This window comes from Dama dama, chromosome 33 (assembly GCF_033118175.1).
Source record: "Dama dama isolate Ldn47 chromosome 33, ASM3311817v1, whole genome shotgun sequence".
NCBI classification, from domain to species: domain Eukaryota; kingdom Metazoa; phylum Chordata; class Mammalia; order Artiodactyla; family Cervidae; genus Dama; species Dama dama.
In genome coordinates, this window is record NC_083713.1 from 41355769 (window position 1) to 41427857 (window position 72089).

Consider the following 72089-nt stretch of genomic DNA (forward strand, 5'->3'; position numbering starts at 1 on the left):
CTGAGCTGTTATAGAAGTGAATAAACTAAAATAAGAAGCTATAGACCAAATAAATTACTCTGAAATATAAAATTTTTGATACGAGTGAAATGGCAGAATTTGTGTTTGTTTTTTCTTAGGTCTATTTCCGTGGGTTCCTGAAAGCATAGTGTGGAATCTGCTGCCAGAGCGATGTACAATAAAGTTGCCCTGTTTACAGGTTTTTGATAAGCTGTTTTTATTCTTTAATAAATAAGAAATGATGCCATTGTCCTTTACAAAATAGCTGAGGTTTTACTTGAACAAAATCTGTTTGGAAATGTTAAGCTGGTTACACAGAACTAATATGCCTCAAGGTGGTCATTCTCTCTGGATTAAAGCTGTGGAACAATTGTGGCTCCTGTTACAAGGAAAATGACAAAGGACCATTATGAAAAGGGACAAAAATCTCTGTTCCCAGAGGGGGACTGACAAGCTGAAAGTCCCCCTCTACATGCCAACACAAAAGCCTGATTGCCTTGGATTGTTTGCTTATGTAAATCAAAAGACTGCCATTAATTCTGCAAGTGGAACTGCTGAGCAACAAAGAAGGTGGTGATTGGCTGGATGCTTGCTCATGGATTGGTGTAAATCTGACAAATTCCATTACTTTTGTTCTACTCTCTATCTGGATACCTTTAGGAAAAGAAGCTTCTTATTATGCACTAAAGTAAATTGTGTTCTTAGAGTAAGAGTTGGATTTGAAGGCAAGAGAATTTATCAAGGATCAAGGATCTTCCCCAAAGCTCTCTAAAAGTGGGACTCAGCTGTACATTATGACAGACGTACCAGTGACATTCAGTCAGGTGGAGTGTAATGGGGATACACCCCCTGAGAACGGTCAACAAAAGATCGCTAAAATCACAGAAGCAGCCAGTGACGTGGATGGCACCCCACCATACTGCAGGGTAGAACCTAGACTTGATGTACCCACAGAAAGAAATCAGGAGAAAAGTGAAAAATTACAAGAGGACGTACTGCTCAGCTCGTCCATGGATGAGAAGATTCTAAAAGGTAAAGCATTTTCCTTCTGTCTAATTTGCTTTGATTTGATTTGTGAACTCACTCAGGAGTCTTTGGATAAACTGTTGTGAAGGAGTAAATGGCACATCCTTCCACTTTTGTCCTTGCCCAAATGTGGCCCCTTATCCTACTGGGGCTTCAGAGCATAAGGACTAAACCTCTGCCTTGGGTCAAATCCAAGCTCATTTATTTGAAAGTTCTGTCATCCTGGACAACTTTCCTGGCCTCCCGAAGCCTTAGTTGTCTCATTAGAAGAAGGCGGATAATAGTGCTGAATTTGTAGAGTTATTGTGAAAATTACTGTTTGTTAAATGTTAGCTTCTGTTATTTATTATTATTATAGCTCCGTTATTATTTGGTTAAAGGGAATTTGTAAATTCAATTTTTCTTTCTAAATCTACCTGAAAGTATCAGAAATCATGGTAGTATACCTTATACAGACATTAAAGAAAAGATTATCATTATGTTTATAAGAACTCAGTGAAGAAATGAGTTCGAAGAGTGAAATAGTTATTTTAGTGACCACAAAAAAAAAAAAAAAAACCTACCTTATTAGAGTCTAAATTGGTAATTTATTTATCTTAAACTACTTAAATGTTAAAATATTTATCTTATGGGGTTTTCCCTCCAGAAAAACCAGAAGAGAAGCTCTATGTTGTTCATAAGGCTATCACAGATCTTTCTCTCCAAGAAACAAGTGTTGATGAAATGGCATTGAGAGAAGGTAAGAAGAACTTCCATTTTGTACACAGAAATTGTTTGACTGGATATGGAGGGCAGTTTTTGCATGGGATGTTGTGTGAGTGTGATATTAAAAAAGGAATCCAGAAGTCATTTTTGAAGTCATGCTGTTCTAGGCAGATAAGGGAGTCTGGACTTATCTGTGGGTTTTACCTTAGAAAGCATTATAGGCTCTTTAAGACTGAAACTGCATGGATCTGTATAACTGCTTGGCACACTTTGACTTGATGATATGACATCTGCCTCTTAATAAGTTATTCAACTGTATCAATCTTTCCTTTTGATTTAGTGTCTTCAAGTCTGTGTCAGGCACCTTGCAAATTGTAAATGTTTCAAAAATGGATTTATCCTAAAAATTTACCATTGGCATACAGTTTAAAATAATCTTATAAATTTATTTGATCTATAGGAAAATTTTAGGCCTCTGATGTAATCACAAAATGGTTACCTAATTCTTGTCAAAGAAATCTTCTGAGTGATGAAGTTAATTCTAATTGTGTCCTTTCAGAAAATGCCTGAGTAAAAAGAACATGGATTTTTAAATGATTATATTATTTTACAAATAAACTCAAGAGTCTAAGAGACACAAAGTGTTTCAGACTTCTAAGGAAACACTTACATTCAAATACTTTCCAAATAAAGTGCAAGATAAAAATCTATTAATTATTCATATCCTCTCTTGCAAGCATAAACATCTTACCTCAAAATTGAAACCAGCTTGGTAGACCTAAGTGACTTAGCTTATTTAGGCTCTTAACAAGCAAAACACTGAAGAATTATTGGTTGAAATATTAGGACATCACATAAAATAGTAGATGCCAAGGTTGTTGGCAGTTTCCTGAGTTTGTCCACCTTGTCTGGACACCTCTCAGACTGTCTGCTGACTGCAAACAGTGGTCCACTGTACAGTCACTCAAGGAATAATGTCATAAGCAGCAGTCATTGTCAAGCTTTTACATTATCACAGTTAATTTGTAAAACCTAGACCCTATGAAATGAACTAAATAATCTCTTGCCCTAACCCTTCTGCTGCCAATGAGCAAGCAAACTCTCAAAGACAGAGATCTCAACTTTTATCTAGAGTCCCTTTCAAATTTCTGACCAGAAGGTCAGCTGGAGACAATAGTTCTCTAAGATCTTTCATTTTCTTTAAATAAAGAATAAAAGCAGTCTGGATTTTTAAAAGCGGATAGTCTCAGGGTGAACTTTTCCCTGCATGAATCCTTTTGTGTTTGGTGGAACATATGTTTCTGCTGTAGAGTTAGAAGGACACATTTTGGTATCTTTTATTTTCGCAGTGGCAAACAGCTAAAAAGTCTCTGGAGAGAATACTCTTGGGTTGAAAAATAGGAAAATGTTAAAAATACTGAGAAAAATACTATACTTTAAAGACAGAAGTAATTTCAAGCATGACAATTCTATGCCCGAGTCATGAATATGAGACAAAAGATCAGTTTCTTTGGTTTTTGTGAAAAAAAGAAAACCAAACAAGATTATAGTAAACATTATAATGTGTATTTATTTATAATGTAAAGAATACTGACTGGATGCCAGTGGCCTGATAGGAAATGTGCACAAGTAAAGAGGAGTGATGATCCATCTTCACTTCTATCTGTTTGTGTAACTTTACAATTATAGTTAGAAAAATAAAATGAAAAGAGAATGAAAAATCTTTGATGGAAATGAACTTGTTAACATCTTTCAGTGAAAATAGGAAGCTGTGGAGGAGAAAGGCAAAGAGAAACAGTGCCTCTCATTTTGTTTAAAGACTCTAGTATTGTCTGGGAAATCCCATGGACAGAGGAGCCTGGCAGGATATAGTTCATAGGGTTGTAAAGGAATCGGACATGACTTAGCAACTAAACAACAACAACAATGGTGTTGAAAGAGAATAGTGAACACAACCCTGAGTCAGGCACACTGCAGGCTGAAGCTTCCCACTGAAGTCCTTTAGGGGTGAAAGCTCTGAAAACAGTCTCTACTCTCTCCTTATTAACTGGTTTTTACATGCTCAATAAATGTTATTGAGGATATGCTGATAGGATCTGTTTGAAAAGTGAAATTTGCAGTGAATTAAATGAGCCTTTTTAAAGTCACTACATGGTACCAAACCACTTGAGTTAATTAGTTGTCCGCTAAGGACGTGTCTAAAACAATAGGCTAATCTAGCATTAGCTAGATATGACCTCAATGTGATTTTTAAATTTTGACTTGCTAGCAATCGGTGGCAGAACCTAGACTATACTGTGTGTCCTTTGGTGGACTTGGCACCTTGATTAGCCCAGCACCTGTCTCTTGGCCATCTGTGGCTGCCTGCTCCTTTTCCACACCTGGTACTTTAGGATAACTCTGAGAAGCATGGTGGCAAATACTGAATTTGCTACTCTGAATGAGACCAGTCATTGGTAGTCATTATTTCATTATTTTTGCTGTTGGAGGTCTTTTTTCACTGTGAGATATTTTTCTAATTTTCTTTGAGGAATATCCATGTGTGGTTAGGACATAGTTCCCTGTGTTTTTTTTTTTAACATATTCATATACCCAGTCATGATAAGCTAGACAGGATTTTTAAAAGTGTGTCTCATGGAATACCAGTCTCACTAGATATAGTTGTTGTTCAGTCGCTAGTTGTTGTTCAGTTGCTAAGTTGTGTCTGACACACCAGGCTCCTCTGTCCCCCACTATCTCCCCGAGTTTGCTTGAGTTCATGTCCATTGAGCCAATAATGCTATCTAACCATCTCATCCTTTGCCACTCCGTTCTTCTTTTGCCTTCAATCTTTCTCAGCACCAGGGTCTTTTCCAATGAGTCCGCTCTTAAGATCAGGTAGCCAAAGGACTGGAGCTTCAGTTTTAGCAACAGTCCTTCCAAAGAATATCCAAGAGTGGTTTCCTTTAGGACTGACTTGTTTGATCACCTTGCAACAGTAGTCCATAATAAAAATTTCCATAGTCAGATGAGGTTGGGTTGCTGGATCCTAATATTCATTAGCATTTTAAAGGTTCAGATAAATTCTGAGGAAACTTATTTGTGTTTAATGCAGTGTTTTCTGAGATAATTTGATGGGGTAGCTTGTTCCATTGTGTAAAACACATTAATAACCCACAGAACAATATCTCATAAAATATATGCTGGAAAATGGTTGTACAGAAATATAATCTGGAGAATATGTGGGTATTTTGAAATCTCTACACATATCAACTACCAATTGATTTTGCTACAGGGCATCAGTGGGAGAAGATTCCATTGAGCAGCAGCAATCAAGAAATAAGCAGACAAAAGGAAAGGATTGCTGAACAACCTCTAGAGGAGAGAGAAGATGAGGAGCTGGAGAACACAGCTCTTCAGGCAACTGAAATTGAATGGTTAGGATTTCGGAAACCTAGCCAGGTTGATGTGTCACATTCCAAGCAGGATGAGGAGCAAGAGGTTTGGGATGAAGAAATTAATAATGATGATGATGATTGCAAAGATGATGAAGATGAAGTTCGTGTGATAGAATTTAAGAAAAAAAATGAAGAGGATACTCAATTAAAAGAGGAAGGTGATGCAAGTGAGGACTCCCCACTGAGCAGCCCCAGTTCCCAACCTGTCACACCTGATGAGCAGCCAACCTTCGGGAAGAAGGGTGATTTCTCCAGAAATGCTTATTCAAGATACAATACGATATCCTATCGGAAAATCAGAAAGGGGAACACCAAGCAAAGAATTGATGAATTCGAGTCTATGGTAAACTAACTGGAACTGAGAAGTTCTCATGCCCACTAAAGCAAAAGCTAATTCGGTTTTTCTGATATGTATCTTTGTTGCCTTCTTTGAGTTGCTCCCTTTAAAGAAGTGGAAGCTGAATCTCTGTTTCACTGTAGAGTAATGTGGAAATAACCCTAGCAAAAATTCAGTCTGGTAATCTCAAATCAAAAAGCTTTAGGCTCGTTCTTGGACATTTGTTTTTTAAAACTTCACTAATATAGCCTTATGTGCTAAGCACTAAACAGTGAGCACCACTGCGAAATCCAGCATTTAAAAGTTTGGCTTTAAAAGTAGCAATGCTGGGAAACGTAGTCATCAAATGAAAGAGAACTATTTGAAATGAAATGTAGTTCTTTTTATGTCTTTCTTCCTATACATTGAGGGGGATAGAGAGTCTGGTATCAAATCTCTCTTTATTTAAAATGTGATTTTATAGACTGGCAATAAACTTTCCAAAATACTTTGCCTTTCCTATTATCTTCAGATTTTAAGTTGTTTTTCTTTGGCATCTACGGAGTGAAATTCTGTATAGGTCGCCTTCCTAGGTGTTACCATTCACTGAAATTTCTCACTAGAGGGGCTGAGCAATTGTCAGGCAGGAGAATTCTGTTTACTAAATGTTGGCTTTATGCTCTCCAGATGAATTAAACCCATTGTGAGATTGCTAGAAGGAGGGGTTGGAAGATTTGTGGGCAATTGACTAAAGAGTTATATCAGATAGTTTATTTCTGAAACAGAAAACAAAATCTTGTCTAGCACAGTTAAAGTCATTAAACATGAAAATGACAGCTTTAGCATAATTTTAAGAAAATATCCCTCTCTATTACTACACTTTCTCTTATTAACAGAATCTCAGAATAATTTTCTTTCCTTAGAAACCTGAGACAACTCTAGTCATAACTGTACTAGTTACTATGAAAATGGAAATAATTATCTTAGAATATTTTCAAAGTAGAGTGTGAGTGTGTATTTTTAGTGAGAAAGCTCTGATGGTTGTTGGGAATATATAATTTACTGGACCTCAGCCCAAATCAAGATGCTTAAAACTGTGCTTGTGAAGCTTCACTCAAACCAATGTGTCAAATAATGTATTGAATATTTATGAAAAGGGAGAATCTATATTTATATTCTTAGATCCATAATTTTTCATTTCATGCTTCTATATATATTACCCTCAACTTTCTGTCACCACAGATAAAGACATTTTTTTGGCCCTGGGAATAAAAAGACAATTCCTTATTGTCTGAATGTAATACAGTCTTCATTGTACTATTCAACCCTTTGTTTATTTATTTTCATTTTGTGAAAAAAACTGGGTTAGCCCTTCTCAGATTATTGCTTATTTATGTGTAACAAATCCCACACATTCTAAAGGCACTTTCTTTAGTTCTCTACTGTCACATAATATGTTTCCATAGTATCATACACTACTATTTAGTGTTTATGAGCCTCAATTTTGAATTTTTCCTTTTATTTTTTTCAAGCAGATACTTTATAACCTGACCATATCAAAGTCTGTCATGCTTAGTCTATCTATAGACTATACATTTTATTCTTGACAAAGTGTTTTCAGAATAAAGTCAGGAAAATCAGGTTTTTATTGATAAATTTAAGTAGAAGATTGATGCACTAGGACAATTACCTGTTTATTTAGTGCCTTTTAATCTTTTTACCTGGACAACCTATTTTCTTTTTTGGATTACTGGTGACCCCTATAATTTTCTACTTAACTTCAAAGCACAGTATTGTATTATCCATCATAGGACAGGACCAATTGTTAACCTACAATCAACAGAGCCTGTATTTTGAATTATTTCGGCAGAGGTGGCAAATTCCAGTGGAACTTGAGTGAGGTGTGTGGTCTGTGGTCATTTGATGTGGCAAATCAACTGTCTCTAATTGGGCTCCAAAATATAGTAACCCTGGCCCCTTTAGCTTTGTGATATCTTACCAGATGATTAACCAACCATGAAAGATTTTGTCAACAAGACTATTTCAGGGTATGTTCAATGAGTAAATGCTTAATGCTCACAGAGGAGGCAATGTAGTTGCAGAAGAACATTGAAACTATTATTTGGCATCAGTGCTTATTGCTCTGTGCTGCCATGTTACCGTATACCCCAGAATTAAGTAACCATAAGTACATAACAGTGAGAGGCGGCTCTGTGACTCTTTCTAACTTAGGAAAGACAAAGGTCTGGTTCCAGTTGTAGGGGGTGGGTATTTAACATTTGAAAAGCATATGGGACACATTAAGAATACAGACTGGGAGCTACATGTGAAGGCTTACTGCCTTTGGGATTCAAGGTTCAGGGATGGAAGAAGGACTCTGGTAGCTGTTAGCAGGGAAAACTGATTTATTATGAAAATGCTGATATTTCTTGCATGACTTTTTATTTTCCTTAGATGCTGGGGGAACAGGAAGTAATAACTGCTCTATTTCTTTGTCAATATAAAATTTACCCTTCATATAATGCTACCTTTAAAGACACAGCATGTATATCAGACTCTATCGATCTACCTATTAACAGTTTAAACAAAAAACTTCTGTGTTTGCTTGTTCTCAATAAAAGTTTGTATCCTTGTTTTTTTGGTGTCTAAATTTTACTTTCTCTAATTGCCTTTTAAAATATAGAAGAACCCTTGCACATCAGAAGCTATTAAGACCATCAATAAATGCTTTTTCAAAAATCAAGAGAACACCTTCATTCATTTTCATTATTTACTTCAAAAAGGTCTCAAAATACTTGTATATGAAATTGCAAAAAGAATTTCTGATGGGTAGATATGTAATGTTCATGAAACATTTGTATTATTTTTACAGGAACTGAACTATTGTTTTAGATGCATCTTAATTCCAACAACTTGAAACATATCTATCTATCTATATATATATATATCTTTGTAGTCTCTAAGGTAAAACATTGCTGTAAACTATGCTTATGTTTTTATAGTAATTGTTTTATGTATTTACATGGTGCAGTACTTTTGGAACATTTTCAAATGCAGAATGGGCATTTAAGTTTTTCAAAATGATAGAAAGACATTTAAAATAAGTAATAGTAGAGAATTATAGAAAAAGAAGAAACACCAGCATATCATAAAGAAAAAATATGTCTGACCATATGAGAAAGGCACTACTTCTTTTAAAGCCTAAACTTTCACTGCTCCATAAAAGTAAGAGGGCTATAAAAAGTAATGTCAAAAATATAGCAAACATTTGCTAATATTATAGAATGTCAGACAGTAACATAATAAATATGAATACCAAAATGTGTGAAGAACACAAGATAAGTAGAACATGCAATCAACATAAACACATGGGTAGTAATGAGCAGTGGAAATCACCCAGATATATACAAGACTATAAAATCAAAGAGCTTTGTAATAACTACCAATTTGAAAGAGTTTTGGATATGAATTCGAAATGTAATTGAACTTTTACTTAGAAACTTAGGTAATCAATAACAAAATTCACTAATTTAACCTTTGCCTTCTCTTTTTTTATGCCCACCTCTTATGGCTAATATGCATAAAACTAGAAACATTCCATACAGTTGTCATGTACGGATGTGAGAGTTGGACTATAAAGAAAACTGAGCACTGAAGAACTGATGCTTTTAAACTATGGTGTTGGAGAAGACTTTTGAGAGTCCCTTGGACTGCAAGGAGATCCAACCTGTCCATCCTAAAGGAAATCAGTCCTGAATATTCATTGGAAGGACTGATGCTGAAGTTGAAACTCCAATACTTTGGCCTCCTGATGTGAAGAACTGACTTGTTGGAAAAGACCCTGATGCTGGGAGGGATTAAGGGCAGGAGGAGAAGGGGATGACAGAGGATGAGAAGGTTGGATGGCATCACTGACTTAATGGACTTGAGTTTGAGGAAGCTCTGGGAGTTGGTGATGGGCAGAGAAGCTTGGCGTGCTGCAGTCCATGGGGTCGCAGAGTCAGACACGGCTGAGTGACTGAATTGAGCAACATTCAGGCAGTTGTTTGAAGGAGAATTAAGACATAGATATAAACCTAAACTGAATAACAAGGATCCTGATAATTTAGTTTGGTTACTCTTCTCACGTCTGGAAAATAATACCCAGAGTAAAAGTCCACATGAGATTCTTCCGTACAGAAGGCCAGATGCAGGCAAAGCTGTGTACCTAAAAGAGACTTAAAAATATCCAAAAACATTTCTTAATTTTTCTTTGTTTGTAGAAACTCTTGGTTTTACTTTCTGTCAATTCAAAGTATAAAATATAGAAGCATACAGCCATTTATATAAATCTTTAGTTTCAGTATCTAATATAAAAACTTTATATAGATATTTAGGACCAATATCCTTGACTGGGAAAAATCTATCCGTCAATATCAAAATAGGAAAGCCTCGCTTTCAATGAAATTATTTATTACTACTTATTTGATGGCAAACGTTGTCATTAGAAACTCAGTATATTAGAAGTTGCTCTATTTGTTGGAAAATAAGAATTTTGTGTTTTTGGAAAGCAAAGATTCACATAAACTTTCAAAAAGACCCCAATCATAGTGATAACTACCAGTTGACTCGTTAGGTTGAAAGCAGGGGCATTAAACCTACTTAGTGTGGTGGTATTTTTTTTCCCTTCATTTTAGACGCAAATACCAGAAACACTTGAAATTCCATCCTTTAAACTTCACCAGGAGTAGATAATATTTTTGATGTTGTTCAGTTGTTAAGTCATGTTTGATTCTTTATGACCCCATAGACTACAGCATGCTAGGCTCCCCTGTCCTTCACTATCTCCCTAAGTTTACTCAGATTCATGTCCAGTGAGTTGATGAGGCTATCCAACCATCTCATCCTCTGTCGTCCCTTTCTCCTTTTGCCTTCAATCTTTCCTAGCTTCAGGGTCTTCTCCAATGAGTTGGCTCTTTGCATCAGGTGGCCAAAGGATTGGAGATACTCTTTTACATGACTTATTCAAAGCTGTCTGTAGAATGACTATTTGTCCAACATAAATATTTATGTATATAAGCTGTGGCTAGTGTTCCTTTTCTCATGTCAAGGTATCTTGGATTCTAGCAATTGTTGAATACACTTATGCAAAGGTTTTTGTAAAAGCACTTTGGTAACAATCTACACAGTGAAGTGAAAGTTACAAGACTTGGTTTTTGTTTTAAATTTAAGGACTCTGATTTTCCACTTCCCACCCGCGCTCAAATTAAACAATCTGTCAGCTTTGATTAATAGTTAAGGGAACAAAGAGTTGGTAGTGTCGTTTACAGAGAAGCAATCTCTCTATGTCCATTTCTTTCTCTCATACTTGTTCTAGGAAATGGAAAGGAATATGTCCTGCATGAAGTCAGGAGATAAGACCACTGTGAAGTGTGTGAGTATAACTATCCTTAAGCCTACACTTCTGTTGTTTAACAGAAAGGAGTGAAGCCTCTATTTCCTGTTGGTTCAACATCTGAAAAGATTTGACCAAAATGTCACATCAAATCACCAAAAATCACATCTCATCACCAAAAAGATGTGACTCTGTACCAAAGGATTTTAACTGAGCCCACCTGAGTTGCCTGCCCCACTTGTAAAAGAAGACATAGAAGGAAAAGGAGAAGAAGAAGAAGAAAAAGAAGAGGAAGAGGAAGAAGAGGGAAAAGAATAAAAAAAAATCATAGAAGCATCATTTAGTGAAAGAGGCTCACTTTTTTCTTTTATTTTTTTTTGAGCTTGATAGAATGGAATCTGGATTTTAACTCTTTCTAGTGTGATGACTTTAGACAATCCCTCTCAGTCATCCTCATCTGTATAATGAGGAGAAGGAGACTCACCTCATTGAGTTGTGCACAGACTGAGATGAGGCACAAACAATGCCTAGCACATAGTAGGTACTCAAGGTAATTAGTCCCATCTCTTTTCTCTTTATTTCTTGTAATTTCCTTGTTTTTATTCAAGATCATGGATTTCTTTTGAGATGGAATTTGTTTTCTGTGTTTGAATGTGGAAGATAAAGATATTAAAACAAAAACGGTACCATCTGGTGTACCTCAACTCCCTTCTCTTGCATGACAGCCTCTTGAAAATCATTCTAAGCCATCCATAAAATCAAGATTGACTGGTAAAATTGAATTCCTACACTATAACTAGTATATTTCCCCCTTTACAATCTCTAAGGTGATTCTAAAGGAAAGATGCTTTAATATTCAAGAAAGTATTTCCAAATTAGTTGAAAGCTAATGATACATTATGATCATGGTGCATGGTGGTTTTTGCCCTTGTGAATGACAGTTGATTGAATAGCAGCAAGTAGAACTGAGCAAATTTGATGCTGGTGATAAAACACAGTTGTACCAACAACAGCTGTGTCATCCTTCAAGAGAGTAGCGGTTGAAAATGAGAAATGAATCGTGCAAACTGGAAGGCTCAGAAGTACTCAAATGGTTTGGTAAGTTAGCTTTTGAGCCAATAAGATCTGTAAAATACTATCAACTATGCTTGTGTTCAAGGTAATAAGATGTGTATATATTTTTCAAGGAAAAGGTAATAGCTTAAGCTAAACTGGGGAAAACTCTATAAGGGCCCTAAGAACAGAACCCCTTATTGAAGAACTCAGGGCTGATTAAGACCCTAACGTGTCTCATCCAAGGGTTTATCATTAGAAGTACCAGAATATCTAGAGACATTTATACCTTTATTACAGTCTTCAGAAAACAAAAATTTAGAGCACATTGCTTGAAAGAATGTTGGTAGTAGATTTCACAATTAGTCAATACTCTTAAGGTGAGGTCCATATGATTTCTAACTACTGATTATTGCCTTGTTTCTTAGAGTAAGTGGGAAAAACATGGTAAAAGCTGTTTTAAAAATTCCACCCAAGAAAAAACATGTGATGTATGAAAATAGTCCTTTGTTATACTGACAATATAGATTCAAATATAGCTTCACATAATAAGTATGTCAAGGTAAAGCCACGAGGAAAATACACTGAACAGGTCACAGAGGGTTCTTTTGAGCAAAAACATTTGAATTTCTTCAGCTGGTACACCCAAAGAGAAACCTATCCAAAACATAACTCATCTTTTTCTGAACAGAGTTGACAATTTTGGTGGAAACTGTTTTTGAATAAAAAGAGATTCATTAGACTGGCAGAAAACCTTTCAACATTTTTTCACTTACACAAAGAATTGCATAGGACATCCAGCACATTGAGTTTGGTCAGCAACTCAATTAGTCCTCTGGCAACTAACTTGTGTTGTATCCTCCACATGGCGATGCTTTGAAAAGAATTATTTCATTTTCTAGTCATTTTTTCATCTCATCTGCAATATCAATTATTTACATAAAATATCTTAAATATGATACAAATGTTCAAAACTATTTCCCCTTCCAGTTCTTAGTTATTGCTCTGTTTTTGTGTAATTAATTGGGAATTAAAGTTTTAATAGGAAAACAGAACTAAGGACACCAAGTTTCACTGTCAACTCAATTGCACAGGTTTCTTTCTTCCTTTCTTTTTTTTAAAAATATTAACAAGCACGTAGCATGATTATTCTCCAGACACCCAACCTCAACCAAAAAATTTATGTGTTTTTTTTTTTTTTTAATAGTGTCATGGAGCAATTTTGTTTAGGCTGGTGGCTCCATCTCTGGAGATCCTGATTCCAGAGATCTAATCTAATCTAATCCTGACTCTAATTCTAATCCTGATTCTCTTACTAACTGGCCTGGGATTTTTAGATAGGTAATGTGTCTGCTGGACATCAAATTTCTACCAAATGAATGTGAAGGTTATCAGGATTTCTAAGACATCTTTCAGTATGACTAAGTTTTGGCATACCTAAGATTAGGTACTCAATTTGGATCAAAGTAATATTGGAACTTTCTCCAAATTTATCATTGTTATCTTTAGGTCTACATCTAGACATTTATTCTTTTCTCCCCTACAGAGGTGCAAGATTCCCTTCCTTATTTTGGCTAAATCTAGGACATTTTTCTCTTAACTCTCTTTCTCACTGTGGTTATCATTCTCTTCCCCTTTCTTTACGTCTCCTTCACTTCATTTCTGCCTTGAAATCTTGTAAAGCCTATTTTAGCATACTTTGTCTGTGTGAATGCTACTGAATACAAAGTAGTATTTTCACATAAGAGAACTTTAATATTTTTCAGTGCTCTATTTCTGCTTTATTCATTTTAACTCCTCTTCTTTGGTTCTATATTAGAGTAGGTTCAATGATGAAATTTATTTTCAGTTACTACTGTGTGAAGTGATGCAGTCTGTATTTCTTTGCATTTTTTTCTTGTTTAATATCCACATAAATCTAGAAGCTACTTGTATGGCCATTTTTTAAAGTGCAGTTTAAAAAGCACAAAATGAATGGAAACATCCATGTCTAGAATTGAATAAGCATTTGACTTCCTCACTTAGAAATTTTCCACTGACTCAGAGTAGGAAAAACATTATACAGTCATCTAGATCAAAACCCTGCCATCAAGGAGTATTATATTAATATTATTTCTAACATTAGGTAAACAAGCGTGTGGTTGGGAGAGATTTCACCAAGGTGAAAGCTGTGTGTTTCTGAGGTCTTTTAGTCTAGGAACTCAAGTAATTTTCTTTCTTTCTTTCTTTCCTTCTACCTCTTTTATTTTTGATGAAAACCTGGCAATTAAAGGACCAGGTTCTTGTGGGTCAAAAGAGCTGGTTATGATCAGCCATCATTGGATATCGTTGTGCTTCTCCAAGTTCTTCTGTCTTCATTTCTGGTTACCTGTTAGATGGTATGGGAAAACTAGCAGGCTTTCTTCCAGCAGAGTGGAAAGCAGGCAGTTCAAAAGGCCACCTAATGCTGAAGAAGGACTCCAACCCAATGCTGGATTGTCTCCCTGAGTTAAATTTTGGTATCTCAAATATTGTGATTAAAAAAAAATCTTCCATTAAATGTTATTAATTTTGAAAATTTTAAACTAGCATGGGGAAATGTAGTCACCAAGTTCACTGTCAAATTCACAGTGTCTAGTGGGTTTACTAGATAAAAATATCAGTTCCTCTTCAGTCTTCATAATAATTTTCAAATTTCCACTTTTGATATGGCTTTGCTGGGTCACAAGGTGCAACTTTCAGGGTCTTCTGAGTAAAATTTCCTTCCAAGCATAACAACTGATGATAGTTTCCAAAAACAATGTGGTTCACCTGGAGAGAAAGGGGATCTGATAATGAGCCATAGGCTGAATTTAACAACTGTGATGTAAAGAAATTAAAACCAATTTTTAAAAAAGGTGATTTCATTTTTTATTTTTTAGGAATTCCCCCCAAATAAATAACATAAACCAGACTTTAGACAGTATTAAATTTGTCTTTATCTTAAACTAAATTCTCACACTCTCCAAGTTACAACTTTTAGTTCTTCATGAAACAAAAGATGAATTTTCTGATGATATGGTTGATAACTGTATTATTTAAAGGAAACAACTCCAGATGGTGTTTACTGTATATGGTGACTGGCTCCCTCACTGATGGTAGTAAAGAAAAAAAAAAAAACAAAACACCATCACAAAAAATAAGTTAGTTAATTTCTTAAGTTCATGCTTTAGAAAGCAAATTTAGAATAAAATGTGTTAGAAATGATGTATTTTATTTATGAGTCCCTTACCATGTTCTCTGATAGAACATAATGCCCAATGTCTAGAAAGTCCAGGTATAACTAGAAGAAGTCACAGGTATTTCAGAGGGTTCTATTATTGACTAATACTTATTAAACATCCTAGAAATTGTCAATAACCTACTTACAACTTGCTCATGAGTTTATAACGTTTTCACCTATCAATCCTCTCAAATATCCATAACTGTGACAAAGGTCATTTTAATCATTCTTGCCTGGAGAATTCTATAGATAGAGGAGCCTGGTAGGCTACAGTCCATGGGGTTGCAAAGAGTTGAATACAGCTGAACCACTAACACACACACACACACAGGTTTTGAAATGCTCTACAATTTTATCAAATAGAGGTGACTTTATAATAATTTATTTTAAAGATACTCTTACAAAAACATTGTCACCCTTGGACTTCCCTGGTGGTGCAGTGGCTGAGAATCTGCCTGCCATTGCAAGAGACACAGGTTCAGTCCTTGATTTGGGAAGATTCAACATGCCATGGGGCAACTAGGCCCAGGTGCCACAACTGTGGAAGCCTGTATTCCCTAGAGCCTGTGCTCCCCAGCAAGAGAAGCCACCTCAAATAGAAGCCCATGCACAGCAGCTAGAGAGTGGCCCCTGCTTGCTGCAACTAGACAAAGCCCCTGTAGCAGAGAAGACCCAGCACAGCCAAAAAAAGAAAAACCAGAATATTGTCACCCTTTTAGAATTTTACAAATACGATACTTGAGTAACCTCAAGGATTTATAAAAAAAGATGCTACTGAGAAGATCTGGATTAGCTGTAATAATCTGCTGGTGGGTTGTAAAGAGATCCTTCAAATATAATAGAGATGAGGTATGGAAAGGAAGATTGGAGAGTGTGATGCTTAGGTCCTAATTTTATCCTGAGCAGGAAAAAAAAAAAATGTCATGAAGAGATCAATCACTGGCTGTGACATCAGAAGGAATGGAGACACTCCAAGGAAAAAAGTGTGCATATTTTGGGGTCATCCCTGACCAAAATGATGGTCTCCACATACTCATTATTCATTCAGTGGGATTGGTGGCTACCAGCTAGTGAGACAGAAGAAAATTTGAGAAGGCAGGCCTGAAATTATTCCTGCCATTCCAAGATTCTACAGAAAACTTATGACTTTGTATCTTACTAAAATATGATTGGGGAAAGCAGAGTACTTGGACAGTGAATGGGATAGGGCATGGTTGTTCTGGTTAACATCCACAACTTGACCTCTGGAAAACCATCCCTTGATCTCTAGCACGGGGTTTTGTAAATACTCCTGTCATGGTTGGTTTCAAATCACCAATGTGACATCACTGAATGTGAAGTTGGCAAGAGCTGCACACGGTCAGCAGCTGCAAGCTGGTTGGAACTGACTCCAGCATCCAGAGACTCCAGCACCCTTAGACTCTCCAGAGCCTAAGTCTTCAGGAACCAGAGGACATGAGAAAATCTTTCTAAGGAAAGGAGGCAGGAAGTGGAGACAGATTCGTACTAAGCACAGGGCTTGGGGAAGCACACTGCTTCTTGCTTTCCCCATCTACTCTCCCTATAAACTTTTCTGGTAATCAGTGAGAACCAGTTCTAAGCCATAAGCCTGACTTTTGGCATTGCTAACTGACTTTCAGAAGCAAATGACTTTCAGAAACAAAGATGATAACAGCAATGTAACCAAAAGAACTGATTTGAAGTAAATTTTGTTAAAAGAATAAAAAAGGACTCAACAATTTATAAAAAAAAAATCTGTTTATCTCTGTGTAAGAACTTTTACACTGCCTCTATTGTCCCTTACACATTTAAAGCCTTTGATTGAGGAAGCTGACAAGGAGGGTTTATGTCGCATTTAATGGAAAGTTGGATTTGTGGTAAGGAAGAGGTACAAATATTTTGCTTACCAGTTCTGGACGGAAGTCTGATGTTGATTTATGCAGCCATCTTAGCCCTTTGTTTCTGTTATCACAAAGGTGCAGCCTCAGGGCCCCGTTATCAGGCTCAGGAGCTAAGCACCACGCTCCGTGTTTAATAAGCCTTAACCAGGTGTAATTAAATTGTTGAAGCTGCGGGGAAAATGTATAAGGAGAAGGTGACTTTTGGCAGCAAACTCTTTGCTAAACATTTTTATTAGTAATGCTTAGGAATATAGGCACTCTATACAGATGTTTTATGTTCAAAATCATGGTATTGCCACTTTCACTTCTGATAGTATGGCCATATTATTTACCCTGTCTAATCTCGTTTTTATAATTTTTAAGTTGGATAGCAATGGAGTAATGTTTGACAAGTGTTGAGCACACAGTAAGACATCAATAAATGTTAGCTGCAATATTAAAACAATCATTTAGTACAATTAGTACATGTCTGTGAATGGGTGCCCTTTTAGGTGTTCTGAGTGTCAGGCTAACCTGGTACTTGAAGTATTGGAGCATTCAAACCACCACACGATTCAGGCCCCTAGCCACTGGGGCTAGAGGGAGGGCCAAGTCCCAGTCCTAAATGACTTTGATGGGAATTACTATGCTTATTTTTTTAATACTAGAAAATTGGATTCCTAGAGGCTGTGTTCAATAGGAAAGGTTAAAAAACTTTCTTCACTGATAGCACAAAGAATCACCAGGTTGCATTGTGTTAATATCTCCCAGTTCACAGCAACTCCTCTTGGAGAAGTCCAGTTTGGGGGAGTTGCCAATGCCTAAAATAAATACTGTTTTAGGTAATGGGCCTGTGTTTTTAGTTTTTATAAATTTTTTTAAACTTAGTTCTATCTGCCTGGTCAATATACTCTAAAGCACTGGGTCGGTAGGAAATTTGTTGTTTTCAGTTCAGTTCAGCCTCTCAGTCATGTCTGATTCTTTGCGACCCCATGAACCACAGCACGCCAGGCCTCCCTGTCCATCACCAACTCCTGGAGTTTACCCAAATTCATGTCCATTGAGTCAGTGATGCCATCTAACCATCTCATCCTCTCGTCCTCTTCTCCTCCTGCCCTCAATCTTTCCCAACATCAGGGTCTTTTCCAATGAGTCAGCTCTTCGCATCAGGTGGCCAAAGTATTGGAGTTTCAGCTTCAACATCAGTCCTTCCAGTGAACACCCAGGACTGGTTGGATCTCCTTGCAGTTCAAGGGACTCTCAAGAGTCTTCTCCAACATCACAGTTCAAAAGCATCAATTCTTCTGTGCTCAGCTTTGTTTATAGTCCATCTCTCACATCCATACATGACTACTGGAAAAACTATAGCCTTGACTAGATGGACCTTTGTTGGCAAAGTAATGTCTCTGCTTTTTAATATGCTATCTAGGTCAGTCATAACTTTCCTTCCAAGGAGTAAGCGTCTTTTAATTTCATGGCTGCAATCACCATCTGCAGTGATTTTGGAGCCCCCCCAAAATAAAGTCAGCCACTGTTTCCACTGTTTCCCCATCTACTTGCCATGAAGTGATGGGACCGGATGCTATGATCTTAGTTTTCTGAATATTGAGCTTTAAGTCAAATTTTTCACTCTCTTCTTTCACTTTCATCAAGAGTCTCTTTAGTCTTCTTCACTTTCTGCCATAAGGGTGGTGTCATCTGCATATCTGAGGTTGTTTTACACCAATGTAAATATATTAAAAAAAAATAAACTGCTGCTAAAATCTACCTAAATTCTTTTACCTAATGCATCACTAGATAAAAAATAAAAAATCACATCATTGTAATGTGATTGGGATTTAACTTAGATTATCAAGCATGTTATTGTGTTAGAACTTTCCATTCAAACAGTAGTCCCTGGATTAACATTAGCATCTCCTGGGAGCTATTCAGAAATGCTGAATTTCAGTCCCCACTATGGATGCACTGAGTCAGAATCTGCATTGTAACAAACTCCTCAGATGACCTGAATGCACATTGAATTAGAGAAGCACGGATGTGTGTCATAATACAAGGATTTATTGAAAAGGGACATTTTAACTGATTGAAAAGGGACATTTTAACTGATTGAAAAGTTAGTAACTAAGGAGACATCTTAAGTAAGGTGAAGCTAGGGCTTGATGGTTCAGCCCTAGGGTTTTATTCCTTTTGAGCTTTTACGGATGAATCCTACAGTCACCAGCTTAATATTAAGCCTCGTTAATTCTGTCAAAAATAAGTCAACTTCCTCCATGTTCCTTTATGTTTAATTACTCAAACCAACCTAAAGAAGCAGAAGCTAAAAATGAGTGACAAGACAAAAAATGAAGATGGACGTTTGTGGAACGCAGGGGCTACATGATTCATACTTTTTGTCTCCTAGCATCCCTTTGAGAGATTCAATGGTTATTGAGAATTTGGGTTTTCAGGTAAAATACTGATTAATCAGACACAGAAAGTCACTATAATGATGAGTCTTGAAGAATTGCATATTATTTAATATTTTACTTTCATATAATTTGGACTATTTATGGTTTTGTCTTATACTTTATGACTTGATTTCCTCTTTGAATTGTTAATGCATGAAAATTATTTCTTTCAATTAATTTTTGACACTTTTCTCTTCCCTTCTGTCTCCTCTTTCCTAATTAAGAAAGAATTCCATTAACTTCAAGTTTACAACCCATGGCTGAATTATATCAAGAGATGACAAAAATATCTTTTTATTTTCCTAGCAGCAGCTTTGAATTAAGAAGTAAACATGGGATGTGCTTGAAAATAAAGTAATATCTCTAACACAAAGCAAAGCAAGCCTAGAATCCCATCACAAAATAATCTCCCTGGCAGAGAGTTATCTGCAGTTTTAGGGGGCTGAGTTCGACTCCTGAATCCATGTTCCTGTGAGTCCAGTATAGCAGCCAAGCTGATAACTGTCCGAACAGAATGAGAGTGGGTAGGAGCATATGTTGGAGAGGGAGGTGCTATCGCTCAGAGCTCTACAGAGTCATGGCTCTGTTTTCCCAGGCCCTACTCCCTCCCCTAAATACTGTGCTCAGATCTGTTGAAGTTTGGCTGTAGAGTTTTCCACCATGGATCATGAATTGTGCTATCTGCATTACTCCCTTAGGAGTACCTGGGTGGGGGAGGGGGAAGAACGGGTGGAATCAGAGAATAAAACTGCTCCCTTAGATTAATTATTTAAGAATTTGTATGACTTCATTTTTATCATTTTCTCTTTATATATAATGTGTTAATTTTCTCATTTTTGCCTTTATTACTATAGCAGTGAATATTTATAGAGCACCAAATGTTCGATATTACTTTTTAGGCTTCCTATGTAGTATCTAATTCCATCCTCACAACCGCTTTGGGGCCAGCACTATTATCATTGCCATTCACCTAAGGGTTAAGGAATTTGCAGTTAATGCATTTTTAGAAATGGTGGAACCTGAACTGGGTCCATGGTGGGTTGACTACACTATTCACCTTTATTCCCTCTGTCACTGTCTTTTACATTTAGAGGTGGACCCTAAATGTCACCAACCTTATGATGATACAAAAATGTGAAAATTAATTATGAACATCTCAAGTGAGTGATGAATGTGTCATACCCTTCACCTATCAACCGCACTAGCACCATCAGCTATATCGACTATGAGAGAGAAAACCCCGGCTCAGGGTACCTTGCTGCTCCCATCACAGTCTTCCAGAATGGCGGTGGTGTTTCTGATGGAAATGCATTTACCCAAGGCCACATTAATAAGCTAGGAAGCAAAACATAAAATACACATTAAGAACAAAATATTTTAAAGTAGAACAAGACATTCAGAAAACACAGAATATAAAACAATAATAAGGTTAAAGATAGTTAAGTTAATAGCTTAGCATTACTTAGCACTATACGATTTTATTGGTTGCTATCTCTAACAGGGACATAATGTAATCTTGCTGAAGTACAGCTTCAATCTGTCAATTTAGGCCTGTGATTCAGCCACAGAGCCAACACACAGAAGCTTTTAATTAACCCTTTCCTGGAATGCTGAACAGGAAAAGAGCAAAAGGTGGCATGAGAAGCAGTTATTATCTTGTCTCAAGTTTGTCTGATGCATATATTAAAAGTCAGTGCACATACTTGCAATTTAATCAAAGCAGTGGTTATGGGCTCTGTTCCCTGGCTGACCCCTCCAAGCTATCTGACTGCTTAGGCACTGAATCATAGATAAATTGAGTCTTTCAAAAACAGCAGATTCCAGCTGACTCCCGGTCAGAATCTTCCTAATGACTCAGGCAAGCTACAATTCATTACAGGGAAGTCACGAACGCTAGTATGGAGCCAAGCTTAAAGACACTTTCTGGCAGGCCCCCAGGTTTTTAATGGATTTGCAGGGTCCAACATGGAGGCAGCTGTCTGTAAGTCACCATTTAATACAGAGAAATGTTGATTCCCTTGCTCCCTCTGACATTCTGGGCAGGTCTAAAGAGAAGGTGGGTTAATAGTATAACACAATTTGAACTTTTCAGACTTCTGGAAGAGCTGTGTAGAGCTCAGTCTACACTCAGGGAAGCGCCCTGTGCTGGCAAGTGGGGTGGTCTCTGTGGCCAGGGACGCTGTTTATATCCTCTCCTGTTCCAGGGTAACTAACCAAGAGCTCTAGCTAGGGAGCACTGTAGGACGCAAGTTAGGGTGCTCACAGAGTTGTCAGATTTCATAACAGTGCTCAGTGGGTTGGTTTGCACTTTTACATGCTTAATTTTTCCTACAGGAAAGTAGGGGGCATCTTTAGGGTCCAGAAAGTGAAAAACAAAACCTAAAAACAAGAGGTAAAAGGGGAAATACTGGTAAGCAGGGGACTGATACTGAATATGAAAAAACCTGGAGTTGAGGTCTTCCACACATGATGGAAAGCTAAAACGTTAGGCTCTGGGTGGAATGGAGTACAGGGGAAAGCAATTTATCCATTAGCACTGGGAGACAAAGGGGAAGCTTCTCCCAAGGGAATTGAAACCTTACATCAACCTTCATTTGAGTTTGAGATGCACACACCACTTGCATTGACTAGGAACCTTGATAGAACCCTCAAAGCACTGAAAAAAAAAAAAAAAAACACATTAAAATCTACCAGTTTTGTTGTTTCTGGGGTGACCCGCATGCAAAACAATTCTAGAACAGACTCTCCAACAGAAATCTTCAAAGGAAACTCTATTCACAATTTAAAGTGTCAGATATGGGAGGAGACAATCGGCTTCCCAGGTGGCACAGTGGTAAAGAATCAGCCTGCCAATGCAGGAGGTGCGAGAGATGCAAGTTCAATCCCTGGGTTGGGAAAACACCCTGGAAAAGGAAGTGGCAACGCACTCTAGTAGGCTTGCCTGGAAAAGTCCATGGACAGAGGAACCTGGTGGGCTACCGTCCATGGGGTTGCAAAGGATCAGACGAGTGAGTGACTGAGCGTGTGCACACATGCACACACACACACACACACACACACACACACACACACACTCCATCATTAATGGGAACAGTCAGAACACACAGGAGGAATCGACCACCATGAACTTCAGGGAAAAGAGTTAACAGTCATGTGTGGAGGTAGAATAATCCTGGAGTTGAAAGAAAGGAAATGGTGTCCCAGTTGATCTTAACAGAAAAAACAAACAAAAACTCCTGTACCTGTAGATTATGCAGAAAATATCTTCAAGTGAGTTTGGAAAACTCTGGCTTCAGGACAGCTGACTAGGATGCCCTACTCCAGAACCTCTCAGAACCTCCGGTACTGAGTGCAGAGGGAATGTGGTATAAGAGTCTGCCAAATACATGTGACCACAGAATCCTCTTTGACAACATAACTTTGCCCAGAACAGTGTTTGGGAACCCCTGGTCTAACTGATTGCTTTGTATTTATTTCTCACAATCCTTTCTTCCAAGCACTAAAAGGCACAAGAAGGAGAGAAACCTTTTCTATTCCTTGCCTCCCTCTCCCCTACTTCATTTGAAGGTATGTTTCTATTCCCTCCTTTTGGAAATTACTGGGGAAACTGCTTTCCTTCATTCATGTAGAAATGGTTTATGAAGTGGTAAGGAATTGATATTCTTTCTCTCATTATGAATAGTTCTGAAAACTGGGCTCTCACTTAAAAAATACATCTATGCTTTTATTGTAAACCATACCAATCTTATTTTAAGATCAGGAAGTATGTATAAATTTTAATTTATCCATTTTGAGCTATTTCATTTTCCAATTTAGGAGGTTTGAGTTCCCTATGGTTTATCCCAGAATTGGTAAACACTAGACTAGAAGCTGTTTGCTGAGTTAAATCCAATATAAGTTCAAATTATTTCTGAGGTTCTTTTATTATTTTCAAATATTTTTGGTTCAGTGAGAAAAAAAATTATTCTTATTTTTAAAAAGTCAAACTTTCCTAGGTGTGTAGGTTGAAAGAAGGAATGATATGGAGCAAGTAACAAAAAGTTGTGGGTTTTAGTTTCTTGGAACTTTACAAGATTATCCAAAATAATGATTTAGTTAACCTTCCTCTGAATTTCCTGGCGAAAGGTCTTTTTTAATGGTAATAATGCTCCTTATTGCTTCAGAGGGAACTAATATCATCTTTATTAAAATTTGTCTAAGGAAGGCAACAAATAAGGAGGAAAACAGAAAGAAAGAATTTATTAAAATCATTTCTGCATTTTGTTGTAGCTCAGGCATCAAGAGAAACCTCTTTCATTAGACGAGCTCTTCAAAATTCTAATGGAAACTATTAGACAAGCTAACCTCAAAGAGGAGGCAAAAGATAGTTTTTTAGTTCCCTCTGGTGGTTAAAGTCCAGTAATGCTCTTACTGAGATTCTGTGTTTTTAGGACAGGAAAAAATTTCTATCATGAGAATTTCTTTTTCTTTTATCCTGCTTAAGAGATAGAGTTTAAAAAAATGTGAATTTATTTTACAGGCATATTACTTGGACAGCGTATAAACTCAGGGTATTCTTCCTAAAGAATTATCTAAGATAAAATAATCAAGTTGAACCTCTGAAGTAGCAGTTATGGCATTTTGACATACAAAGACAGGCAATTATGTTATATACAAATTGGTTACATATACTTATGTGTCAGTTGAATTTAATGAAGGCAGAACAAATTCTTAGACTGGTTTTCTTTCTTTCCCACTTTTCCAGAATCTCCCTTATACCACTGAAATTGCCTAAGTGTTCTTATTATCAGGAAATTTGGTAGGCAGAGAAAGATTGGTATGTACAATCCACTTGCTAGGGAGAACTGAAAAAATAAAAGGATGTGAAAAGAGCAGGCTTACTGAGGGCCAAGTCTGAACATTTTGCAAGAAGAAAAAGAAAATAGCACTGGGAATGTTTGTAAGTAAAAATTAAATGAGAAATAAAACAGTAAAAGAGATTAAAAATTTACATGACCAGGGAAGACCAATCGATCCAGGCTTGACTAATCATCTCTAAACTTATTATATGGTAAAGATCCTCATCTCTTGCCATCCTCTTCAAATTAAGCTCCGCTCCTAGAATTGGTTTGAAATGGCTTTTTAAGAGCCTTTTTCTCCTTCCTTAATTTTTTCTTAGCTTTGTACTCTATCCAACCTATCAAGTTTGACTTCTTTCCTTTTGGTATGTTATTTTGTGCCCTGGAATTTTCTCTGCTGTTGTCTGACAATTTCTGTTATTTTCAATCCCTCTTTGAAATCTATAGAACTGTAAATAAACCATGTCATCCCATTGCTTAACCCTACTCAGTAACTTCCAGTCACATTCTGAAAAAAGAAAGAGACAGAAAAAGATGAGGGAGAGAAAATCCTTGCTCTGCCCACAAGGACCTGTGGGGTCCATCTCCTTCTCCCTCTCGACCTTCACCTGGCGCCATTCCTCCTACCTCCTCACACCTTGATACAACATCCACCTTCTTAATGGTTCCCGAATGCCTCAAGCTGCCACATGTCAGAATTTTTGCATAAGTGACATCCTTTGCCCCGGGTTCTCTTCTTTACAGCATGGTGGACTCTTGGTCTTTCAGACCTGGTCTTCAATGTCTTCATACAGTTGACCACTCTTAAGAAAAATTCATCACTTGTGGCCAGTTCCCTGATTAAAAGCTACTATATTTTTTTTATTTATACTTTACTTGCTTATTTCTTTATTATCTTTCTATCCTACTCAGCTTTAAGTTCCACAGAGAAGGGATCAATCTATTTTATTCTTTACCCTATAGTCCAGTTCTTAAATAATGCCTGGTTTCTTGACACTTGGTGTTTGCTGAATTAATCAATAAACATGGCTTCCTGGAAGCCTTCCTCAAGTTTACCTAATATGTGCAGTCAAGACAAACCACACTTTGTCTCCTCTGCACTCTGTACTTGGTGCTTATTTATAAAGTAATAATTCATCCTTTCCCACACATTTTCAAAAAGGTTTTTACCTTGTATTTTCACAAAGTCAGATTTGAAGTTGCTGCTTGAACTTACCACACCACTCGCCCTCACAATGGGAGCCTTCAAGTCTGGAAAAACATTCTCCAAGTACCACTTGAAGCTTTTGCATTTTAGCTTCTTTCGAAGTTCCCGCTGTTGGGTAAGGTTTCCGACGTCTAACCCTTGGTCTATGAGGTGATCCCCGTGGCCATAGAAGAGCTCCTTGTACTCATCCAGCCAGACCTCAGCCACCCGCACCAAGTTCCGCTCCACCGTCTTCATCCGGTCTTTGGGGAAGGAGTAGGGATTGTCATTTCGGAATATGTGTCCCACTCGGGAACAGGGAATGATCTCAATTTCGCCACCACACATCCACACCTGCAACAGTTTAAAAATAGGTACCAGTTATCAAATGATTGTCCACAAATCATAGGCAGTTAACAATAACAAAAAAACCACCTGGGGACTTTTTCCCCCCTGTTGGAGTAATACTTTTCTAATATCCTTTTCAACAGAAAATTAAACTCAACAGGTTTATTTAATTTTATTCTATTGCTGTGAACCATTTTAGGATTATTAAATGATATATTTTCTCTTTTCCTCTCCTGAATTGTAAATCTTTTTTCCCCCCTAAAGAAATCCTCGCAGAATCCCAAAGTATGAAATGTGTAACACAAGTTCTTGCTTTAGTAGAATCAAGGTAAAGAGTATATGTTTCAATTTTCTCAATATCCCCTGCTCACATTTGGGATGATCTACCTGACTTGTGGAACACAACTTGAAGATCTCCTTTCTTGATCAAGAGCTCAGAGTCACACCCCTATTACTATATACACCCAACTCCATAGGAAAGCAGGTAATGTGGATACTCTGCACTATGGCTGCCGCCACTGATTTCTCAGATATTAAATGGTTATATAAATACCCAGCATTATCTGAGCTTCCCCAAGTTGCTGTAGTATGGCCTTTTGGTGGCCTGCTTTACTGGCTCTTTTTATTCTTCTGTTTTGTACTCTCCAAGATGGCCTATTACTAAATAATTTCATTACTTCTAATATATTAGAAAAATATATGAGTTATTTGTATCAAATATTCATCCCACAGCATTTACACTAAATGGCAGACAATTATTTCCCTCACATTCAGATGCAGAAACTGTGTTGTGAAATATGAGGGAATGCTAATAAATTTCATGAGAGTTATTGATTCTTCCAAATTCAATCTGGGATATGAAGACATTAATCCAGAGGCCCTAATATTTCTGTGAAGTTTCCTCCCAGAGGCAGTCACATATCTGATTGTATTAGTAAAATGAAACCATTTAAAAGTGCTAGACTCTTAATTGTAAAGATAATTTGAGAAACACTCAGCGGTACCTTGAAAGAGAGCTCCATATTTTCTCCACCCCAAACATCGAGCCCAGGATCATATGTTCCAAGTTCAAAAAAGTAATTTTTATCAATAGAAAATAATCCACCTGCCATGACGGGACATCTACAAAAAGAAAAGTTGGCTTTTAAATCTTGCATGTCAGGGGAACTCAACTTTTAGGGAGTGTTCCTTAATAACAGGTGTTTTAGAATAGTTACCGCATGTAGGGAGGTCTTGGATAAAGTCACAAAGAGCACCTCAGTGACAAGTTCCCTGGTTCTTGTGGCAGAACTTGATTAGAGTCAGCAAAGACAGGGTCTAGAACTAGGATTCTTACTTGGCCTTGACTCTTCAACACAAATTCTCCAGAGATGTTATTTTTAATAAGTTATTTAGTGCTATTTAGGAAAGAAGAGTCAGGCATGTTTTAAGTGTTATAGATGTATTAACTCAGGCCTCACAAAAGTCCTGTGAGTATGTATCCCTAAGAAACTACAGCCCCAAAAGGCAAGAAAATTTCCCAAGTTCACAGACCCACCAGTCTGTGGGCTCTACATCTGGGTTCAAATTTAGGGAGTCTGGCTTGACTCTAAGATCTCTTCTCCACTATACTGCCTCAACAATACAGAAACGTTACAACAGCTTGTTATGTGGCCAACACTTATATATATATATATATATATATATATATATATATATATATATATATATATATATATATATATATATATATATATATAGCTGTGGCATCTTAGTTCCCTGACCAGGGATGGAACCCTGCACTGGGAGCTTGGAGGCTTAACCACTGGATCATCAGGGAAGTTCTTGGCAAATACTTTTTAAAACACTTTATATATAGTATTACCTGATTTAATTCTCAAAACAATCCAAAAGGTAGCTACTTCTGTTAGTGTTAATATAAAAATGAAGAAACCGAGATAGAAAGAGGTTAAGTAACTTTTTAAAGCTCACACCACTAGTACATAGTAGAGTTGAGATTTAAACCCAAGGGGTCTGACTCTAGAGTCTTCACTGCTGTTATTGATCATGGGGAAGAGAAACTACACTTGAGTCAGCAGTTAGAAAAGGCAGTAATCACGTCCCATGGTGGTTGCCATGGGGCCAGCTGAAAGAGGTTTGTATGGAAGCTCTGCAGCAATCTCAACGGTAATGTAAACCTTGCCCCATACATAGCTCTCTTCCCCCATGATTTATGTGTATTTTTAAATCTGTATCCCAAATGTCCTTTCCAGACTATCCAGAATGCATTCTCTTTCTAACATTATGTTGAATAAATCTGAACTCAGTCACTACATTGACTCTCAGAATTGGATTCTGAAAAAGGCAAAGAGGTTCTTTAGGTGTAGGATCAGAACAAGTATATTATAGCCAGGCAGATTTGGGTTTGAATCCCAATTTCTTCTTTTGCAAGCTGTTTATCACTTGGCCTGCAGGGAGATCAATCAACCCTGCATTTTCACTGGAAGGACTGATGCTAAAGCTGAAGCTCCAATACTTTGGCCACTTGATGTGAAGAACCAACACATTGGAAAAGGCCCCAATGCTGGGAAAGATTGAAGGCTAAAGGAGAAGAAGGTGGCAGAGGATGAGATGGTTGGACGGCATCACCAACTAAATGGACATGAATTTGAGCAAACTCCGGGAGACAGTGATGAATAGTGAAGCCTGGTATGCTGCAGTCCATGGGGTTGCAAAGAGTTGGATATAACTTAGTGACTGAACAACAGCAACAAATATCCCCAGGAAAATTACTTAACTCTCTTAGGTCTCTATTTCCTTATCTCTATAATAGAGAAAACCACAATCTCTCTCCTAGAGTTATAGAGAGGTTGCACAGTGCTTAATAAATGGTCGTACTCTTCCTTCACTGGTTAGGAGTATTAATTGTGAAACATCACATTTGGGAGAATATAAGGCACTGTTTGGAGGGGTGAGTTCAGGGAACAGATGCTGCATTGTATACAGGCTGGGATCGGACTTTCTTTTGGGACTTTCTGGCTGAAGTCTGCTCAAGTTCTTTCTCTGACAAGGAAAGCTCCAGGGTTCCTGCTGCTCTGCCTGAGTCTGGCAGAGTGCTTGTCCTACAGGTCTAGACTTTGGGGGAGGCGTTAGGAAGCCCCCACTTTAGCTTCAGGTCTAAAATATGTTCTTTAATCCAGTTTCTCCAGCAATAAAGCCCCAACTTTAATTCGCATCTAGCTTCTGTGTCTGTTTCTCACTTTATTCACAGAACTTGGCACTCCTCCCAGGAAAAGTATAGGATTAGACTCAAAAAGAATTAGAATGATATTTCTACTACTATTATTTATTCTTAATTTTCACTCATGTTTACTTCAATGTTATATGTGTTTATATAGAATTTATGCAGCACGTTTTAGTGGCTTATGTTTCTTTCTTTGCAAATCTCAGAGAACAGAAATAGTGTCAGTGAATTTCTCGGGTTGAGGGCTGAATAAGATATAACTACCCACTTAAAAGGTGAGTTTGGGCTGTGGGAAAGTAATTTCCCAGGAAAAGTTTTTGCTTTTGGTCATCTGTTGGCTAGAACTGTAATTCTTGGTGTTCTATAAATGATGGCTTATGCCTGTTTTGTGGAATTGCTTCCTAAAGACACATGACTCCTTCCTAGTCTTAAGTTTCACATACTTACCTTATTATATCAGTTTCTTTAATTTTGTTTTTTGCAACAACATCTGGAGGAATTGTTCTCCAACCAAAGTTCATTGGCCACACAAATATGCCTCTTTGAAAGTTGTCCACTGTCATGTAACTAGTCAAGGAAAAAAAAAATGCTACCTGAGATCATTCACATAATCAACCTGACATCATGTATTGTGCAAGTGAATGAAACAAGCACTTATGAAGATGATTTTAGACCACCACAAAGCTTTTAATAACATTTCAATGAAAGATATGAATATAATTAGCATTAGTGCTGGATTGCTTGCTTTTAACATACTTTTAATAATATTCTGGCCATTTTGAGGGAAAAAAACCCTACTTAAGAATATACATGTGTATGTATAGATACATACCACAAAAAGAAGAACTAATCTTAAAAATAAATATTTGGGTGTTCAGCTGAATAGAAAGAGGAAAGTCTTGGACACTGAATATTAGTATTTATTGACATTTAGGGTTAAGAATTTGTGATGATCAAATAAACAATTGGATAGATCTGCTTTGACCTCATGATATATATCAAGTATTTCAATTTATTTAAACAGGTAAACTGTGTATTACTTAGATTTGCAAAGTTGTACATTTTAGGAGTATGACCACTACCTTCTGCTGCTGGTTAAAAAGCCACTTAGAAGTATCCTGTGCAATATGACAATTATTACCTCATATCCTTATCATTGATGACTTCAATTACTGGACAGGCTACTTTCTTTTTACTTAAGTAAACTCTTTCCAGGAGAGGTTCCAGCCAGCCAACGTTACATTCCACATGAGAATCTAAGAATGTCAACACATCACCTAGAGAGCCAGAAAAAAACAATTTGAAAATGCAATATACTTAGTGTGTGTACTTCGTGTTCATAGGTCCTGAAGATTGCTCCATAAATGTGGTTGTAAGCATAGTAGTCATAGTAGTCTTTTCTTCTTACTGAATTTCTACTTTGTCTCTCTAATTTCATTCTATAGTGAAATGAAAAAAAAGTTGGTTTCTAGTAGTCTTTTGGGGCAAGTATCATTTATGGTTGAAAAAAAATTGATAAGCCACTTAGAATGAGGAGTCAAGGCTCTGAAGGGAATATTTAGTATTAAAGGTAGTTGCTTTTGTCCTTCTAAGGAGGGTAAATCCCATTAACTCTTGGAGGTGGAGGTCTGAAACTTTACGAGGAAGAATCTGAGATTCCAACTTTAGCCTTAGAAATGATGAAGAGGAAAAATCGTTCCACATTATAACAGTGAAAAGAAATTAAAGTGGGGGAACTAGTAAGACTAGGAGGTAATTTTAAAAGTGTTACAGAGGGGGAACAAGGAATTGTTTAATGGGTATACAGTTTAGTTTCACAAGATGAAAGGAGTGCTGGAGATTGGTTGCTCAACAATGTGAAAGTACTTCTCAGTGAACTGTACACTTGAAAAATGGCTCAGAGAGTAAATTTTATATATGTATTTTATCATAATTTAAAAAAATAGTTACAGGAGAAGAGAAGAGAAAAGAAACTTGGAGGACAGGAATAATTTTGAATTCTTTTTGTTCTATTAGTTTTGTGAAGTAACACTCTCTTTCCAATGAAAATTTTAGCAATGGTCTACATTGCTCTAAATGATTCTGTACAAGTGGATTGTATGTGCGTGAATAATAACCAGAGGAATCTGGGTCCTGGCCAGAATCCTATGTGTAATCTCAGACCCAGTCGTGCATGCATGCATGCTAAGTCGCTTCAGTTGTGTCCAACTCTGTACAACCCTATGGACTGTAGCCCACCAGGCTCCTCTGTCCATGGATTCTTCAGGCAAGAATACTGGAGTGGGTTGCTATGCCCTTCTCCAGGGAATCTTCCTGACTCAGGGACTGAACTCACGTCTCTTATTGTCTCCTGCATTGGCAGGCAGGTTCTTTACCACTAGCGCCACCTGGGAAGCTGAGGCCCAAAGATATTACAAAAGCTTTACCTGGCAGGCCTCTTGAGGGAAAGCTGCCATCTCCACACCAGACTTGGTTCATTGTGCCCAAGAGTCTCTGAAGGAAGATACAGTCAAGGACTCAGGTCTTCCAGCCCCCTTAGCTGGACATGCACTTGTAAAGAACTGCATTCCTGACCCAGGTTCCCCCAGTTGGAGACTGTCTCAGGCCAAGACTTCTTTCTCACCTTATGGGTGATGGGTAGATCTTCAGGACATTTTTTTCTTACTACTAGCCCTTCCCCCTTTCTCTCATCCTGGCCCCCAGGCTCTAAAACAGGAGGAACCTTATTTCAGGCTCTTTGGTCAGTAAGATGATCTACACATCTGCTCTGATCCACCATCCATTCTTCTTTGGGAAAATACTGAACACTGGGGGAGTCAGTGCTATCTTCTGTCTGGCTTCCTACCTATACTTTTTACTTATGTGATTGCAGGAAATGCTTGAAGACTTGACTGTTACTTTTAATTTGGTTTATTGTTTTAATTGACCACTCTGACTCTTAGCTGCACCCCTCAGCATCTGAAAAACCTACAATAACATCACTGATTTTTGATTTGATGCTTACTCTGTGCCAGATACTGTTCTGAACATTCTGAATGATTATCTTATTTCTTATTTAAGGTTTATCCTTGTGACAAACCTGAAGTATAGGTCTAAGTTTTATCCGCATTTAAGAGGAATGAAACACTTAGGCAACTTTGCCAAGTTTGCAAAGCTACGTGGCAGTCTGGTACTAGAAAATATCTGCGTACACCCTCTTGCCTCTCCCCTTCCACCCCCCACGAATGAGAAAGAGACAGAGCTATGAGTATTGGAAAGCTTAAAGTAAAAGCAGAAGATAGCAATAGGCAAAGAAAAAGGTGCAAATAAATACCTGGATGATAGATTATTATTTACTGAAATGTCTAAACTGCTTCTTAATGAAGAGATCTTACTAATTACCTGATTAACAATGGAATTTTTGCATAAAGGTGAAGGGACTAACCTTAGCCAAAGTCTTGATGGGAAGGGGTCTTGAGATGTCTCTTTAGATAGGAACAGGCTGTGCTAGCCAGAAGCCCCCTCCCCATCTCATCCACTACTCTTGGAGGTGCATACATCTCCTGATCATGCTGGGATTGGAGGGGGGGTCCTATTTTCCAGGAGTTATGGATTGCTTGATGATGGAAGCTATAGTTTCCTAAGGGTGCCCTCTTGCATAGACTTCTCCTTATCCTGGGAAGGCTTTTAGGGTTCATCTAGGTGTATAGGGTATACAAGTATGTTTGCTTAGTCTTATTGGGCTTCCCTGGTGGCTCAGATGGTAAGGAATCTGCCTGCAATGCAGGAGACCTGGGTTTGATCCCTGGGTTGAGGAGATCCCCTGGAGGAGGGCATGGCAACCCACTCTAGTATTCTTGCCTGGAGAATCCCTATGGACAGAGGAGCCTGGCAGGGGCTACAGTCCATGGGGTTGCAAAGAGTCAGACATGATTGAGCAACTATGCACAAATGGTTTAGCGGCATAGAATCTATGAAAGTCTGTCTTCTTTCTCTCACCACTCCTACTCCTGGTCCATTCAGTCCGGGGGTTTAAAGAATCTAGTCTCTGCTAGATTGCCTTTCCCTGTCTCCATGGCAGGTTTACTGGGTCAAAGGGTCTGGATCTACTTCTTCAGTCCTCAGTGGCAGCAAGATGGATCCTCAAACCTGCATTTATTTCCCCACTTGTGGGCATGGTGAAATGACATAGGATTGAATTTCCCCAGAACTACCTTCATTGTAGCTTTGCTTTTCTTGGCCTCATTGGATAAATTACTTAATCTCTTTGAGCTTTACCTTATGGAGATATTTCTAAAGTATAGCTAATACCTAGATTCCTAATAGCTGCTACGATGACTGGTTTTCAACAACTGTTCAGGATAGAGCTCAAAATAACTAACTCCATATTGATAACTACCTAGAAGGTTGTTCTGAGAGTAGATTTCAGACATACTGGATTGTATGCAGATGGTTTGGTGGTAACTTACTTAGTTTTCAATTTTTTTATGCCAACTCAGACATGCTCAATGTGCCAAATAGCTGTGGCTCCTTGTTGAGCACTGATCTCCCTTAGATTTAGCTGACCAGCTTAGGATACTGCTCCAGCACCAGTTGGTGATAGTGTTGTGTTTAGAGTTCCTTAATGAATGTGGACCTGCTGCCCATTTAATTTTAAAGAATGATTTATAAGTGATGCTAAGGAAGCTACCTGTTTGACCTGCAGAAGAAACGAGTTGTAGAAATTTATAAAAGGACTGTTGCTCTTCAGGGAATGTCAGCATTGGCCAGAAGTTAGACGTCACTTGTCCACATATTTAAAATTAGCCAACTGATTCTTAGGAATGCTCACAGCATTACAGCTATTTTGCTAACTGCCATGTTATATAGGAAATGAGAATCTGATCTCTACTCCAACCCTCCAGAATCAGAGCACTATTAAACCTACCCACCTGCAGGCTGCTCTCGTCAGGGTTATAACTGGCTTGGTGTGCTCAACACTATCATGATATCTGGCTTGTTCTTTCTATCCAAATTACCTCATTTATTTTTACTTCTGTTGCCTTTATGTAAAAGACTTTCCCTTGAGACCCACTGACCAAGGCCTGTCTTTTAATTTTTGAAATCTTGCTTGACCTAACTCCTCATTCAGAGTAAACAACTGATGACTGAATCAGATCAAGAGAATCTATCATGCCCTGGAGCCTGAATGTAGACATTGCTTGAAGTTATAGAGTTATAGATTTGCCCTTATTTCTTTGTGGAAGACTCTAAAAGACTCTCAGAGAGCCTGATAGTACTCTGAGACCAAAACAGGGCCAACTCGACTTCTGCTTCTGCATGTCCTTGACTAGCTGATCTCAACCTTGCCTGTGGTTCCTCTTCTCTTTTCCCTGAATTCTAAAGGATAAACCAGTAGCTCAAGGCCTATCAGATTCTGGATTCAGATTCTTATCTTTGATCTCTTTGCTTGGTTATGCATTCCAGAAAAATTCTGCAGTGGCATCAATGCAGATCTCTGATTACAGAGACTCTTCAGATCCAGAGCCACCTGCTGCCTGTACTCGACCTGTGAGGGCTGGGGAGTGCCCGGGGGAGCTTGGGAGCACTCACTAGGCTGGTCAGCCTGCTCAGTGCGGGCCCTGAACGGTCCCTGAATTACAGCCTTGGCTAACATTGTACAGGAGACACGGATCAAGACCATCCCCAAGAAGAAGAAATGCAAAAAGGCAAAATGGCTGTCTGAGGGGGCCTTACAAATAGCAGAGAAAAGAAGAGAAATGAAAAGCAAAGGAGAAAAGGAAAGATGTAAGCATCTGAATTCAGAGTTCTAAAGAATAGCAAGGAGAGATAAGAAAGCCTTCCTCAGCGATCAATGCAAAGAAATAGAGGAAAACAATAGAATGAGAAAGAATAGAGATCTCTTCAAGAAAATTAGACACCAAGGGAAGATTTCATGTAAAGATGGGCCCAATAAAGGACAGAAATGGTATGGACCTAACAGAAGCAGAAGATATTAAGAAGAGGTGGCAAGAATACACAGAAGAACTATACAAAAAGATCTTCATGACCCAGATAACCATGATGGTGTGATCACTCACCTAGAGCCAGACATCCTGGAATGCGAAGTCAAGTGGGCCTTAGGAAGCATCACTATGAACAAAGCTAGTGAAGGTGATGGAATTCCAGTTGAGCTATTTCAAATCCTAAAAGATGATGCTGTGAAAGTGCTGCACTCAATATGCCAGCAGATTTGGAAAACTCAGCAGTGGCCACAGGCCTGGAAAAGGTCAGTTTTCATTCCAATCCCAAAGAAAGGCAATGCTAAAGAATGTTCAAACTACCACATAATTGCACTCATTTCACACGCTAGTAAAGTAATGCTCAAAATTCTCCAAGCCAGGCTTTAGCAATATGTGAACCGTGAACTTCCAGATGTTCAAGCTGGTTTTAAAAAAGGCAGAGGAACCAGAGATAAAATTGTCAACATTCGCAGGATCATCGAAAAAGCAAGAGAGTTCCAGAAAGACATCTACTTCTGTTTTATTGACTATGCCAAAGCCTTTGTGTGGATCAGAATAAACTGTGGAAAATTCTGAAAGAGATGGGAATACCAGACCACCTGACCTGCAGCTTGAGAAACCTATATGCAGGTCAGGAAGCAACAGTTAGAACTGGACATGGAACAACAGACTGGTTCCAAATCGGAAAAGGAGTACGTCAAGGCTGTATATTGTCACCCTGCTTATTTAACTTATATGCAGAGTACATCATGAGAAATGCTGGGCTGGAAGAAGCACAAGCTGGAATCAAGATTGCTGGGAGAAATATCAATAACCTCAGATATGCAGATGACACCACCCTTATGGCAGAAAGTGAAGAAGAACTAAAGAGCGTCTTGATGAAAGTGAAAGAGGAGAGTGAAAAAGTTGGCTTAAAGCTCAACATTCAAAAAACCAGGATCATGGAATTTGGTCCCATCACTTTATGGGAAATAGATGGGGAAACAGTGTCAGACTTTATTTTTTTGGGTTCCAAAATCACTGCAGATGGTGATTGCAGCCATGAAATTAAAAGATGTTTACTCCTTGGAAGGAAAGTTATGACCAACCTAGATAGCATATTAAAAAGCAGAGACATTACTTTGCCAACAAAGGTCCATCTAGTCAAGGCTATGGTTTTTCCAGTAGTCATGTATGGATGTGAGAGTTGGATTATAAAGAAAGCGGAGTGCCGAAGAATTGATGCTTTTGAACTGTGATGTTGGAGAAGACTCTTGAACTGCAAGGAGATCCAACCAGTCCATCCTAAAGGAGATCAGTCCTGGGTGTCCATTGGAAAGACAGATGTTGAAGCTGAAACTCCAATAGTTTGGCCACCTGATGTGAAGAGCAGACTCATTGGAAAAGACCCTGATGCTGGGAAAGATTGAGGGCAGGAGGAAAAGGGGATGACAGAGGATGAGATGGTTGGATGGCATCACTGACTCAATGGACATGAGTTTGGGTGAACTCCGGGAGTTGGTGATGGACAGGGAGGCCTGGCGTGCTGCAGTTCATGGGTTTGCAAAGATCGGACAGGACTGAGCGACTGAACTGAACTGAACTAAAGCTGGTGCAGGACCCTGAATTTCCTTAAACTCCCCACAGGTTTCAGGTGAACTTTAGGGCCACTGGATTTATCCTTAGATGAGTCTATTACTAACCCAATTCAAATAGATCTTTCTGCTTCTTTCCAAACTCAAAAATTACCCCTCCATTATTGCTGCTCTACCTGTGGGTCATAGATACTGCCATCCATAGGGAGACAGGGACAGAAATTGAGAACACATGTTTTGAAACTTCACGGTAGCTTGTCAGAGTAATATGTTAATTTGTTGTCTACTTCATATATATGAGTGTTAAAATAGACACATACCCACATATATGTAATTATGTTTATATCTAGATATACGTATATATAATTGTACGTATAGCTATATATTTTTCCCATTTCTTTTTTAGGTAATTCATTTTTATTATCATTTATAAAAAGGTCCACAGCAATGTTAATTAGGAAAAAGAAAGTCCTTCTATGATAGTTTGGGAATATGCCCTCTACTGAATAGTGGCAAGTAATTAAAATGCACCTAGCTGGTGTTTTTCAGAGTTGTGACCCCTCAGTGAGTCATTAAAACAATTTAGTGGGATACTTATTGCAAAAAGTTAGAAACTGGTGGAATAAAATGATGGACATAGGAGTGCTCATTGTACTATTATTTCAAATTTGATGTATATTTGGAAAATATTAAACTAAAATAAAGATGTAGCCAAAATAAAAAATTAGCAGCTTCTTACCTGTTGCCTTTTGTGCCCCTGCCAGCCTGGCTCTTATTAAGCCATGTCTCTCTTTGAGGCGAAGAATCCGAACTTTTGGAAACTGAGACATGTATTTATCCAAGTTATCTTTTAGGTAGTCTATATCAGGGAGAAAATAGACAAGGAAATACTTTTAAAATAAGATCTGGATAAGACCAGATCAAATTCCCAAAAGTATGACATTTACTATATAAAAGTAAAAGTCACTATATTTTATTCTTTGAGCTATGATGTCATTTTCTTAGATGGATTTTTGTCTGGGTTCAATACTCCAAGTTTCTGTTTTTCTAAAACTCAGATCCGCCTTTCAGTGTAGGTGAGTTATTACTTTTTCTGAGGATTTGTCAGGACAGGTACAAATTTACCTTGAAATAAATGAAGCTCAGTTTTTGCACAAACTTTTCCCCTTGTAAAGTCCTCTTCTAAGACCTAAGAGAGAGACTATGCATTGTATGCAAATTGAAAAATTTGCAAAAGAAAGATATTGCAGCTGCAATTGGCTAAGACCATTGTCACTTCCTACTATGACACCCTCTCCATCACACCTCTGCTCTCTTGCTCTTTTGGGGGGTGTATATTTCTGTAGCTTAGAGTTACTTCTGTGTATGATTAAGCTATTGACATATCCCAGATAGGAATGGCTTCTGTGAATACTTCTGCTGCTCACTTTTCTACTAATTGTGTCATCTTTCTCTTAGAGAGGACCTCATAGATCCTTCGGGGCCACAAAATCTGAATAGGCCATTCCTAAAGGAACTGTTACCTGCTTGGTAACTAGATTCTATTTCTGTTGATGCTTTCAAGACCACTTCTCAAAGTTTTCAGCCAGTTTTCCTTACATATCTCCCTGCTCCTGGAGCTTGGTGTGACCCTGGTAGGCACTCTAAGAGACAGAACTGAATACTGACTCATGTCCTTGATGTCATGACCAAGGCTAAAGTGTTCTATTAAGGTTGCTGTCTCTTTGCTACTTTTTAAATTTTTCTGAAGTGGGTTGCATTTGGGGATTTTTGTAATGTGGTCTAGTCATGGAACCTCTTACATACCCAGTTTTTAACAGTCCAAAGAGAGAGATTCTTCACTGTAATAAACAAAACAAAAGTAAAGACAGTGGTGACTTCTGCCTTTGAACTCTGTTGGAACCTCACTTTTCTGGTCCCATTGGCAATTTGTCTTCTCAACTCTTTGCTGAACATATAATAAAGTAGAAGCCGTAGGGCTTACATTTCATTATCTTCTATAACTAGCTCTGTTAATTGTGGCATCTTTGCTTGTTAGATTTCACAAAAAGGTATTTATGCAATTGTGGAGAACATCTTCTGGTCTTCAAGACCTCAAAGTACCCATCTCCAAAGACCTGTAATTAGAAAATCACTCCTACACAGCAGAGAAGTCAAAGCTGAAGGAGAGTCTGTGGTGACTAGCTGGACAAGGCCATGGATGGTTGAGCTGACTTTCTGTAATCCACAGATGTTTGGACTTAGGCCTCTAAGCCACAATATCAAATAATGATTGGGCATTTATAAAACATTCATTCCTTATCAAAGTATCCTGTAATTTTTGTATCCAAACTGTTATTGGCTCACATCAAACTTCGATTTTCCAGGGGGTAGTTTTCTTACCTTTGGTGCTGAAGTCATCCACCAGTAGAATCTCCTTGATGAGGTGGGGAGGAGAGCGGTTGAGGACGCTATGTACAGACCTCAGGAGAGTGGACCACACCTCATCCACAAAGCACATGATGACACTGGTGGTTGGGAGGTTATTGTGAACAAGTTGCTCTGCACACCTGGGCCAGAATACAAGCAGAGCACAAAAGGTGTGCCAACAAGATCCACAAGGTGCAAAAGGAAGACAGCAGAAATGGAGCACTCTCTCTCTCTCTCTCTGAGGACACAGAGAGAGGTGACTGTCTATAAGTTGAGGAAAGAGGCCTCACAGAAACCCAAGCCGCTGGTGCCCTCCTAGGCTCTAGAACTATGAGAAAATAAATGTTTCTTGTTGTAAGTCCTCTAAAAATAATCCACGAGGTGCAATTGTGTGTAAATACACATACACTCAAGTTATCTATCAATCATCTATCTACCTACCTATCCATCCATCCATCCATCTATCATCTATCTATTTCTTTATGTTTCTCTATCATCTATCTTGGAGAAGGGCATGGCAACCCACTCCAGTATTCTTGCCTGGAGAATTCCATGGACAGAGGAGCATGGCTGGCCACTGTCCATAGGGTTGCAAAAAGTCTGACATGACTGAAGTGACTGAGCATGCACACATCATCTCTCTATGTATCCATCTATCTATATGATGATTTTCTTGTGCACTTATGTTGGAGAGAGTTATAAATAAAATAAAGAGCAGAGGAAGGATTTTTGTTTTTGTTTAGTTGCTAAGTTATTTGTCTTTTTGGCAACCCCATGGACTGTAGCCCGCCAGGCTCCTAGGTCCATGGGATTTCTCAGGCAAGAATACTGAAGTGGGTAGCCATTTCCTTCTCCAGGGGATCTTCCTGACTGAGGGATCAAACCTGTTGTTTCTTGCATTGGCCCAATGACAACTGTTGCTAAGAGACCTAGCCATGCAAGACATGAGAACTTCCTGTGAAGGCATCACCCTGTAGTGGAAAGGACACTGGCGTTATAGGTGGTGAAGACACTATTTTGAAGCTCACCACCAAAATTTTTCAAATTATCATCTAGATTCTTTACTCAATCTTTCTGTGCCTCAGTTTCCTCATCTGTAAAATGAGGTTACGTGTCTTATTGAAAAGAGATTTACAGCTTAGTTAGAATGCATGTGAAATATCTAGCACAGTTTCTGGGCCCAGGAATTCACCAAATGGTAGCTATTGCTTTCCTAATTAGGTTATAGACCACAAGAGAACATTCCTATTCTCTTATTTAATGTTACTTAATTAACATTAATTCACTTAATGCTACAAAGCAGTTTATGATTGCCTTCTCAAGTCGCCTTCTGCCAAGTGCCAAAGAAAATATTCTTTCCCACTGCATGTCAATGTATTTATGGATATATATGATATGTATTATATACTGCTTAAACTCTTAAATAGATAGCTTCCATATCTATTTAAGGGGTCCTTGCTGAGACTCTTTGTGCTCCAGGGTAGCCACGTTGAAATAATTTTGCTGGCATGGAAATGAGAACATGGCTATAGTGGGAGTTGGTATTCAGGTGGGTTGTAATTGGTCTTGGGTTTCCTCCATACCCTGAAGTGCATCAAGCCTCACTGCTGGCAGTCTTCCGTCTCCTGCCTGGGTAACTCTTCACATGATGGTACCCAGTGGACACGCACAAAGAGTATTTGTCATTTTTCTAACTCACATACTCTCTGTAATATAATAATTAAATTATGATGATCATAAATAAATATTATCAGCCTTCTGCATTATTTCATTTTAAATCTCAAACCAACAGCATCTCTTCTTCCCTCTTTATAGAAGAATAATTGAAATCATGGGGAGACTATGCCATGATTATACTGCTAGTAAATGGTGGAGTTGGGACTCGAGGTCTGGTCCAGTTTGGCTCCAGTAATAGCTATTCAGGAAGTCGTAAATCCACAAGAATAACTAGATGTGGCATTTTGTGGAAGCAGGCATTTCTGCGAGACAACATAATGGCACTGTGCTTAGTCCACAAATGAAAAAATATTTGAGTAAAAACCATAGAAAAAAAACACATTTGCATGGCACTTTACAGTTGGTAAAATACTGTTATGTACATAAATTCAATCTCTTTAACAACTACTTGAAATGCATACTATTATATTGTTCTTCAAACAGAGCAGACTGAAGCTTGAGAAGTTAAATGACCTATCCAGCACCATTCATTAGGAAGGCTGTGTATGGAAATATGAACAGATGGTTTAATCCATATCTGGGGATCATCAGAGAAAATGAGGTAGAAACAAAAGCGGTAGAAGATTTTGAAGGTACTAGTGTAGTATGGTTAAAGAGTCCACCTTCAGCTCTAAGTTGGGCAAGAGGAAGTAAAGCGAAAAGGAGTTGATTAGCCTGAGTGAAAGAAGAGTATAGACAACATCAGTGACCTCCTGTGACTCCCTCATCTCTAATTTTATAGTATAAATGAATGGGAAATACACATTTCACACCTAAATATTCTTTATGACATTTGTCCCTAAAAAAAATAAATCAGTTCTAAAAAGGAAGAGTCAGCTGCATAAATTCTGCCTGAGCTATGTGAATCAACAAGTCTTAGTTGTGAAATCCCAAAGTTGCTATATCATTAAAATGTGGTTGACTTTAGAAACATCTAGTTACAAATGAAAATACATTGGGGAGAATTAAGCAAGCAGGCTAAAGTCGATGGATCTTTTCACAGTATAATTCAGTAGAGTTTTGGTCTCTTTTAGAAGAAAGTTCTAGGAGGTAATGTGAACCACTCTGAAATTAGAGTTGACAGAACCCTGGGAAATTTGAGAGGTTTGGGAAAGGCAGCAGTCTTCACCAAATATATGCCCCTCCTCACTTTTCAACCTTAGGTGATGCTTTAATTTCCCCATCAGGACTCAATATATCATGAAGAATTTCACAGATGAATATGTAGATTTCTATCCCAGGAGATGGCACCCCCGCCAGTAATGAACAAGTATATATTTTAGATGCATTTGGGGAATTACACTGAGGGTGATCCTGTGGAAGATTATGTTTACAGGTCATATGGTGCCTGGAAAAGAGAGTGACATTAAAGATGGGGAAGAGGGACACAGAGAGAGATGTGGGGGGCTTCAAATACAAAGCTTTGTCGTGTGTCTTGGTTCAGGTGGCTGAGACGCTTGGCCACTCTGCATATAAAGCTACCTGGTTTTCTGCATCACTAAACAGGTTAAACATGTTTTCAGGTGTCTAGAAAACCCAGCATACTTGTTTTGTTGAAAGGTACAGTGTGTTAAACTGGAAAGTCTTTTGGTCTTTTTAACTCTTACATCATTCTTACACACTAACTGTCATCGACTTCCCATAGGTGGTGAAACTATTTAAATGTTATCCTACACTGACCCAACTGAAGCAAATTTCCTTTCCTCCAATTTGCCCATTGGAAACCTTTCTGCTATATTGGAAGGAGGAGTTGCAGCTCAGGTAAAATCTAAGTTAATGTGAGATACTTCTGATTTTAAAATCTTTTTTGAGGTTAAGAAATCATATATGTATCCTATATGCCCATGCATGGCACAAGGGAGGTATTTAGAGTCTGCAGACCTTGTGCTATACTTACAGATTAACCCAAAGATGACTATAGTCAATCCAAGTACTAAAAACAAATGGAGACTAATGTGGGGACTCCCCTGTCCTGCCCACTGTGGATACACTACTGTGGTGAGACAGACACATCCTGAACTTGACAAGGATGACAAGGAACTCAGGATTTAGACCTTTCTGATACTTACTGACCGCATAACTATGGGCAAGTCAGAACTTTTCAGAACCTCGGTTTCCTCATTTTCAGGATGAAATTACAGTGCCTTCATCACAGACTATCTGTAAAAATTTGATGAGACAATGGAGATAAAAGTACTTTGTAAACTCCATGGTAAGAAGAATAAACCAAAAACGGGCAAGGTCATATGATTATTCACAAAACACATGCACGCATTTTGACTGGGCGCACTGCCCTTTGCCCAGGCAGTCCTTTAATCCAAAATCATCAAGGACTCATCATTTACCAAGAGACTCAGAAAGTGATGTGTTTTGCCTTCTTGCCTCGCGTGTGCCGAAGGCCCAGCCACTAACCTGCTTTGAATGTATCCTACCGAATAAAGAAGGTTTTAAATCAGATGATTGAGAGGACGATAATATTCCCTCATGTCTATGAATTTTTCATTTTTATTCCAAAACAGCCAAAATGGACTATGTGGGTCAAGTCTCAGGGTTCGCAGGTTTGAACAGAAGGTTGAAGAGAATATTCTCTCAGCTTCTATTTGCAATTCAACTACTGCCTCAGTGTGAGCGTTCTGGGGCCTTTCCTCCCCAACCTCTGGTATCTTCAGGAGGATCAGAAAGAGAATAGAGCATCTAGCTGAGGAGCACAGTCCAGAATTATATTCTTTTCTGTAAGACCTTAGAATTATTTGGGTTTCTTCTATTCTTCTCACTGATAAGGGGGTATAGTTGTTCTACAAAACTTTTACTTTTATGTTTTGTTCTTTTATGTTTTGTGCTGTGCTTAGTCACTTGGTTGTGTCCGACTCTTTGTGACCCCATGATCTGTAGCCCACCAGGCTCCTCTGGTGCCTATCTGTGGGTTTCTGCAGGCAAGAATACTGGAGTGGGTTGCCATGCCCTCTTCCAGGGGATCTTCCCAACCTAGGGATAGAACCCAGGTCTCCCACATTGTGGGCAGTTTCTTTACCGTCTGAGCCACCAGGGGAAGTCCAGCCCTGACATTTAATCAGAATTGCCTATGACTACTAAGTGAGAAGATTTTAGTCACACTCCAAAGGCTGAATCTGTCATCTTGAGGCAGCCATCTACCTGTCAAAGCTACTGGACTAAGGCTTAGAAATAGAAGCCACCAGCCACAGCATTCACCACTTTGACAACAGTCTGTTGAGCAGGCAGCTGTCAGAGTGGGGATGGATGGGAGAGGGGAGAGCAGGAGGTGGCGTGATGTGACAGAAATAGTTCTAGGTTGAGGTTAAGGCACCTTGAGGGTAGTTCTGTCTCTCCTGGAGGGTCCTGCGACCTTGGGCAAGTCACTTCCCTCCTCAGCCTTCTCTGTAATGTAAGGGGTGGGATTAGAAATCTTTTGGGGGAAGTTTTATCTAATGTTAATATTCTGTGATGTTCTATGCAATTTTAGCTTCATTCACCCATTAGTGCTTCCCTCTGTGTCAGAAGACATCTGAGAAAAGGTAAATTAAATTGTTGTTTTGGGTTTTAAGTCTTTGGGTATTTTCCCATTGGTCCTTGAAGAACTTTAACAAGGTCCTACTTGATCTGGACTCATGCTTATTTCTGTGGTCTCATTTCCACCCTCTGTGCTCTCTCCAGTCTCAGGTCAGATTTTTCTGTTTCTCAATGGATCACTCTTTTTACCCTTCTCCCCATGTCTTTATCTACCTTTGGTTTGCTGCTCAAACACTTGTGCCCACTCTCAGGCCAGGCTCAGCTTTTCTCGTCCTTGCCGGAGTAGTTCACTCTACTTCCGAGGAACATTTTGTTCTATTTGCCTTGAAGGCAGGATCTATACTCAGATGTGAGACTGCAGAGTAGAAAGGAGCTCAGAGATACTTGTTCACTGCTAAGCTGTGATTGTTGGGCAGTTTTAAAGAATCATCTTTGCTTAATGCTGAATAGAAGATGATTTCCTATAAATTTTCTCCCTGACAAGACAACTGATGTGCAAAACTAATTCTCCTCAAATACCTTTGACTCTATTCCCCACTCCCTCCCAAGTATAAGGAAGACAGCTGTTTTAATTTCTGCTAAAGTCATATAATTATAGGGAAACAAAGGAGGGAGGAGCTGTATCCAATGGAAAGAGCATTAGAATTAGACAGAAAACTTTCTTTTGAACTGCGAATCTGCTATTAGGTTGCTGGGACAGCAGATCTATCATTTATTCTTTCAGAGTCTCACTTTTCTGACCTGTAAATCACATATGAAAGTATGTCTTTCATAATGTTGCTGGGAGGATTGGTTAGAATAAACACACACATATAAAACACACAAATGCACACACACGCACACACACACACACAATCACTACCTGGAACATAAATAGGCACCATTTTGGTGAGGCTCAGCAAGGGAGAGATTCCCTCATTGAGAGAGACCTGGACAACCTCGGGAGAGGCGGAGATAGGATGGTCGCCCTGAGGGCAGAGCAGGTGTTGATGTGAGAGGCAGCCTGGGCTATAGGATTATTATCCTTTAAGGGGTGGATCCCAACCTCGCCACGCACGAGCTGTGAGTCCCTGGGTAGGTTATCTTTCCCCGTGTTTTGTTCGCTCATCTGTATCACTTTATCAATCTGGTATGGCTGTTTTAAGGATCAGATGAGATGATGTATGTGGAAGATGAAAGGTCCCAGCTGCCCAGGTTATGACAAGCAGGGAGCAAACAGACATGGAATAGAATGAACTGCCCCCAACCACCTTACCTACCGCCATCTGAGACCTCAGCCTCCTCTCTAAGTCTCAGCTTCTCTTTCGGTGAACCTGGGATGGTGATAGTACCTGTCTTGAGGAATGGTTTTAAGTAACAAATGACAAGGCAAGTAGTAAAGCCCTTTATGAATACTCTGCTTCTCTCTCTATAGCTCCTTCTCACACATATCCTTACACTAATGTTTTAGAAGTGGGACCAATTTAAAGGGTATTTTAGAATAGAATAATATAGATTGTTTTTTAACAAAGAGGAAATTCTCAAAAGCTCCCTTCCTTCTGAAAGCAAACAACAAAACAGAGCTTCTAAACATTGTTATTTTCCCCAATTTTCTGAGCCTTGACTGTTCTCTTCTTAGGAAACTCTGCTCTGAATGGTTCACCCAGAACAGCTCAAAAGAAAGCTATTTTATGGGACAAGAGTACTCACTACAATATCACTGTAAGAATTCAATAAATTATTTTATGATGGTTAAATTGGGCCTTGGATGAGGTCTGTACAAAGAAGTGTACACAGGTTCAAATTTTTGCATTTACTAATTCCTTTCTCCCATAAATATTTCCGGGTCTTTGGCTATATTTAGGAGACAAAGTCATTGATTTGCTTTACTATTTGTCAGTTTTACATTAATTAGTAATTTCTTACCTGTTTTCTTCTCTTCAAGTCAGTAGCAGAAATGTGTTTTATACCTTCTGATCATTTCTGTCCTTATCACCCCCCTAATTGTGAGGAGAGTGTGATAACTAAAAACACCAAAAACTCTAGAGTCATCTTTTGGCCACATCTAACCTTTGTTTTGTTATGGTCTATCTTGCACCTTTTAAACAAATTCTGCTGTGTATTTCCAGCTTTCAGATACAACTTTTTAGTGAAATGGCACACTGCCCTCTAACACGCACAAACACACAAATGAGCATGAACGTGTACACACACGTACAATTCAAGAGCCACATGCAACATTGCTTTGTGTACATTTATAGAAGAAAAAGCAGGAAATAACCTATTAAAATCCATCTTCTGAGATTCCCCCCCTCCACCTTGTTTGGTTTCTTGGGGAGATCTCATAGCATTTCCAGTCAGTTTTAGATAATGTTCTCCTATCACTGAAATCACAAAAGCTATCTCATTTCACCACCTGAAATATTAATCCAATGTAAAACTAAGGATATTGAGCTTCATTTCACTGTTAAGTTTCTTTTTCTTTCAGCCTGGTACACACATTTAGAAGCCTGAAGTGTGGAAAGCTATGTGATCAGTCTATTTTCTCTCTTCAAGCTCCTCCTCCAGTAATTCATTAGTTGTGGTTTTTGACCTCACTGGGATTGGAAGAACAGGGGAGACAGAAATTAAAGATCTAGAAAGGTTTTTCTTTTCCCTCAGTAAATTAGACTGGTTTGTGGCAAATGCATGGTGCTATCTTTTGCTTTTCATATGTGCCAAAAGAAAACTCTCTTTAGCTGTGTAGGAAGGAATCAAATTATTGGTTGACAGTCCCAGCTCTGGGCTAAGAGAATAGGCCCATTTTAATTGCTTTATTGAGGGGCTTGCCAGAATACTGTAGGAAAAGCAAAGCATTAAATTAAACAATCGACTAACATCATGACGACGCCGCAGCGCTAGAGGAACATGCTGTAATTCTTACTGTCCTCTAAAAACCTAAATGCTGGCAGCAAACATGTCCTTGAGTCATTTTTCTCTAAATGCAGATTCAGGAAGTGCACTCTTAAAATAGGTTCCTTTTTGGAGTTTCATCTTCCCTCTAGCTGTAGGCCACAGGACAGACCTCTCTAAGGAGAATTGGCTTGCATTTCTAGTAGGCAGGACTCTGACTTAGTAAATCCTGTGTGGGTTTATTGATTATTGCTGGCTAAACCAAGCTTCAATACGAGTAGGAACTGCAAGGATTATCTTTTTATAAAGAAAGGGTTAAATATGGAAGTGTGAAATGACTGTCAAAAAAGTATTTTATTTGAAGCATATTTTTTATAGGCAAAAATTCTAGGCAAAAATGAAATTACATTTTACTTACGGGCAGAAAACTTTCTGATGAATGAAGCAAGGAGATTTTCATCTATTGAAAATCAAAACATTAAAATGCAAGACAAACAACAACAGAAATATGAATTAGTGAATAAACATGACTTAATGAATAGATCATAGTGTTAGAAGAGGACATATTTACCTTAAACAAGACACTAACATATTCTATAGATCCAAAATGAAAAATTAGGAAGTTAGTATTAAGTCATTATTACTAATTTGTAAAATGACTTCTCACAAACCTAATTTGAATAGGCATCTATCATTTGTTTTTTAAAAATTGTATCAATTTTCAAAAATCATTTAAGAGAAACTTGTCTTTAAAACCATATTGCATAAACTCAGATCTTTTGAGTGCCCAGCCCTGTGCTCAGTTCTGTTGTTGGTTAGTCACTAAGCTGTGTCTGACTCTTTTGGAATCCCATGAATGGAGCCCTCCAGGTTCCTTCTGTCCATGGCATTCCCCAGGCAAGAATCCTGGAGTACATTGCCATTTCCTCCTCCAGGGGATCTTCCCTGGAGGGATTTCCCAACATAGGGATCAAACCCCCATCTCCTGCACTGACAGGTGGGTTTTTCACCATGGGTGCTCTGTGCTAAGGGGATACAAAATGAAGTAAATGACAGAGTTTCTTCCTGAAGCTTTGAATGTCACTGACAAGGTGAAACAGATTCTCAAGGCTCTGGTTAGTGAAGAGCACACAGTAAGGAGTGTTTTAGAAACAACAAGAGCATGAAGGGTCATCGAAGCACAGAGGTTACAGTCAAATCACGGTACAGGTGGAGGTGAGATACAGTTAGATGTCAAGCAGTGTCAGGTTAGCATTTGGGGGGAAATGGTGAAGACTGCAAGGTGAGGATAGTAGGAAGCTGTGGGAGGGGACCAGTTAAGAAAAACATCAGTGGGTAGTAACGAACTTGATGTGTAGAAAAAGATCATGAGACTAACTATCCTTATGCTGAAGGCCCACATTGGAGAGACTGGCATAAACCATAAGTGATAGCCACAGGGCAAGGGGTAGAAATCTGGGTGGCACTAAAAAGGAGAGTAAAATAATGCTGATGACAGTTTTGTGCTTTTGAAAAAGGCCATTACTGCATTTCAACACCTTAGAATGGTTCTTTGGGACTCAGGAGAAAAGGAGGGAAGAGCAGGTTTTAAAAAGAGTCTGATTTTAGAACAAGAGCAGGAGAAGTTGTCCTAGAAATCCTGCTTCTCTCTTCTCTATGTTACCTTCATCCTAGCATATCACTTAAATCATCATTCTTAAGAACTAGTAACTACTTATTATCTTTACCAGGGGGGAACTAAATCAAAACAAACATACTAGCAAACCTATGGTTTTTAATCCTTGTTTTGATTCAATGTATATTCAATAGCCAGTTATGATACAAATTTGGGGGAAATGAAAGAAGCAGTAAGGGAGATAGTTCCCAGATCTCTTAAAGTTTAAAGGTTTCAGTGGATTGTTATTGCAACTAATTTTAAGCCCAGTTCTTCTGTATTCTTATAGATTTCTTTCTTTTTCTTTCTTTTCTCTTCTCCCCCCTTCTCTTTCACATACACACATATATATATATATTCTTACTATATTCTATAGCAATTTCCCCCACGCAGACTTTTAGAAATTATTATCTCAAAAAATCTTGTAAGTGTGTACTTATAAGCATCTCATATACCTTTTGAGCAAAGCTGGAAAAAAATAAAATCAAAATAAGAAAACTTTAAATCATGCCAACCTGAAGAATCAATGTTTTTCACTTGTATTTTCTTCCAACCTTTATCCATTTGAATACATAATTTGCACATACTTGTAGTCAGTGTTTGGATAAAAGAAAAGAAAAATTATCTATTCTCTTTCCTGTAAGAATGGCACAAAAGGGGCTCTGTACATAGGATCCCTGTTGGTTAAACTGTCGCCTCCATCCTGTTGGAAGAGCAGAGCATCAGATAGGCTGCTTGCTAGGGGCACCTATATTTAGCCAAGGTGGGTTGTGTGATAAGAGGGAGGGGCCCTGGCCACACGCTGTCTGACTCATGCTCTCAAGCACACGTGTCACTTTCTCCTACAGTTGGGACAGCCTCCTTCAGAAAAGAGAGCCTGACTGTGACTTTCCTGGGCAGCAACCCTTAGCTTCCACAGATCAAATTTTAGAAAATAACAAGCACTGGAAGCCATTGAGCCTCCAATAAATCACACGGACGATAACATCATTATGGCTTGCTTTGGCTCTCATACAATTGCCCTTTCTCTGGTTTGGAACTGAAGCCTGGACTTCTGTGCAGTGTCTGATTTTTTTCCCCCAAGCTCCATAGCAGTCTGCCAGACCACAGAAGGGATATTAAAATAAAGCTACTTTACTACTTCATTCCCTGGCATTTTGTATTCAAAGTTGCCATGGATAGTATATGGCCATCTAGTATAAGCTACATAGGGTATGTAAAGTAATCTGCCATTCATAGTGGCATATATAGTATATGCTATATACTGGCATATTTGAATATGCCATATATAGTATATATATATATATATATATATATATAGTAATATAGTGATAAGTGTGTGTGTGTTCAGTTGCTCAGCTGTGTCCGGCTCCTTGGGGCCCCATGGACTGTAGCCCATCAGGCTCCTCTGTCCATGAGATTTCCCAGGCAGGAATCCTGGAGTGGGTAGACATTTCCTACTACAGGGACTTCCTGACCTAGGGATCAAACCTGCCTTTTCTGTGTCATTGGCAGGCGGATTCTTTACCACTGTGCTGCATGGGAAGCCCCAATATAGTGATATAGTATATCATAAATATATGTGATATATTTGACATGTGATATATGGGATTTCAGATCAAAGCTGGTCCAACATGATTTGGGGGACTTTTCGTTGTAATTAGCAAGAGATGGGCGATCAATAGCACAACATAATTTTGAGCATGGGTTTTAATCATTTCTCTACAATGACTAGTTCTATGAATACAGACAATACAGCCTACCAGGGCCTCAGTTTCTTCATTTTTATTTTGGGATTTTAGGTATATTTGTGTTCTCCTCAAGGTTGTGAGTTTCAGCAGGGAGAGGAACATGAATGGCAGAGTGATTGTTCTAAACAGGTGATTAAGGCATGGCCGATAGACATCTGCCAATGGCTAAGAGCTGCAAATGATTAACATCATTTACTTCATCATCATGAAGTTAACATCATAACTTCATTAACAATGAAGAGGCCCTTCTTCCCAGTATGAATACAGGCACATCTCTATCTGCCTTCTTCCTAGTAACACTGATACCCAGATCACAAAGAAGAGTTGTTTACTTTTACAGAGGCCAAAAAAGGGCATTATTTACATACCACATATTGTAAGTCTGAATTGACACTCCCTAATTTCAACTTCTTGGCAAACATTGTTTGGCTCAGGAATCGAATATCAAGGCATATATGGAACTGTTTTTAACAATTAATGGGTACTGAACATGTGGCTACAACATATGGCTCATACCTTCACTTATGAGTGGGCCAAAAAGAGCCAGGAACTAACTATGTTTGAATCAGATCAGGTTCTGTGATCTACCTTTCAGTTACAGGAATTTAATTCTTTAAAACCTGGTTCACGAAGACTCATTGGGCAGCAGTAGAGCTCGGTTACCTTGGGAAAGTGACATAGTTTCTGAGTGTCCTCACTTGTTCATTTGACCCCATAATATCTGCCACCTCCTTTGCAGGGCTCTTATGAAGTTCATGTGATTTGTATGCAGTTGCTTCATAAATGGTGAAACTCTAGAAATATAAAATATATTCTTGTGTGTCCTGCAGGTGTTTGCTACTTATTAGCTGATTGACTTTTTCCAACATTATTATTCCTGCATTGCTGAGCTCCTGAGCTATCTACCATCCTCATCTTTAAAGGCCATTAAATTCTAGGGAGTAGAGTCATGTCTTCACTTGCTATTATGATAATCATTACTCACAATTAGGCAGAATTCTACTGCTTAAAATATGATTTCAGAGAGGCCTAGAAGGCTCCTTCTCCATGCTCCTTTTCCAAATAGACTTCTGACAAACTTGCTAGTAATAAAAAGTTCCAAAATTGAGAATTCACTTCATTGTCACTGTTTTAATGAAATTACATTTTAAGCTCTACCATTCATATACACCTTATTAGGAATTGAGCTCCTCTTATCATTTTAGTGGGTTTTTGATACAGAAAAGGGAACAGAACCATGAGCTAACAGGGATGAGGGCCAAAGTCTCAGAGAAGTAAAGGAGTAAAGAGAGTTCATTGGGTCTACAGATGGCAGAACTTTTCTCTGGGAGGATGGTAGACTATCTGAACTCTGCCTAGTGATTACTGTTTCTCTAATTCGCTAGGCAACCAAAAATCACACAGAATTATCTAGAAATAAATCTTTTCTATATAAGACCTGAAATACCTGGGGCTGAGGAAGGAGAAGAGAAATGGGTCTTACCCAGCAGGTCTTGTGTCTTCAATGGCTCTGTCCACTGGGATCAAATCACTGAGGTAGACATTGAAATTTCCTTCTTTCCATCTTCTTTCCACCTCCTTCTCCTTTCCGTGGGGAACAACTACTGGACGTCCAAACTGACCTGGAGCTTTGGGGTCCCTTGGAGCAAGTGTCACATCAATTCTTAACACACGGTGCATTCTGCCATCTTCAGAGGAAAGGGCTTTTGTCTGACTTTGGTTGAGTCGTGCAGGCTGGGTCTTGGCAGTTAAGTTGATCCTTACTAACTCCTGTCCCCCAGTTAAGGTTTGATTGGTTTGATACACTGCTGCTCTCTGAAGAGCAAGTGAAGAGAAAGATGCCTCATTGCTCTTCCTGCCAGTGAGTTTCTCTTGGCTTTTGCCCACTACTATAGGAGATATAGTTTTGGTGTTGGAACTGGGGACCTCTTGGGTGTCTGTCTTTAGCTCCTCCTCCTTGGTTATAATTACAACATGGCTTTCAGACAAATGGAGTTTCTTCCCATCAGCCAGCTTGGCTCCGTCATCCTTCAGCAAGCCTCCCCACTGTATCTCATTAATAGATTGCTTCTTTAAGTGATCTGAATTGGCGATGAACTTGGAAAAGGTAAGGTTCTTATTGGCTTTGTGCTTATTTGCATTCAGTTCTTTGCTCTGAGTCTCAGTTTTATTTAAAGCAATGGCTTCCCTGGGTCTTGGCACTGGTGGGCTGGCAGGGTAGGTCCTTTCATTTCCTCCTGCGTGGTACTGCTGCTTTGATCTGTCATTACCAAGACTGACGGTCACATCTGGGTACCTCTCAGCTGCTTGCTTTGATGTGTCACTGTTGAGACCATGGCTCTTTGGGCCCTGCTTGTTTATAGCGACAGGTCCTGTGTGCACAGATATTTTGGCCAGTGGAGTTCCCCTTGCTACAATGAATGGAGTTTTCTCAAGCCCCTGAGCTGTCGTTTGCTTTGGTGTCACGGGGAGAGAGGAAACTGCAGGTCGGATGTCTCGCCCCTCTGTCTTCCACTTGGTCAAAGTCACTGGGTGAGTCTGCCTAGATGCAGGATGCCACAAAGGCGCAACCTTGCCTCTTCCCGGGGCGTTCTGTACTTTCCTTTCCTTCTGGGTTTGGTCCAAATCATCCTCGACCTTGAGCTTACTCTCCTCAGTCTTCCTAAAGTTCTCTTTGCCCCACACGCCCTTCCCGTATCCCTTCAGTGGGGGCTTCATCGCGCTCCTGCTGCTGTCCAGGCTCTTCACCTGGTCTGACTGAACTCTGAACCCTGCCCGCTCCCTCCGAACAACGTCTTCCTTCAGGATCTGAGTGTTGATCTCGCTGAATGAGAGGCGGAGAGCTGCCATGTCAAAGAGCAGCCAGATGACAGAAGCTGCAAATATAAATGCCAGGACTCGCCCACTTCCTCGGAAAAACTTGCGGATCTTGTTCATGGTACAAAGGCTTCCCTTGCAGCCTGCCCTCCCTCTGCGCCTGCTTACCTTGAGTGGAGAGGGAGCTGAAGTAGTAGCAGTAGCAGCAGCTGCAGCAGCCAACTTGCCAGAAAGCGCCCCCCTCCCGTGAACACAGCAGGAAGCAGCCGTCCAAGGGGAGAGCTCAGCTCCTGCCGCTTGTCAGTCTCTGCCTGCGTGGCATTCCACGGCAGAGCATCCGTGCCTGCCCAGCTGGCCCCTGGAGAAGCCCTGCTCGATACTGCCCTTTGGCCACTCTGGGAGCAGTCGATTCCAGCCACCAGACAGTTCAACAGATCACTCATCTCATCTCCACGAGCCCATGTCCACCTTCCTACAAGCCCCAGGAAAGGTGGGGGCCCAGCTGGGGCTGCGGCTTCTCTCCTCCCAGTTCTCCGTCTGCACACTGTAACTCAACACCACTTCTCATAAGGAAAACATTTCAAGCCATTACCCAGAAAACTTCATTCAGCTCTCACCTTCTGTGTTATGTGAGAGTGTGTTTGTTTTCAGAGCAATTAAAGAAAGCTATCTAACTTGGAGGGCATGTGTTCCTGGTTTGTAACCCCACCTACCACAGTCCTGTTTATTAACCCTGTTGTGCCCATGTCTCCAAGTAATTTGCCCCAGCAGTTATTGGCCTCGATGTTTCAGCTTTGAGAGCTAACAGCTTAGAGAAGGGTCCGGGCAATCCTCCATGCCAGAGATGGGTGTATTCACAATGCCTCTTTGAGGCAGGGTAATTAAAATGTTTCTTTGGAAGTCTGCTTTTTGTTTTAAATGATTTCATCTATTTTATTGCTAGATTCAGTAAGCATAAACTTAATTTGTCACATTGCTGTAAAAGTTTCTAAACTCTTACTTGGTTTGGGTACTTATCTTGTCACAGATGCAACATTAATCAGAAATCTGGATCAGCCCCTTGAGTGGCGCTGGAGGACTGGTGGTAGAACCCTGGTTCCCACAGCTTTGTAACGGAATCTCATGGAAGAAACCTTCCCAAATTCTGATCAATTGGTGGGGGGAAGGAGTAAAGATGACCATTGGTCTGCACTATGCTTTTTAGAAGCTTCCCGCATCTTTCTAATGTACAGCCAAAGTTGAGAAACACTGTGCTGTGCAGTGATTAGTCACTCAGTCAGGTCCGACCCTTTGCGACTCCATGGACGGTAGTCTGACAGGTTCCCCTGTTGGTGGGGATTCTCCAGACAAAAATACTGGAGCTGGTTACCATGCCCTAGAATAAAATGCCTCACTGTAGTTTTTTGGGTTTTTGAACTCTGCCCACAATTTTTGTGAAATTTTCTCCCAGACAGAGTAAAACCTAACAAAAACTATATATTCCCAGAACCATTCAATCAGAATCTGCCTTTTTATAAGTTTAACTTATATTTTATATTAGAGTATAGGTGATTTATATTGGAGTATAGGTGATTTACAATGCTGGGTTAGTTTCAGGCATACAGCAAAGTGATTCAGTTCTACATATACATATGTCTGTTCTTTTTCAAGAGTCTGTATTTTAACCTCACCTGCAATAAATACTGTCCCTAAAATTTGAGAGGCACTGCCCAGGAGCACTGGGCCTCTGGGTGATCTACAGAGAGTGATGCCACGTATTACTGCAGTGTTAGGAGCAGTATAGCGTCCTTGCTTTGAGATATACTTAGGCTCCCATAGACTTGGGATTATAGAAAGGAAAGATTTTGAATTTTTTTATACTTACACATTGTCTTTCATAGACAAAATTAGTTTGTATTTTACCCCATGGGAAGGAACTCAGATAAATGCACACATGGTAATGTGTTTCTTGAATCTCCGATTTTTCTTTTCACTCAGTGCCTACCCTCCAGTTTGGAATGCATCCATGGCAGTGTTGATGGCTTAGTCATTTCCTCCATGCATCCATGTCTCCATTTACCCATCCTTCCAACATTTTGTTGAGTCTGTCCCATCACTCAGGCCCTGTTTTGGGTGTTGAAAGATATTGAGTAAGAACAACCTAGTTCTTATCTTTGAGCTCGCACAGTCTAGTGGGGGACATAGACAGATAGGTAATAAGTACCATGAAACACAGAATAAGTTGTATGAGAGAACTATATCCTGGATTCTTTGGGGATAATTTTTGGTAAAGTTATCCTTAGACTTGAAGGATAAATACAAACATAATTATCTCCGTTCACACTGTGTTCCAGAAAAAGAAATATTAGCTGGATGGTGAAAAACAGATAAATTAGCAAAAACATAGAAGTGAAGAGAGAGTACTTATGGTCATAGTACTTATGGGAAACATGCATTTCTAAGAACCAACATGATTGGGCTTCCCTGGTGGCTTAGTGGTAAAGAATCTGCCTGTAATGCAGGAGACGTGGGTTTGATCCCTAGGTAGGGAAGATCTCCTGAAGCAGGGAATGGCAACCCACTCTAGTATTCCTGTCAGGATAATCCCATGGACAGAGAAGCCTGGCGTGCTACAGTCCACGGGGTCGCAAAGAGTTGGACATGTCTTAGCGACTAAACAACAACAACAACATGATTGGAAAATCAGGGTTATGTGTATGCGTGTACTCCATATGCCCCAAACTCTTTGCTAAGCTCTTTCCATTGAGTATCTTATTCAATATTCACAACAATCCAATGGGAAAGATATGATTCTAGTCATCACTTTGTGGTAAAAACAAAAACTTAGAGAGGTGAAAAAGTAATGGCAGTAGTTGGATCCGGAATGAATGAGTATGTGATGCTACAGTTCCTGTGCTTAAATACTACACAGTACTGCTTCTCTAGCTGTACGACCTTGCAAGGTAGCTCATTTTATGTGTTTACCTAGCTATACAAAAGGAAATTATTTCTGTTTTGCAGATGAATGCAAAGACTAGAGAAAATTAAAGTTCTTGTCATTTGAATGTACTCTCTAAATGATAGTCACTGCCATTAATACTGTTGCTGATACTTTGTTGTGATAGGAATGTGGGGTGCATGTGGGAGAAAGCATACCCGTTCTTCACAAAAACTGAATAGGGGACTGATGACTAACATGCCTTTGGCAATAGCACAAGAAGTACATCTGAGCATTTTATTTTTTTTTCTTGCTGTTCTTATTTTCCTTTTATTATGGATTGAATCAATAAACAATTGTTCACTAACTCCCTACATGCTCAAAGCATGAAGGGGGTGACATTGTTTCTGCCCCCAGTGACCTTAAAACTACCATGAATAGAACCTTTGCAACATAACACAGCTATTTAGGATCCACTTTCCCAAATAAAGTAGGAAATTTTTTTTTCAGTGTCATGGATAAGTGGCTTGCATTACATATTTAAAAACTATGAATATATAATGCTTTGAAAATACTTTCCAAGATTTTAAGTCTTATCTAACCCTATCCCCACCCCAAATGAAAGCTGGAATTGCTCAAACTCCTATTTGAAAAGTCAACACTTGTTACATCCTTACTATGTCTGACAGCTTTAAAACACTGCTTAAAAAATATCCTATGTCTTCTGTATTCATTTGATCTAAGAACAATGATTTATTCCTCTTTCTCTCTCTAGTCTGTCCATATTAATTGAAACATAAATTACTTGCAGTAGGAGAGAAAAATGTTAAGAAAATTAAAGGAAATTCTTGGCTTATCTATCCTAAGTAAAGCTCCTTATTAACTGTGGCTTAGTCTTCCTCTCCTCCTCACATAGAATTCAGGATAAGACAGAGTATACAAGAGAGGAAAGAAACGTTGCCAAAATTCCTAGAAAAGAAGGAGTGGAATGATAGACCTGTCTCCAGTACTGATTTGACCATTAATATACATGAGCACTGATATGTCACACTTGAAAGAGCTTCTCTAGAGGTTTATTCCCAGCATTTTCCACATCTTTTGTCCAGTGAGTCTGTGAGAATCTGTAAGGATGACAGAAGTTGATTATAAGCCCCTCTATAGACTCAAACTAGGTATTTTCAGAAACTCAGTAAAAAATCTCTGCTGGTGGTCCCCACCACCTACACATTTCTTCTCTTTTTCTTCCCCTTTTAGCTGGACTCCCATGATGTTCACAGCAATGACAAAGTAGGAATAAAAAGGAATGGAAAACAAAGAAATTAACAACTTTTACCTTTATAAGAGTAGTCAAAATACAGTTTATCCAACAGATGGACTTTTATATAAATAAAAGATTCTTTTTTGGCTTAGTTGTATAATTTCCATATTACCAGAAGAGAACTAAATATATAGGTGAGTTAGGTACTCCTGGTTGTCATCCCCAATGGTAGACTTACCTGTTCAAATTTCACAAGGATCTGCACACACTTAGTTCAAGTGGGTATCATTCTAAAACCCTAGGGCTATGAAGTGGTCCTTGGGAGGCTTTTGAAGGGGGCTCCCTAATTCTAATTTTGAGCTCACCTATGTAGTAAAAAATTAAAAATACATAGTTTAGTTTCTTCTTCTGTAAAATGAGTATATCAGTAGAAGGATCTGTCCTTAAACTCTATCTGTTTGCTATGGGAATTATCATGTTGATAGCTATCATTTATTGAGAATTTACTGAGTGCCTGACACTGGATTCCCCTAGACCAAATTGTGAACTGTTTAGCAGGACAGTTCTACACATAGTTAGAGTAGAATCTGTGTACCTTTCTTCTGCTTCCATGGTGAATATCTCTGAATCATTTTTATTGATAATCAGCAGGAGTTCAATAAACATTTTAAAAAATTTCTCTTCTCAAATTTCCCCAAATGGAATGCAGAATATTAGAAGTGCTGGTTTCAGTTCCCTGGATTTGTATCTAAAGTAACTCTCTCAGAATATTTGAATGTTTTTGGACTATGTAAAGTATATTCTGAATAACCAATAGCTATTGACTTTTATAATATTTACTCAATTGCTTACCCTTAATTATAAAAGATATAAAAGGAAATATATTTAAAGGTGTATTCTTTACAGAATAATGAGAATCTACAGATGTATCACTGAATTTGAATTTACATTTAAATCCGGAGATTCCAGTTAAAGACATGGGATGAAGAAATTATTTACTTGGGAAATTTAAATGGGAAACCTAAGTAAATATTAAATATCATTTTGCTTTTTCATTTTAATATGATCATTTTTTTCCTTCAGAATTCTTTTTTGTCAGTAAAAAGAGAAGTTGTATTCAAAAAAATAACATGGTCTTGTGAACAAAATTTATGAAAAAAAGAAAGTTGAAAATAATAATTTAAAAGCTGAAGTTTTATAAAATCCACGGGTAGCATAAATATAAAAATGATAATTTTATTACAGTTTAACTGATTCTTCCAGTAAAGATGGATGAATACAACTGGCAGCCATAGAAGCACTGGTGTATGTATCCTTTTTTATAAGATTTGGAAGCTGGTTAACAAACAGCCTCACCGTCTAAAGCCCACAGAACGAAGACTACTGTGATCTTCCCTCCAACATATGTCCTTGAAAAATTTTCCCATGTTAGTGATGGTAAATCATAATCCATTTAGCCCGAGTTTGAAGAAAGCAAGCCCTCTACCATTGAAAGATAATACACTGTGCTTAGACCTTAGATTTCACTAATATTTGAAGAGTGGAGTCTAGCCAACATTTGTGCTTTATAGGTCTGTCACCAATTTTAATTTTTTAATATTTTATTTTGATTAAGAAACATTTAATAAGTTAAGAATAAGACATCTATTGAGTATCCACCTTAGATAAAGAACCGTACTAGTTATCAGAAGGGGAAAAAATTGCCCTAAGAAACAGGTTGTGAATGAACCCAAGACTTTTAACTCAAATACTAAGTTAACAGAGCCATTGGTATTGGTTAACTATAAATTTGGAGGAAAAAGGAAAACAGCTCAGGATGACTCTGATAAAGGCTGTACTAATGAAGACAGAAAAGATATGGAGAACAATGATAGTTTGGAAAAAAAAAAAAGAAGTTCAGGTAGTAACACGCTGGGATTGAAATACATGTGGAATATGTAACCACGTATATAGTGAGCAAGTATTTATTGAGTACCAACCATGCACTAGGCTCTAGGAAAACTAAGAAGCTGAAACTCACAGTTTAATGCAGTTATTTTCAATTTTTTTTCACATCAAAAAATCTCATGGTCAAGGATATAGATTCTCATCTACTCTCAACAATTGTGAGGTTGGATAGAGGGCACAGGAATGTAAATGCTTAACTAGGTATCAAATGAGTTTGATATGAATGGATCAAAACCTACACTTGGTTCAGTGGCAGAGGCAAAATTTTATATTAAAATGGGAAAGGTGAAACAAGCAACTATTAATAATTTATCAGGGTGGTTAGGAAGGCTTTCTGGTGGTAATGATTGAGTGTGAATTCACCTTACAGATAGGGAAGGGGAAACTTAGGAAGAATATTCCAGCAGAGGAAAAAGCAGCCTCAAAGCACTGAGGGAGAAATACTTGAGAATGACATGGATGAATAACTGTTAGAAATAACTGGATTCTATAGTGGATTGCCAAGCAATGAGGCACAGATTGTTGGCTGCACCTGGGTTGTGATATGCTCTTAGGTCAAGTTGGGGTTTAGAAATTTTCTGGGGAGGTGGAAGGGGAGATCGGGATGGGGAATACATGTAAATCCATGGCTGATTCATGTCAATGTATGACAAAAACCACTACAATATTGTAAAGTAATTAGCCTCCAACTAATAAAAATAAATGAAAAAAAAAAAAGAAATTTTCTCTTTCAGGGAATAGAAGCATTTGGAGCTTTTTTAAAGTTGGAGTGTGACACACTCACGTTTTTTAATAGAAAACTAGTGGCTATATGGAGAATTGGTAGTAGGTAAGCTGTAGGCTGAAAGCCCAGTTAGAATGAATGCTCCCTATCCACTTTCACTGCCCTTCTTGCCATCAGTCTAATCAGACATGGAATAAAATATAAACTTTAATTGTAGGTGTTTAGACTGTTTAAAAGATATTTTTCTATATACACAGGATCATTTCCTATTAAAAGAATGGGCCTTATTAAATACACAAACTCTTAGAATACAGATAAAGCACACAATAAGTGCCTCTGCATGTGTGTGTAATCTCAGTCACTCGGTTGCTCAGTTGTGTCCAATTCTTTGTGACCCCGTGGACTGTAGCCCACTAGGCCACTCTGTCCATGGAATTTTCCAGGCAAGAATACTGGAGTGGGTTGCCATTTTCTACTCTAGGGGATCTTCCTGATCCAGGGATCAAATCTGTGTCACCTGTGTCTCCTGCATGTACGGGTGGATTCTTTACCACTGAGCCGACTGAATGCCTCTACCCCATCTTTAAAAGCCTAGGGTATGTTTAACTTTTAAGAAACTTCCAAAGTATTTTCCAAAAAAATTATATCAGCAGTTTTATATTTCCACCAATACTGTATGAGAGGTCCAGTTGCTCCAAATTCAACATTTGGCTTTTTAATGTTTGTCTTTCTTTTAGGTATGCAGTTGCATCAATTTGTGGTTTTAAATTTATGTTTTCCTAGCCACTAAATAACAATAGCAATAACTAATGATATCGAGCAAATCTTCATGTGCTTGTTGGTCATCTGCATAAATTCTTTGATAAAGGACCTATTCATACCTTTTGCCCATTTCTAATGAATTAATTTTGCTATCTATTAGGGACACAAAGGCACTTTTAAAGATGATAGATTATTGCGATCCTGGTGATAGTTTCCTGTGTAACACAACATCAAAATTTATCAAATCGTACACCTTAAAACATGCACTTCACTGTATGTCTATTATACCTCTATAAAGCATTAAGAAATGAAGAATAAAAATAATTCTTAACAAGAAGACAAGTTAAGCATTTTAGTTTCATAACACTTCAGATGGGACAAAAATGGGAGTAGCCATTAGTATAGCCTGAATTTTTACAAGAAATCAGGTCCTAGTTCTCTGTCCTAAGAAGGATCTGCAGTCCTGTTAGAGGGTCTCATCCGGGCCACGCAGAATCTATGACTTGTGTTGCTGTGTTGCTTTGGACTATCTGGGAAAGCAAGCTCTTGTGTAATTGTGGTTATTTCTTAAGCATTAATGTACATTTTCTTGTTTAATGTCCGACACTCACTAGATTTTAGGTTCCATGAAAGCGAAGACTGAATTTCTTTTACTTACCACTGTATCTTTAGAGTCTACTACTCAAACAATACTACTTTTCACAGTGTTCTGGGCACCAAGAATACAAAAGTGACTAAACCAGAGAAGTTCCATCATCTTGCAGTTCACACACAACAAAGTAAACAGACATAAATATGTAATTTTAGGTACTCATGCATGCTAGAAAGAAAATGAAAGGAAATAGGGAAAGAAAAATGAGAATATAAATCAGGGAAACCTCTTTTAAGAGGTAACATCTGAGCAGTAACCTGAATAAAGTAAGAGAGTGAGTGAGCCATGAGAAAATCCGGGGGAAGAGATTCCAGATGGTAAAAACAAAAATCAAGATCTGAAATTGGAAGCAAGCCTGGCATTTTGGGGACTGATAAGAATGTGAGTGTAGCTAGAGTAGAATGAGTGAGGAGGGTGGAAGGAGATGAAGAAGTAGGCAGGGTCCAGATTTCCTAGCTAATTTATTGTGTATATGATTCAATTGGTTGAAAGAGTGGACTAACATTTATAGCACTACCTATATTACCTCACGTAGTCTTTACTTAAAATCAACTTTATGATTTAGGTGCTGCTATCTCCACTTTATAGGTAAGAAAACTGAGACACAGTGAGATTAAGGAACCTGTCAAAGGTCACACAGCCAGCCAAGTAGTAGTGGGTTCAGGATGTGAATTCAGGATGTGTTCTGGATCCTCTATATCAGTGTTTCTCAATCCCTTTCTCATTATCAGAGCCCACTCCTTGGGAGAAAAAATAATTTAAAACTCTCCCCAAAGAGAAAGAATTTAAATATAGGAAATACTACTTTGTATTTCTAACCCTAACCCTGACCCTAAGCTTTGGAGGGCCAGAACCCATTGCAATATTGTAGAATGTTTTTATCCCCCAAGAACTAATTTTTGGCCTCTTGAAGGTGATAACAGCTCATTGAGAAAACTGCATACACTGCCCTGTAATATCTCTTCTAAACACATAATTTTTGTAACAAAATTTTTTATAAATAAGAAAATACTTTTTAATAAATAAATTATATCTTTTATAAATGCATTTATAGTATAATTTTTTTATAAATAGGGAAATAAAAGGGGTTTAATCAGTAGCTTGATGAACTGCTTTTTATTTTTCAGATGAGCTAGACTTGAATGTTTTTGAAGACTAAGGCATAGGAGTGGGAAGGTTGAAGACAGAGTAGGTAAAGCCTTATCAGATTAAAGTGAGGTCCCAGGGGAGACAGGAAATCGGGTTAAGAACACAGGTGGATTATTTAATTCATTTTAGAAATGACTAGGGGCATGTTTCATTTTGAAATTGTACCTGTTCCAGGGCAGATAAAAATAAGAGGAATTGAAGGAAATAAAGTTCAGGGAATTCATACACGATGGGCTTCCAGTGATTTTACATTAGCACGAGACAGAGAGTGGAGTTGGGAGTTGGTGGGCGGGGTACAAGGCACTTGGTGAAGGCTGGAATCAGTTGTTACAGAAGAGAGAGAAGTGCAGCTAACTCACCACAGGAGCAAAGAGAGTCAGAGAGCTTTGAGCATCCCACTGACTTTTAAACCAATGTCTCTAATCCAGGGGAAAACACACTGAGTGGGATGTAGACAGTCCCACAGTGTCCATGAACGGAGTGACAAAGGGTGATGGAGAAGCAGCTATGGAAAGATGGTTTCTAACCAGCTTGGTGGCAAGGAGGATGTCATGGGATGCTTCCAGTGGGAAGTGGAAGGGTTGGCTCTTGAGGCATCATTAGTTTCTACAGATACTAGGGTTTTGTTGGCTGTTTCTTTGTTTTCTTGGTGGAAGGAAATATTCTCTAATAACCACCGGCATGTTAGGGACATTATCCTTCAAACACTTGTTCAGTTAAGCTCAGTTCAGTCGCTCAGTTGTGTCCGACTCTTTGCGACCCCATGAATCGCAGCACGCCAGGCTTCCCTGTCCATCACAAACTTGTTACTAATGATCTAAAAATTTCCCTTCTGTCTCTTTTGGCAGAAATTGGATTCATCTTCAGTTACTCTCCGATATCACCCACTTACGTTTCAGTGACTCGTAGGCAAGGCTTGAGTTGAAGAAACGAAGACCTGGGTGAGTCTCTGTAGGGCTTGGCCGGAGCGTAACTGTCAGGGGAAGTGAAATGGGTGGTTCCCGTGCTCCGCCCTGAGCCCCGAGGAGCCCTCTGTGCTCTGCTGGGACCACCTCTGCCCCATTCCAGGTGCTGTACCAAAGATGCCCTCAGGACGTGTCCTGACTTTGTCTTTTTTTTTTTTTTTTCCATTTTTTGTTATTAGTTGGAGGCTAATTACTCTACAATATTGCAGTGGTTTTTGTCATACGTTGACATGAATCAGCCATGGATTTACATGTATTAAAAATATGGAATGCTTCACGAATTTGCGTGTCATCCTTGGGCAGGGGCCACGCTAATCTCTGCATCGTTCCAATTCCAGTATATGTGCCGCCAAAGCGAGCACCTGACTTTGTCTTCTTATCTGTGCCACCCTGGAACCATTCTCTTCTCTCTGTAGCCTCCATTTTAACAAGGAGTGGAGAAGGAAGAGTGCAGAAGGAGTAGAGACAGAAATCTTGTGGGAGGGAAGAAGGTAGGCGCTATGGCGGGCACTTGAGGGCACTTTTCGTGTGCTGTGAAGAAGTAGGATGAAATGAAATCCTTGAAAAAGAGCTAGAGGCTTCTTCATATCTCTCCCCACCACCTCCAACTCAATTTCTGCCCCCAGGAGCAAGATCAAAATAACTTTCTGTGGGATGAAAGGATGACAATGACTTTGGATCCAATTACATTATCATAACCTGGAAACAACCCTTGCATTGGAGGTTTGCTGAAGTACTGAACTGTAAAACTTAAATTACAATACGAGAAATGAAAGCGATTTGAACTCGTGGCCCTTTGGACATTTTCCTCGATATCAAAGAAGGAGGATTTCATTTTTCTGCTTTCTGAAAATAGGATAGGAAATGGACAAGTGATGAACTAACCAGAAATGATGGGAAGAAATATTTAACTGGAAATAAAACTAAGAGAGGAAAAGACAAGTGGGTTTAGATTGATGTCAGGCTTGCAATTATCACAGGACCTGAAATTTGTTTACATGATCACATCTTCAGAGTTACTCAGCTCCTCTGATACAGAATTCTAAGTGTTTTCCTTCCCCTTGGAAGCTGAAGATTAGCTAGCTACTCAAGGCTGGGCACGTAGGAGATAGGAACATGCAAGCATCTGCTCATGGTTGAACTAAGGAATGTAAATATAACCCTAAAGTCCCCACCTTATTTCCAGGGGAATGAAATAAGCCTGGAAATAGATGAACTCTCTCCATGAACTTGGACTGGATGGGAGCCATGCAAAGAAGAAATACTTGAGAGAAAAGGAAAGATGAGCAATGTGTATGTTTTACATGTGTGCACACATATGTGTCTATATATTTATGTGCAAACACACAAACTCCATGTGTGGTTTATGCTTGTGTGTACATATTCATATTTATACACATATGTATGTACAGAGTTCACAGAGCACTCCCAAACAAATACACACCAGATGTGCTGATTTTGAGTGCTCCAAAAAAGATTATTAGTGAGAAGGAAATGAAACAGGGTTTTGGAGGACACTGGTCATACTACCAGGTATACTGATTTTTGGAGGGCAGATTCTATGTTGTGCATATGTTTATTTTGAGTAAAAGGAGACACAGGGCAACATAATAACTGCTTCAAAATTTTGGAGAGATAGCATGTGGAAGAAGGATTTAACTCATTCCATATGGTTCCAGAGGATAGAAATGAGGCCGAGGCGTAGCAGATTTCTGTTCTAAATGAGAACAACTTTCTAACAATTAGTACTACACAAAAGAGACATGTATTCCTTCTAAAAGGAGATAATGATCTGCCTACTCTTGGAAATGACATGTGGCAGAGGCTGCGTGGCCATCTGTTACAGAAGTTGCAGGGGGCATATTTCCATTTGGTGAGGGGTTTGCACTGTAGCTGTTGCTGGGCCATCTCCATTCTGAAATTCAATGGTTCTAAAATATTCATACCTTTATGGGTATGAATAAACACCTTTTAAGGGGAGTTGAGTCTGATAATGGTTTTGGTTTTCTGACTGCTTTTATTTTATTCAGTGACTTACGAGCAGTGAACTCCAATCTCAATAAGTACTACACATACCAATTTCTTCTGTCTTCTATTTGATTTCTGTTTTCATCTACTTCTTTTTCTTGCTTTTAGGTTTTTTGTTTTCTGTTCTCTTTTCCTTATCTTTCCTTCATCCTACCTGTACCCTCTAGATATTAGAGATGGAAGGAAGGCAGTGTTCATTGAGACAATAACATGAGGAAGAAAGTGTTTAACTTGGTTAATTTTTTTTTCCCCTGAAGGGAAGATCCTAGCTGTGTATCAGTATGTGAACATACTGATGTATGTATGTATACTGTAGCATGTGTGTGTGTGTGTGTGTGTGTGTGCAGACCCTCAGTGAGCTGTCACATTGCCTAGAGAATAAGGCTTATTGTATTTTTAACCTAGAGGAGTCCCCTTCCAAGTGGATGCCTATAAGAGCTGGGGATTGGGAACCACTTTCGATTGTCACAATGACTGGGGACTGTAACTGGCATTGAACGGGAGGAGGGAAGGAAAGCTGAATGTCCTGCACTATATGGAACACTCTCATCTGATCCAGAATTATGCCATCCCAAATAAATCTACACAACTGAGGTAGATGAGGTGGAGATTTTGGAGACAGACAATCTGGGTTTGAATTCTGATTCTACCCTCTTTAGCTCTGTGATCTGGGACAGGCAGTTTAACCTCTCTGGATTTTTGTTTCCTCATCTGTATTATGAAGGGTAATAAGAGCACCTCCCCACAGTGCCGCTGTGAAGATTAAATGAATTAACATTTCAAGTGCTTAGAGGTGCATAGGCAATAAAACACATTCAACAAGGGTCAGCTATGATTTTGATTTCTCTGAAATGGCTGGGAATGGGCTTTTTGGCTTCATCTTACAGGTTGAATGTATGAGAGTTTCCATATACTTTAGCTCTTAGGAAACTAGAACATGGTGAACCAATACTTACAAAAGTGTGACCTATGGACCCTTTGAAGTTTTGAGGCTTCTATGGTATCACCATGAATATATGTGCAGTGAGCACTGACATGACAACACCAGTTTTTCTTTCTCCTCTTCATATATATGTAAATACATACCCAACCATTTTCCTAATATAGCATTGTAATTAACAAAATAAAAAAATTCCTTTAAAGTCATAAGAATTTTGTTCCTATGCATTTGCTCAATAAATGGATACAAAAATATATTTACATTATATGAGAGGACTATGGAATTTTGAAAAAAATTTTCTTCAATTCCTCAAGCTTGGAAATGTTGTGATTCATACAACAGAGCATTCTTAATCCTGCACTTATACTAAAGATTATTTTATCTTTTTAAGACTGACTCAGAAGGTATTTCAAGATTTGACTAATCCCAAGGTTATAATCATGGATTTTTATGATAATTTTGTTAAAAGTCAATTTAAGAAGGCACACTTGATTAAGCAGAATCTATTAAAACATTGTAGTGCCAAAAAATTGCTTTAAAAAAATCCCAGACATTAATTTGGTTACTTTTCATTTTTAATCTGTATTATGAAGACAGAGTCAATCAAATTCTTCATAATAGTGTGTACTTTGGGATGATAAACATTTTCAATTGATTGTCTCCTATTTGTTTACAATGATCTTGTCCCATCTCTTTTCCACTTTGACTGACTCTTTGAAGGGAAATACAAGTAGATATGATAATATGTGGAATGAATCATATTATTCCCTCATGATATGACTACTGTATTTTTCTATGAATATATACTGAGAAGTGTCCAACTTTTTCTTGCCTTTCATGTATGCATTTGTGATCAACCTTGGCGTGTTCCCAGCATCAGGGTCTTTTCAAATGAGTCAGTTCTTCACATCAGGTGGCCAAAGTACTGGACTTTCAGCTTCAGCATCAGTCCTTTCAGTGAATATTCAGGACTGATTTCCTTTAGGATGGACTGGTTAGATCTCCTTGCAGTCCAAAGGATGCTCAAGAGTCTTCTCCAACACCACAGTTCAAAAGCATCAATTCTTGGGCGCTCAGTTTTCTTCATAGTCCAACTCTCACATCCATGCAAGACTACCGGAAAAACCATAGCTTTGATTAGATGGACCTTTGTTGGCAAAGTAATGTCTCTGCTTTTTAATATGCTGTCTAGGTTGGTCATGACTTTTCTTCCAAGGAGCAAGTGTCTTTTAATTTCATGGCTACACTCACCACCTGCAGTGATTTTGGAGCCCCCAAAATAGAGTCTGTCACTGTTTCCACTATTTCCCCATCTATCTCCCATGAAGTGATGGGACCAGATGCCATGGTCTTAGTTTTCTGAATGTTGAATTTTAAGCCAACGTTTTCACTCTCCTCTTTCACTTTCTTCAAGAGGAGATATCTTACCATTTGTTAAGTTAAGAGTACACCATGTACCACGCTGATGCAAGATCTTGATAGTGGGGGAAGCTGTGCATGTGTGGGGCAGTGAATATGTGGGAACTCTCTGTACTTCCTCTTATTTTTTTGTGGAAATGAAATTTCCCTAAAAAGTAAAGTCTATTAAGTGCTTCCTGTGTGTGTTTGTGTGTTAGTTGCTCAGTCATGTCTGACTCCTTGCATCGCCATGGACTGTAGCCAGACAGGCTCCTCTGTCCATGGAATTCTCCTGGCAAGAATACTGGAGTGGGTAGCCATTCCCTTCTCCAGGAGATCTTCCAGACCCTGGTATCAAACCTAGGACCCTACATTGCAGGCAGATTCTTTACCATCTGAGCCACCAGTGAAGAACATTAAGTGCTTACAAAATATTTTTGGGATTAAGATTGGGTTCTAAAGGAGATCAGTCCTGGGTGTTCATCGGAAGGACTGATGTTGAAGCTGAAACTCCAATACTTTGGGCACCTGTTGTGAAGAGCTGACTCATTTGAAAAGACCCTGATGCTGGGAAAGATTGAGGGCAGGAGGAGAAGGGGATGACAGAGGATGAGATGGTTGGATGGCATCACTGACTCGATGGACATGGGTTTGGGTGGACTCCGGGAGTTGGTGATGGACAGGGAGGACTGACGTGCTGCAGTCCATGGGGTCGCAAAGAGTTGGACACGACTGAGCGACTGAACTGAATTGAACTGAAGTCAGGGTCCGTAAAACCAAAATTTTACATTATTTCTTTTCTCTCATGTGTATCTCAACACTTACTAGAATTTGATTTTATGAGGAATTTCATTCACTAAATTGTATCTTTCTGCCTCTGAGGGAGCCCAGCTTGGAAAGAAAAGCCAACAAGCAGTCATCTTCACGGTTGTATGACTGGGATACTCAGGGTGCTGCTGGGTACCTTTGCTTTCAAAGGCCCTTTAATGTTAAAACCGAACATACGCTATACAGGAGGAACGGTATATAATGGCTGACCTTGGTGACATGTTGTGTACCAGGCCTTTGGCCTCTCCTTAAATCATTCAGCCCAGTGAGGCCCCTGATTTGGTTACATCAAGGAGTTTCCTTACTCAAATTTAATGTTTCTCACTCTTCAATTTCAGAGCTTGCTCTAAACTTTTGGGCTTTACTTAAAAGAATTACGAGAGCCACAACTGCACTGGAGAATCAGCAGCCCCTATTGCAGTCTTCCTATGTTCAACTTTATCTACAGCAGCAACTGTAGTTACCAAACTCTTGACTTTGTCACCATTCACTCTTTCTCCTGTCAGATGGAGCATTTACTGTCTCAACCATGATTCCATGTATCCTCACCAGGCCAACCAAGTCCTTAGGGGAAATAAATTGCATGATTATGGAGCCACCAGTAATTTGTTCTTTGAGAATGGTGCCCTTGGAACTGTGTAATACTGCAACTTTGCCCTACATGTAAGGACACTTTTGGCTTGACTATTACTCCATCTTCCTTAATCTGTGCATTTCACTATCCCCTTACACACCTTGTTCAGCTCAGAGTTCTCTCTGACAAACCACAATAGTCTTCTCCATGTTAATTAGAATAAAATGAGAGCTTCTTGTTCTTGATCTAAGGCCAGTCTCAACACTGGCTTCCAGGAGGTTGAGTTGGGTGGGTGGAGAGTGCTGTGACTATTTCTTCTTTGATGATTTTGTTCTGGTTACATGCTTCCACTCTGTGGCGAAAGTAAATTTTACATTTTGAATAGAAGTTACCTGTGTTACTTTAAAAGTCTTTCAAAGACCCTCTTTGCAGTCAGACAAGTTGTACACAGACATTTGTAGTTTATTAACATAACCAGCAAAGACCACAAGACTATCAAACAGATAAACCTGATCTCTCTTTCCTTGTTCTCTTTAGGTTCCCTAAAATATTGGGTTACCATTTTGATTTCCTCTCAATCATTAGCTGGAGAAGCTCCTTAGTCACAGAGAATGATTTGTCTTATTCTGCTATTGTTAACACTTTGAAGCACCTCTCAACACAAACCAAAAACTCCTTACTTATGAGTTTGAAAATATAGCCCTTCATGCTATTTTAAATTTGGAGTGGTATGGAATTAACTAATTAGTTAATCTACATAGCAGTGACTATTTTCTCAAGGAAGGACATGCTGTTCAAAAAGACAGGAACACATGTGTATTTATTCAGAAATTCAGTCTACAGTGCTTGCCATGGGAATGTTTAGTCATGTTGACAGAAATAATTTTCAGGCTTCAGGCCGAAAACTGAAAATTTAAAAGTATAACGCGTTGTCTTCGGGACTCCTTGTGAGAAAATATGAATGACCAACTATCTAACAGAGCTTTGTCAAATAAACATCGTTTTAAAAAAATTACCTTCCTTTACCTTTTTCAAAATGATAATTTTTTAATTAAAAAAAGTGACATATTAACTAATTGCTATTGAAAGTTTAACATAGAGATCTGTTTATAATTGGAAGAAATAGGAATTTTTTTCTTTTCTTTTCTTTTTAAAAAGAGTTTCTTATTTCATCTTAACATAGAATTATCTACTTTATTTTCACTCCAATCCCAATGAAGGACAATGCCAAAGAATGTTCAAACTACTGTAGATTTCCACTCATTTCACAAGCTAGCAAGGTTATACTAAAAATCCTTCAAGCTAAGCTTTAGCAGTAAATGAACTGAGAACTTCCAGATGTACAATCTGGGTTTTGAAGAGGCAGAGGAACCAGAGATCAAATTGGCAACACTGGAATTCCAGAAAAACACCTACTTCTGCTCCATTGACTACTCTAAAGCCTTTTTGTGGATTTCAATAAACTGTGGAAAATTCTTAAAGAGATGTGAGTAGCAGACCATCTTACCTGTCCCCTGAGAAACCTGTATGTTAGTCAAGAAGCAACAGTTAGAACTGGACATGAAACAAAATATTGCTTCAAAATTGGGAAAGGTCCCTGGTGGCTCAAAGGTAAAGAATCCATTGGCAATGCAGGAGCCACAGGGATGTGGGTTTGATCCCTGGGTCAGGAAGATCCCCTAGAGGGGAACATGGCAATCCACTCCCGTATTCTTGCCTGGAGAATCCCATGGACAGAGGAGCCTGGTGGGCTACAGTCCATAGGGTTGCAGAGAGTCAGACATAACTGAAATGATGTCATATGCAGACAAGCATGTATATAGAATATACAAGGCTATATATCGTCACTCTGGTTATGTAGCTTCTATGAAGAGTACATTATTTGAAATGGCAGGATGGACGAATTGCAAGCTGGAATCTAGATTGCAGGTAAAAATATCAACAACCGCAGATATGTAGATGATACTACTCTAATGACAGAAAGTGAAGAGGAACTAAAGAGCCTCTTGATGAGGGTGAAAGAAGAGAGTGAAAAAGCTGGCTTAAAACTCAACATTCAAAAAACTAAGATCATAGCATCTGGTCCCATCACTTCAAGATGGCAAATAGAAGGGGAAAAAGTGGAAGCAGTGACAGTTTTATTTCCTTGAGTGCCAAAATCATTGCGGATGGTGATTGCGGCCATGAAATTAAAAGATGCCTTCTCCTTGGAAGGAAAACTAGGACAAAGTTAGAAACAGTGTTAGAAAGCAAGAGACATCACTTTGCCAACCAAGGTCCATATAGTCAAAGCTATGGTTTTTTCAGTAGTCATGTACGAATGTGAAATTTGGACCATAAAGACAGATGAGCACTGAAGAATTGATGCTTTTGAATTGTGGTGCTGGAGAAGACTCTTGAGAGTCCCGTGGACACCAATGAGACCAAATCAGTCAATCTTAAAGGAAATCAACCCTGAATATTCATCTGAAGGGCTGATGCTGAAGCAGAAGCTCTAATACTTTGGCTACCTGATGTTAAGAGCTGACTTACTGGAAAAGACCCTGATGCTGGGAAAGACTGAGGCAAGAGG

The 72089-nt window shown here is 38.7% G+C and overlaps 2 protein-coding genes and 1 non-coding gene across 4 annotated transcripts; 1 reads left to right on the forward strand and 2 right to left on the reverse strand.

Annotated features, from left to right (window-relative positions):
• The first annotated feature begins 794 nt into the window (after positions 1 to 794).
• ERMN (ermin) lies at positions 795 to 5671 on the forward strand. Of its 2 annotated transcripts, none has more exons than XM_061135785.1 (3): positions 795 to 1032; positions 1673 to 1765; positions 5006 to 5671. In XM_061135785.1, exons 1-3 carry the CDS (start codon positions 795 to 797, stop codon positions 5518 to 5520), a joined length of 846 nt encoding a protein of 281 aa, XP_060991768.1. In that variant the 3' UTR covers positions 5521 to 5671. The 2 variants fall into 2 exon arrangements, with proteins under 2 accessions (XP_060991768.1, XP_060991769.1); XM_061135786.1 differs by having other exon boundaries at positions 1733 to 1765.
• A 6514-nt stretch (positions 5672 to 12185) lies between these two features.
• On the reverse strand, positions 12186 to 53666 carry GALNT5 (polypeptide N-acetylgalactosaminyltransferase 5). The gene is made up of 10 exons (XM_061135019.1): positions 52042 to 53666; positions 39012 to 39178; positions 37369 to 37488; positions 30216 to 30351; positions 29522 to 29641; positions 26856 to 26973; positions 25534 to 25857; positions 20734 to 20814; positions 17060 to 17221; positions 12186 to 14701 (listed from the first exon to the last, which is right to left on the reverse strand). Exons 1-10 carry the CDS (start codon positions 53493 to 53495, stop codon positions 14561 to 14563), a joined length of 2823 nt encoding a protein of 940 aa, XP_060991002.1. The 5' UTR covers positions 53496 to 53666; the 3' UTR covers positions 12186 to 14560.
• Positions 53667 to 64007: 10341 nt separating this feature from the next.
• LOC133051330 (U6 spliceosomal RNA) lies at positions 64008 to 64111 on the reverse strand. The gene has a single exon (XR_009691832.1). It is a non-coding gene; the product is annotated as a U6 spliceosomal RNA (small nuclear RNA).
• Between the last annotated feature and the right edge of the window lie 7978 nt (positions 64112 to 72089).

Bases quoted from the DNA above. Each gene is read 5' to 3' on its own strand.
- GALNT5 (XM_061135019.1), bottom strand. From the start codon at position 53,495: ATGAACAAGATCCGCAAGTTTTTCCGAGGAAGTGGGCGAGTCCTGGCA. The intron at 30,352-37,368 runs GTAAGAAGCTGC...CTGGCTCTCTAG, and splicing joins AGGGGCACAAAAGGCAACAG to GTGATGTGTTGACATTCTTA. The intron at 29,642-30,215 runs GTAATAATTGTC...TTCCTTGACTAG, and splicing joins ATCAATGATAAGGATATGAG to TTACATGACAGTGGACAACT.
- ERMN (XM_061135785.1), top strand. From the start codon at position 795: ATGACAGACGTACCAGTGACATTCAGTCAGGTGGAGTGTAATGGGGAT. The intron at 1,033-1,672 runs GTAAAGCATTTT...TTTTCCCTCCAG, and splicing joins GGATGAGAAGATTCTAAAAG to AAAAACCAGAAGAGAAGCTC. The intron at 1,766-5,005 runs GTAAGAAGAACT...ATTTTGCTACAG, and splicing joins TGAAATGGCATTGAGAGAAG to GGCATCAGTGGGAGAAGATT.